A 72,089-nucleotide genomic window follows, 5' to 3' on the forward strand; every position below is an offset into this window, starting at 1 on the left:
GATGGTCTCTAAGATTTTATCTGTATTGGAAGTTAAATGTGACACTCCTCCAGAATCAAGAGGTCCAAGTCTGAATTTTATGCTGAAAACTTTGGTGAATGTCCGTTGGGACAGTATTTCTTGGAGAGTATGTTGCATTTAATTAAATATCATTGACATGAACTACATAGTATTCTAAAATCTTTCCAGTTGCAAAGTAAAGCAGAATTATCATGTGAAAATTGAGCATATAAAGAAAATTTATTTTATGGCAGTGGTTCTATAATGTAAGATTCTAAGGGAAATAAACAATGTTAAGCACTCACAAGCACTGCATACCATGTAAGATTTTGGGCCTGAGGCATGTATTTACTTAAAACAGAAGTGTGGATTTTCTAAAATAAAATTTTATAGCATTATTACTAAAAGGTAACTGTAATAATATTAAAAGACCATGTATTTGAAATGGTAATAAATTCCTGGTTAGATAATTTTTTCTGCAATAGACCCATTGATTTGTAAAGTTATTTATGTAAAATAAGGCCTTGTTACCCTATTCTCAGCCTCACTAAAGAGAAGTCAGTGAGAAAAATGATGATCAAGAATAAAAAGTTGGGGCTGGGGATATAGTTCAGTTGGTAGAGTGTTTGCTTCACAAGCACAAGGCCCTGTGTTCAATCCCCAGCACCACAAAAATAAGTAAGTAAGTAAATAAATATATATAAATAAATAAATAAAATGTAATGATCAAGTAATGCAACAATTTTCTCCATTCACTCATCCAATACATTTGAGTAGATCCCACAGTAATCCCAGGAACACATAGTAAAATACCAAAGTTACATTCATTTTTGAACTTGTAGTTCACAGATAATGGTAGCATGAGACCTATATGCACTAATAATGGCATAAGCCTGTTCTTCTTTTTCTGTAAGATAAACTGTTTAGTGATAAATTTTTCAAAGAATAAACATTTTTTTACCAGGGAATTTGGTACCAGGGAATGAACCCAGGGGGGCATAAACACTGAGTCACATCCCCAATCCTTTGTGTTTATTATTTTCAGACTTGGTCTTCCTAAATTGCTAGGGCCTCACAATTTGCTGACACTGGTTTCAAACTTGCCCAACCCTCCTGAGTTTCTGAGTCAAACGATGAATTTAAATAGATGCATATTATCATTGAATACCATTTAAACTAGTTGTAGAGCTATCCTTGCTAATGTGATTACTGTGAAATGCAATTTTGTGTTAATTTAGTTTAAATCATTTTGAAAACATGAAGCATCATCAATTTCTATTGTGTGCATGTACAAATATTAAACAACAAATGTCATGACTATGAAGAATTATAATGAATCCATAAAAATTAAAATGACAAATCATTTAATAAAGCCAAAAGGCAGTGAACAAATAAATAAGAATATAAATGTGAGCTGTAGAAATATGTAGTACTTCAGAGTTCTTCAAGAAGTACATTTAATAACCTGTAAATCAGGACACTCAATGGAATCAGTTGCAGTGTTACTTAGAAACTGCCGTCCTGTCAACCTAAAAATTTTAGAACAGTCAGGAATGTACAGATGCCATGGATTTGCAGAAATATTCAGGAAATCATAGCTCCAGTGGAGCCTTCAAAATCACTGGAAAGTATTTTTTTTTCCTGGAGGTGAAATTCCACCATAGCAATAGGAAAAATGAACCTCCTGTCTTGAGTGCAGATCAAGGAAATTGGCATGATTTCACACCATCATTAGCACCAACCTTTCTTCAACAAGGACAGGCAGGCTGGAGCAGAGTACGCATTTCCCTAGCTAACATGCTGATTTCTGAATCACACCCAGTGGTATCAACTAGATGGACTTGTCAAACATGTGACTTGAATTAACCTCAGTATTATGCAAAAACTATTTAATGAAATATATATGTAGCTACTTGGGGGCTAATTAATATTTTAGAGAAATATGCTGTGATGAATATGCTCCCTTTATAATAACAGGAACGTCTCTAGAATGTCCACTTTTACATCGTCTCACTAGGCTCTCACCTGCTATCCTCAGACTCTAAAGGATACCCTCCACAAATCCAGTTAGGAGTGCATGTGCTCAGATGGTATTTGAACAGCCTATTTGTACAATGCAAAATACAGATTTCACACACAGAATATGAAACAGGCAGTCTCCAGAGCGATTTGGCATTGGGTATGTAAGGTCTTCAATTAGAGGAAAAACAATAATGTTCTCAAATAGGTCAGATTGGGAAGGGGAAGAAAAAAAAAGAAAGATTAAGTGGGAAGATCAGGAAGAGCAAACACACATGGATTGGAGAATGTCAAAGAAAAATCTGAGGTTGCACTTGTGTTGATAGGGAAGCTGGGATGCCCTCAGTAGAAGGAAAACCCAACTAAGATTCCTTTCTCATATGCTTCGGGGTCTAATCAGATCAGACAGTGTGTCATTCTGCAGGTTCCAAATTTCTGAACAATCCTGGGAAACGTGACATCATCATGTCACCACACCCAACAGATTTTTTTATGTTAACTTTAATAGACGTGTTTGGACTTAGACTGGAAGTAAAGCATTATAAATCAACACATCTTTATATTCTATCTTTACAATAGAGGTAATAACATTTTCCTTTCTTCACATTCAGAATTCCTAAGTGTGACAAGTCTCAAAACTTTTCCCTGTAGTTACTGGTTATATTTTCATATTCCGTGGTGCGGACTCCAGTGACCAGGTTGAGCTACAGAACCCAAGACCTGCTCACCCCAGCCCTGCAGCTGTGTGCAGGTGCCCCCACCCCTCACTCTCCTTTCACTGCCCCTGCCCAGTCTTTGGGTTGCTGCACTTCTATGTGGTCAATGTCTCCAGCTTCCACACATGAGTGAGGACTCGCTGTATGGGATTAAAAGAAAAATTCTACACATCATTAGAAAAAAAGCTCATCTTTTCTCAAATGTGGTGAACAGGCAAAATTATGATTTTATTTATTCACTCATTTATAATATTTGTGTCTGCTCCCAGGACAAACCCAGGAAGGACCCTACAAATACTTTACACAAGCGCACCTCTGCGACATATTTTATGTGTCACACATGATCACAGGCACACAGCCCTGTAATTCTCTGATGTTCTTGGACATAAAGATGACATACGTCTCATCATATAGCTGTTTTATTTCAGGTAATATATATATACTGATGAAGTTTTAAAGAATAAAATTCTGCCTATTTATCTATATCTATCCATATATAATCATTTAATTATAACACTTTAAAATGAAAATTTAAAATGATAGCTGTGAAATTGTGTTCTTTTATGCCAATCCTGGAAAATTAAGACATTGCTTCCATTGTGTTTGATTCATTTTAATTTTGGGCCGTACTAACATGTAGCATTATAAAGCTTATAGGAACATGTTTTAATCACCTTTAAATCAAAGAATTAGACAAAATCATTTTCAGTCGTACTTTAAAATATCCTGTGATGCAAATGTAAGTATATGGAGAAAGCAGAAATGAGAGGAAACCATGAATTTTCAGTAACATTCAGAAATTATCCACTTTTCAGGGAATCAATTCAGTGTTGCTTTAAAATGACCAGAAATCTTTATTTTACTGAAGGTGAAATGGCACAGTAGCAGCAAGAAAAAATGAATATCCATTCTCCAGAGCACAGGAGAGAGAGCAGACACTGCTAACTACATAAACTATGTAGAACAGGAAGAGATCCATGTATTTCTGGAGTTATCCAGCTGTATTCAATTGTTTTTTGGTAGTGGGTTTGTACCCAGGGGGGCTTAATTACTGAGTCGCATCCCCAGTCCCCACCACCTCTTTTGTAATTTAGAGACAAGGTCATGCTACAGTGCTTAGTGGCCTTTAATACATTGCTGAGGCTCTCTGAAATTGTGATGCTCCTGCCTCAGCCACTCATGCTTCTGGGGTTATAAGCATGGACCCCTGTGCCCAGTGTCTCTCCAAATTTTAGGTCACATACTAATGTATCAATAAATCATATACATCAAATACATGTAACTTATTCACTTCAATATTGTAAAATATATATGTATTTTAAAGAGCAGTGAATCGCTCTGTTTGTGTTAATATCACCTTTATAGTAGATAACATTTTGGTGAATAGGAGCCCTTCATGAAGCCAGCTGAAAGAAATTCTCTGGCATGTCCCCTCACAGCCATGACTCCTGTCACTCACACCTGTCTTGTGCAGAAGAATCTAGAGGCTCAGGGACAAGATGAAAACTGCCTGCCCTTCCTATAGGTGATCAAGGTGTCTCCTCCACTATGGCTCTTAGTGCTGTGAGGGTATTGGACAGCATACTGTTCCCAGCAAACCAATCATGTGTTATAAACTAGAGAAACCAAACTCCTCAGAAATACTGGACCTTCCACGGAGAGGGACATCAACCACAGGGACATTAATGTGGGCCAGACATTGTGGGGCTCATCTATATTCCAGCAGTTTGGGAGGCTGAGTTGAAGAATTGCATTTTTGAGACCAGCATCTACAACTTAGCAAGGCCCTAAGTATCTTACCAAACCTGTGTCTGAACAAAATATTAAAAGGGCTAGGGATGTGGTTCAGTTTTTGAGCACCTCTGGGTTCAATCCTTGAGAGCATATTAATAATAATGATGATAATAATAACAATAAAACATCATAAAAACAGCAGCAGCAGAAGCAGAAAAGAAATGTACTCTGTTTTGTGATTGACATGTATTTAAATACCACCAATGTTCCTATTGCCTTCTGTATGCTGAAGTAAAGCTGGACTAGTAAGTTCTGGGTGGTCGGACTGGTTCTGCTTCTTGTGGGTTTGACTGAGGGGAAATCAGGCAGGAAGCTCTACTCTGCAGCACAGTTCAGCTGGGAAACTGCGAACAGCACTAGGGAGAAACAGCTTGCATACCAGGGAGGGCACAACCACTACCAAACAGGTGCCAGGCTGTGTGCACAGCCACTGTGAAGTAAACAAGCTACAGGAATATGGAGGAGAAAACACTGTAGGATATTTGGGTAAATAAATGCCACTTATTCCTAGAATATCTGTCTGATAATAACCCATTGTTTCTGTAAATTGGAAAGGTTTAGGTAAAGTTCAGGGATCACACTTGCAACTAGACAATAGCAATATTTTAAAATCTGTCTTAAGATTCAGTAGAACAAACATTGCTTTTTTAAAAAACAGCAAGAAACTCCAAAGGAGCTTCTTCCCAGACACTAAACTATCATTGCTGGGAAACCCAAACATACCTCCAGGATAAACTCTTTCCCTGATGAACTCAATAAAGACATGATTCAAGTCCAGTTTGCTTAAAGAAGAAGAAAAAATATAGGTTTATCTCTTTTTTCTGTAAATTCATTTGCATGGAAATTTGTACTTAAAAAATAATCATGAGCATAGAGAAGAGCATGAGGTTTATCTTCTCTGAATATTCTTACAAACAAAATGGCTTTCAAACACATCCATTATAAGGGACATGGGAAGGAGAATTTTTAAATGCATAATAAAATAGACCAGATTAATTGACACATATATTCTTCCTATGCAGTTATTAAAATTGTATTTCTGTTTCTTTTTATGAGGGAAAGGGAAACCACCATCAGGTTCACTTGTCCGTTCATGTGAAGGTGACACAAGACCATTGCTCTCTCAAAAAATTTGCTGCTGGACCCAGTGCACACTATGGATGGCTCCATTCATTTTTATTTTGTGAGATTAAATATAGGACAAGAAAGATTTCATGAGAAATTACAATAGATGCTTGCGGTAATGTGAGGTTACCCTCATGACATTCTGTATTATGTAAAATTACTTTTAAATTCCTCAGTGTTTAGAAGTCACACATTAATAATAGTTCCATTTGTTCAAGAAGATGAGATAAGTAAAGCTGAGTATATTTAATAAAAACCAGACAGGCAAACTTCTTCCCTGATTTTTTGTACAGGAATAAATATATGAAACATGAGAGAGCACAGGTAGCATATGCAACATGAATAGTGCTATAGCTTTCAGATGATAATTAAATAGCAACCTAAAATAGTAGACATTTCCAAAGGAAAAAACCTGAGTTAAGTGTCTATGTCTCAAAATTAAAAGATGACATTCTAGCAAGATTTCTTTCAATGCATTTTACAGAATACAGTTGTCTGGTTGAATACCCTGGTTAAAGCTGGATGTCTGTTCTAAAGCTACCAAAAACCTCACTTAGACACCCAATGTGCCCCCTTCTACCCTCATCCTAGAAGCTCCAGGTACTGTCTCTCTATATCTGTGGAACAGAGAAGCAGTTACCTGGATGGATGAGGGGACCCTGGTGCACCAGAAAATAAGCTGCAAAGTTTTAAGGAAAGAGTGTTGTGAGCTCATCTCTCTACAACTTGTAATTTTAGTGTCTCTAGAAAGCTGACAAGATCCCTCTGGGGTGCCCAGATCTATGGAATCCCCAATGGTACATTTCACTTGCCCCTTGATTTGATTCTGTTCCGGGTAATAGCCATCTGGGGAGAATGGTGCTCAAAATTTTCAATGAGTTCCCTTGACAAAAATAAAAGTGTCCCAATTACATTAACAACCCCGACTTCTCTCACTTTGATTCAAATTTCAAATTAGTTCATACCCATTCCTCATCTTATGATTCCTGGATTCTAGGATGATTGATTCCTAGTGTCCCTGTGGCTCTGAAGATGTTCTCCCTACAATGTCTGACTGTCACCCTCTGCCCTCCTCCATTCTCATGTGAATCACCTGGTTTCCTGTTGCTACTGCTCATGTGCACATGATTTCCATACTGAAGATTCAGGGATTCACACTCTACAGCTCCTGAAAGTCCAGGTGATAGAAAATAGAGAAACAAAGACAGAGTTGGAGGCTGTGGGTTAAGGTAATAGCAGGCAGATGGAAAATACTTGAAGGTGAAGACAGTCTGCTTTAGACTCCACTCTGTAAGGAATGTGAATGAACACCCTCATCCTCATGAACGGAGATAGAAAAAGGTTCACACTTCCTCTGAAAGGAGCATGATAAATCCTTACTTGTTTCCTAGGTCATTTATACACAATTTTATAAAGATTCGTGAGACCTGGGACAAAATAGAAAACTTTTGACCTACAAGTCTAAAGTTGACATGATCATTTTAAATAGATCCAGTGGTGTTCCATTTATTGGAATTTGAAGGTAATAACCTAAACTGACTGTAACCAATATATTAATACTGATATAGTAGAGGAAAAGATTAGTTTCTCCCTGAGAGATAATTAAATTCAAATGAAAAAAATCAAGAACTAATATATAATATCACCAATGTAAAAATTCACAAAGATGGGGCTGGGTAGAATTAAAAACAGCAGAAGTGAGCTTCAGGGAACTTCAAAACAGGTTTATATCCATCCAAAGTCATGGAGAGATGGCCAAAATAAAGATTAAGGAACAGTAATGTAACCTGGTGGTAAAGCCCGTGTTTAGCATGATGAGAACCTGGGTTAAATCCCCAGCACAAAAAAAATATGTAAAAGTCATCAGCAAATGATGTGATCTGAGGTATGTGAGCAAACATTCTAACTCATGTATAATTAGAACCCAGGAAAGGAAAAATAGGGAAGATATTCAGTGAAAATTATTGTCTAAGTTTTTTGAAACCAAATGAGACATCAAATGAAAACTTCAATGAACCCTAAGAGAAAACACAAACAAATGACAGCTAGTCACCTTATTGCAAAAGTGCTGTTGCAGTTTAAATATGAGACGCCAAAGCCCAATTGTGAGAAAATACAAGGAGGATTAGAGGTGAAAAAACTGGATAAAGAGAACCTTCCTTCACCCAATCAGCAAATTAATTCATTGATAGGGGTTAACTGGGTGGTATCTGTGTGGGTAGGGTGTGGCTGGAGAAGGTGGCTCACTAAGGACTGGCCTTTGGAGACTTTATTTGTCACGGTTCTCTCATTTGGAGCTTTCTCTCTCATGCTTCACTGTGGGCCTGTGTTGAGCCTCTTCCCTCCTCCACACTCTACCTCCATGACGTCCTACCTCTTTCAGGCATTTCTGCTCTACAGCTCTTTACATAGTCCCACACGTGAGCATAAACCACAATACTATTTAAATTCTGGAATTTGTCTTTTCTGTGTGTTTCTAGTTCTCAGAGAATGCCATTAGTGTTTTGATGGAGATTGCATTAAATGCGTATATTGCTTTTTGACTGTATTTATTTTGATTAGCCAAGAACATGGGGGGTCTTCCATTTTCTGAAAGTCTCTTCAATTGTTTTCTTCAGTATTGTATAGTTTTCAGAGTAGACACCTGTGTGGCTGCAACACACAAGCCTGCTCTCCTGCCTAGTGTCCCCTAGCAAAGAGGTCCTTTGATTCCATTCTCACCACACATGCGCATGGGGACAGTGCTCTGCTCAGTGGCTGTGGGCACGAATCTCACTGTTTCTTAAGAGAACTTTCAAACCACCCACTTCCTCTCGTCTGGCCTCCCTTCACCTGCCTGTTCCTTTCACCCTAACGAGGTGCATGACGTCCGCCATTTTGGAGCCTTTGATTGCTTTGATAAAAAGTCACATTTGTTTCTTGAATTTTCTTACCCTTGTCTAGAAAAATATTGAATATGCTGGATTACTTACTTTTCATCTATTTACTTTTCTTTTCAAAATTGCCCTGCTCTTGGTCCCCCCTCCTATCCTGAACAAAATTAAATGACACCTAAGAAAATGGGAGACAACCTATTTGTGGATTAGAAGCTGAGGAAGGTGGCACTCCCCAAATTGTCGTACAGATTCAGTGCCGTCCCTGTGCGCCACTCACAAGTCGGGCCTTGCCCAGTCTGGTGATCCAGGGCTCCCCTGGGGAAGGCGTGTCAGGGTGGGAAGGGCTGGAACATGTGCATCAAGCCTGGGAAGGAAGCCGCTCACTCATCCCACTGCTAGAGTCCCATGGAGTCCTCTGACGCATGAGCAACCCTGTGTGTGAATTTGGGGAGACAAGTGGGAAGCAAGAAAGTTTGGGGATACAGTCCATCACAGATGTGCAACAGAATCCCAAGACAGGTCCAGGAGGCTCCTAAGACACATGGGAATTCAAGGGAGAGGCAGATGTGAAATACTGCCAAGGGTACAGCAGCAAAAGACTCAGCCTCTTGCTGTGTGATCTTAGTAAACTGATGAGGTACCTGAGCCTTGGTTTTCTCATCTGTGTGCTGATGGCCATAAAGTGTCCCCCTGGTCTCCAGACAGTCATATAGGAAAAGCATTTAGTAGTCAGCGTATGTCAGGCACTCCAGCCCAGGGTAGCTACTGGCTTTGATGATCATGATGTGTTTTGGAATTCAGACCTGGAGGGTCAGAAGGAATCTTAAAGATCAACCAGGCCAGTGTGTCTCAAACTTCCGTGTGCACAAGTGACCTGCGCACAGATACGGATGCCAGATCCCTCTTCAGGGCTCTAAGAGGGGGCTTCCTGCAGAAGCCGCCCACGTGCCATCCAAGATAGGCTTAACGGGCTTCATAGGACTTAGGGCTCCAGCAGGGTCCCAGTCTTCCCCCAGTGCCCAGAGCTACTCCACGCCATGCCCACAGAGCAGTGGCCAACAGTGCCCATACCTCTCAGGGAGAGCTGCCCCTTCTTCCCAGAGGAGCCCCTTGCATGCGGAGATGACCGTGGCTGGAACACAGTTCTCCATAGCAATGGAGAATTGGTAGTTTGAGCCCAGAGCGGGCAGAGAGGGGAAAGGCAGGTCCTCACTCTTCTCTTGGCCTTGATTTCTTTAGCTCAGAAATGGGGACAGGTGTGCCAGCACTGAGCCTTTGTCTTGAGAAAAGTGCTCTGCAGGCCCTTAGAATTCCAGAAAGATACACTAGAAGCTTGACGAATGAGCATTTAAAACTGGTTTTCAGCTTAATATGAATCCAACATTTTAAAAGAAAGCATTTAACCAGGGACCTGTTGAATTTAGAAGAGAGTAAGAGAATACAGGCAGTTTTAAGATAGCATATATTTAAGCAATGGTATCATGGAAGGTATTTAAAGCACCACTGTGTGCTAGGGAAGAAGCCACAAGCCATTTTCCTCTTCAAGGAGTCTCCCTGACCCCCAGAGTAGAGAACCAAATCCCTGTTGATTTTGCAGGATCTGGTGTCCTCTTTTCTGAGCCTATGAATGGACCTTCAGATGAAGAGGATTTTCCAGAGAACCTGAGGTTGAGGCCATTATATGACCATTTTATGATAAATACCTACTGTATGTGTGTGTGTGTGTGTGTGTGTGTGTGTGTGTGTGTGTGTGTGTGTGTATGTGTATGTGTACATGCTTATTTTGCAGTTTGCTGGCATCTGAATCCCCAGGAGATGGTCATGTTAACATCCACAGGGCTCCCCACTCCCCCAGTTCTGGTGGGGCCCATCTGGGGTGTTACCCGAGCATGTGTATTTCCAAGTGTCCAAGATAATGGCCTTCCTTAGAGAATCGATGGGAGGCAGTAGTGAGATCAAGTGGGTCACTGGTCAACTTGCTCTGCAATCCCAGGTAAGCACTTTGCTCTATCTATCTTCCATACTCCCAACTGGTAGGATGAGAAGTTTGGACACCTCTAATGCCTCATCCCAGAGCAAGGATCATACCTCAGTCCCCTTTGCCACAAAAAGTCTAGACCCTGGTGCTTCCTTGTGAAACCTCAAGTGCACCCTGGAAGCACCCCAGGGGACCACAGCGTTAGGCTTCACTCCCTGCTTTGGGGATGCAAACTGGCAGCAGAAGAAAGGCAGACTCCCAATTTCATCTCCCATCTCTGTTGGGTGACCCTGGGTGCCTCCTTTCCCAGTCCATTCTGATGTGGGAGGGTCACTGACAAGTCAGTGAAAATCATTGTTGTCTGCCTGTCAGGCATAGCAAGTGGAGTTGGGTGGAGCCAAAGTGATGGGCGGAAGTGAATGGGGCAGGGCCTCGGGGAGCAAGTGGAGGCCAAAGGATGGGCGGAGCTGATGGGCGGAGCCAAACTCCAGACTGAGTGGAGCCCAACCCTTAGGAGTAGCAGGTGGGGCGGGGCCTAGGGAAGCAAGTAGGACCCGTCTAATGGGCGGAGCTTCAGGGGCGGAGCCAAACTCCAGACTGAGTGGAGCCCAACCCCTAGGTGGAGCGGGTGGGGCGGGGCCTAGGGAAGCAAGTAGGACCCGTCTAATGGGCGGAGCTTCAGGGGCGGAGCCAAACTCCAGACTGAGTGGAGCCCAACCCTTAGGAGTAGCAGGTGGGGCGGGGCCTAGGGAAGCAAGTAGGACCCGTCTAATGGGCGGAGCTGCAGGGGCGGAGCCAAACTCCAGACTGAGTGGAGCCCAACCCCTAGGAGGAGCGGATGGGGCGGGGCCTAGGGAAGCAAGTTGGAGGCGAGTCTCAACCGGGCTCCCAGTTGAGCTCAGCGAGCGAATGAGCTGGCTGGCGAGCTGCCGCCATGGCGGGTATGTCCTCAGCAGGGGAAGGGAGCCACAAGAAGTGCATATGTCTGGCAATCCTATCAGAAGTCGCTGTGGACCCAGCGGGGAGCAGTGCCCTTGGGCTCTCGGGGCAGAAAAGTGACCTCCGAGTCTGCTCCGTTGGGGCCTCAGTTTCCCACCTCCACAAAAAGAGGCCATGGAGGGAGGCTGAGGACGCTGCAGGCAGCCTTCCTGAGTCCTTTCCTGTGGACTTTCCGTGTGTTCAGGTGGGTTGGAGTCCGTGGGCTCTGTGGGAGGAGTCCTGGGGAATGTCACCTTAGAGACACTGGTTTTTGGGAGCGACCATTGTCCCCACGTGTTCACAGAGGCTTTTCCTGGTGCCTGCTGTGTAGACGGTGAGACCTGGAGGTCCAAGAGGGTAAGCTTGGGGTGCGACTGTCCCTTGCTGGACTCTGGTCTGGATCCCACAGTCCACCACACTCATCTATGTGCTCCTGGCACCTGGGAAGTGAGAAAATCATAGGTGGGGAGATGGCCTTGACCCTGCAGAGGACGTCACACTTCATAGGTGAATTTTCTAGAATACAACCTATAAGGGTGGGGAAGATATTGGAATAATTAAAGTCATGTTTTGTTAAGTCACTATTTTTTGGTGGTTGTTTTCTTATTCAGTAATGTTTTCATATTTTTTTGGTGGTTGTTTTCATATACCCAGGAGTGCTTAACCACAGAGCAACATCCCCAGCCCTTTTTTTATATTTTATTTTGAGATAGGACTCCCCAAGTTGCTGAAGCTGGGTTTGAACTCTTCATCCTCCTGTGTCATCTTCCTGAACTGCTGGAATTACAGGCATGTGCCACTGTCCCTGGCTTACCTGAGCTTTTAAAATTTAAATTTGTGGCCCTCTGATGTACTGTATCCAATCACTGTTTAATATTAGGCCTCTGTTTTTCCAGATAAATTTAAGATTGTCATTGGGCAAAAGAATATGAGTCTTGTTGGCTTTCTCCAGAAACCCAGGCCCAAAAGAAGTCTGGGAGCTAAGATTTACTTTTAGGCGTGTCTCCTGCAGATTTTGGTTTTATCCATGTCTCAGTCCCACATTCTCCATTTGTAAAATGGTGCTCCTGATCCCTACTTGCTGGTGTTGTGAGAATTCAGAGGTTGTATAAACAGGCTTTGAAAGCCGTGCTAATGGGGACAGGAGAGCAGGGCTCTTGTTAGACCACATAGCATAATGGGGTGCTCTGGAACAGGTCCTCATTTCTCCCCAGGAACCCAAAACTGCACTTGAGTTCATGACTTGTGATTTGTGCTTGATCATGTTGCAGCCCGTCTTGCGTTTTTCTGCAGACATCTTAGAGCATGTGACAGCTGGGCTGTGTCAGCTGTGTGGGTCACGGTCAAACCCACAGAGGAGCCTGTGCACCTATCCACACACAGCTTGCATTTCTACTAATCCAAAGGCATCAGCACCTTGAGTGCAAGAGATCATTTTAGCCTTTCCCCTTCCACGTTGCAGACCTCTGGTTTACTTATGCCTTCCCTTGCTCTGGGTGTTCTTGGTGACCTCCTGCTCTGCTCTTCATACCCACTCTGAGCAAGTCTCCTCATCTTGAGCTCTTTCCATTTGTGGCCCACCTCCTTTCTCAGCTAAGCCACTTTTCTCTTTGACCCATGATGTCATGACCTGTTGTGCTCTGTCTCTTCTGCTAGGTCTGAACACACACAGAGGAAGGAGACCCAGAATGTGGACCACCTGGTACCCTGGATGAGCACATCTACAGCAGGTGAGCTTGCAAGTGTAGCACAGGTCCTTATAGGAAGTGGTCACTCTGTGGAGTAATGGCCATACCGTGGAACTGCTGAAGGCCCGAGAACACAAGTCGTCCACCTGGTTCCTGCTGTGTGTGACTGATGGGTTCAGGTAAGTGTTTGATGACTGATGTATGGGTGTCCTTCAGCAAGAAGTGGAGGAAAATGCAGGGATAGTCTTTTAATTTCATTGCCTGTGCATGAAACACATATTTCTTTTTTTTATTTTTTATTTTTATTTAGCTTTTAATTTTTTACAGACTGCATTTTGATTCATTGTACACAAATGGAGTACATAATTTTGTTCTATGGTTGTGCACAACGCAGATTCATACCATTCGTGTAATCATACATGTTCATAGGGCAATGATATCTGTCTCATGCTACCATTTTTCATACCCCCTCCCTCTCATTTTCTTCTACACATTCTAAAGTTCCCCCATTTTTCCCTCATTCCCCACCCCCACCCCCATTATGTATCATCTTCCACTTATCAGGGAAAACATTCGGCCTTTGGATTTTGGGCTTGGCTTATTTCACTTAGCATGATATTCTCCAATTCCATCCATTTATTTGCAAATGCCATCATATTATTCTTCTTTATGGCTAAATAGTATTCCATTGTGTATTTATACCACAGTTTCTTTATCTATTCATCTGTCGAAGGGCACCTAGGTTGGTTCCACGGTCTACCTATTGTGAACTGAGCTGCTATAAACATTGATGTGGCTGTGTTACTGTGATTTGCTGATTTTAGGTCCTTTGGGTATAAACCGAGGAGTGGGATAACTGGGTAAAAAGGTGGATCCATTCCAAGTTTTCTTAGAAATCTCCACACTGTTTTCCAGAGTGGCTGCACCAATTTGCAACTCCATGAGCAATGTACAAGTGTGCCTTTTTCCCTACATCCATGCCAACATCTATCATTGTTTGTGTTCTTGATAAAAGCCATTCTAATTAGAGTAAGATGAAATCTTGAGTTGTTTTAATTTGCATTTCTCTAATTGCTAGAGATGTTGAACACTCTTTCATATATTTAATTGCCTGTGTGTCTTCTTCTGTAAAGTGTCCGTCCAGATCCTTGGCCCATTTATTGATTGGTTTCTTTGTATTTTTGTTGTAAAGTTTTATAAGTTCTTTATAAATTTTGGAGATAAGTGCTCTATCTGAAGTGTGTGTGGAAAAGATTTTCTCCCACTCTGTAGGCTCTCTCTTCACATTCTTGATTGTATCCTTTGCTGGAAACAGATATTTCTTAACTTCTTGTTCAAAAAAAAGAAATCACTGTTGAAGCTCACTTTGAAAGACCCAGCCAGTCCAAGGACCTTCACAGATAGTTCTGATCTTTTCATTGTATCAGTCTCTGCATGTGATCTGTAGTGGTTTACTACTAGAACGCATGCTAGTTGCAGGGAAGAAAAGTTTCTACATATCTCTTGCTTAACATAAAAACGTTTATCTTTCATGATCTGTGCCGTCTGATGTGATCTGCAGGGGAATCTGCACAGCTGCCCTAGAAGGTGTCTAACTTCCAAACACAAAGAACATGTGCTGTCAAATCCTCATCAACTGCCTGGATCATGGGGCAGTAAAACTGAGTGAAACATTTATATGAAGAATGTCATTGGCATTTTAATTTTAATAGGAATTGCATTGAATCTGTGTAGCACTTTTGGTAGTATGGCCATTTTGACAATATTAAATCTGCCTATCCAAGAACATGGGAGGTCTTTCCCTCTGAATAAGGTCTTTTTCAATTTTTTCCTTTAGTGTTTAGTACCTTTCATTGAAGAGAACTTTTACCCCTTTTGTTAGATTGATTCCCAATTATTTTGTTTTTATGACATTTGATAGTAAATGGATGAATCTGGAGACTACCGTGCTCAGTGAAATAATGGTTGATTGTTTTCTGTGGTATGTTGATACTAACACAAATAACTTTCCTCTCTGCATATATGAATGCATCACAGTAAAACTCCACATCATGTGCAGACACAAGACTGGGATTCTAATTAACATAAGTCATTTATGTTTGTATAAATAGGTCAAAATAGACTCTACCATCATGGATAACTAAAAAGAATAAATGAAATAAGTATAAAGTATGAATAAGCTATAAACATTCAAACATTTGCATACTTACAGATCCAAAATTAAAGGAAAAAAGGGAGGAAGATTTAGAAAAAATAATGGACTAAGTATTTTTCAAGCCTAATGAAAGTATGTTAACCAAAACCTGGAATGAATCCTACATCAAAACATTGTCATAATACACAGAAATATAAGTGGTACTTTGTGTTTGAACTTCCAGAAAGAAGAAGGAGGTCTTAAAAGTGGTGCATGCCCTCCAAAACAAACAGCAAGCAGGGATATAAGATAACTTCTTTGGTAAGGGAGACCCTGGAACCCAGAAGACAGCATGTAGTAGGGTTCTCTAGAGGAACAAAATCAACAGGAAGTATGATTATAGAAAGGAGATTTATTAGATTGGCTTACACAATCCAAAGCTGGATAGTCCACAATGGCTGTCTGCAGCTGGAGAGCTGGAAAAACCAGCAGCTGTGCAGTTCAAGAGGCAGAAGCCCCACAACAAGAAGGATCAACAGTGCTACCATAGTCTGAGATCAAGGGTTCTGGAAGCTACCTGGAGAATCACTGGCAGAGTCTGCTTTGGGAAGAGTGAAGAAGCAAAAGTCTGATATCCTCAGATGATCAAAGCAGTGATCAACAACCCATTCAAGCAGAGCTGAACTTGCGTCTGCATCTGCTTCCTTGTACTTCCAACTTTTATTTCATTCAAGCCACCGTCCTGCTGGGCAGTTCTGCCAGTACTTAGGGAGAGTCTCCAGTTCACTGTTCAACATTCTAATCATTCCTAGGCCCGCCCTCATGGACACACCCAGAAAGGTCTTAATCATCTGCATCTCTCAATCCAATCAAGTTGACAATTCAAATTAACCTTTACACAGCAAGACCTTATCTTAAAAGTGTAGACAAAAACAAACTTTTATTCCCTCTAAATTTATATATGCAGACCAAATAATTTCTTAAAATAGAGTTAAAAATGACTTTTTTCAAGTCTGACACCTGAAAGCATTAATCCATAGTGCATATGCAAATAGAATATGCACAACAGAAGTTGTCCAGGATTCAGGTAAATGAGAAGTGGTAGGAACATGGACCCATGGATAGAAATGAAGAGACAAAAGAGTGATAAATATCTAGAAGAATTCCAGACATTATGTTGAAGTGGGTGGCAAAGAATGGCAGCAGAATATGTCCATGCATCCCTTCTGCTCATGATCCCGTTTCTTATTGGACTTCACTTTGAAAACACATGTACAGTGATAAAATGAGGAAGAATTTCACCCTGGCAATGACAGGCATCAAAGGAAGCACAGGGCTGTTCTGAGCATGGATCCATGTATGAGTGTAAAGTTTGCAAACCAGGAAGCTAGTCTTCATTTGTTTGTCCTCTCTTCCTTCCTTCCCTCCTTGAAGGAACCATGTACACTACTATATTATAAAATGTTTCAGTGCACAGTAGAGTACTGTTAAGAATAAACACAATATTACACAGCAAATCTCAGGGAAAACTGAAACTTGCCCATTTAAGAGCAATGATCTCTTTCTACTAAACCGAAACCCTGGCAACAAATATGTCACTCTTTCCATGAATTTGACTGTTTAGAACCATGAGCATCTGTCTTTTCGTGATTGGCTAACTTCACTTTTCATAATGTTCTCCAGATAAATTCATGTTATTGCAAATGGCAGGATTTCCTCTTTTAAAGGCTCAGTAAGCTGCCACAGTTTCTCTTACCACCCATATTTCAGTTGCACCAAGTAATTTTACATCTTGGCTGCTGTGGGTAAGGCTGGCACGAACATGGGGGCACCAAAATCTAGTGATACTGACTTCCACTCACTTGCATAGGTTCTCACAGAGCATGGCTGGAACTCATGGTAGATCTACCTCTGGTTCTTTGGAAGATCCCCATACTCATTTAGGTACTGTGGAAAATGATCCATTTTACACTCCCAACAGCACATGTCTTCAACAGTAATGGTTACATTTCTTTTCATATCATAGCCATCCTGACTGCTGTGACAGAATATCTCATGGTGGTTTTGACTTGTATTTTCTTGAAAATTAATTGATGTTGAACGTGTTTTCATTGCTTGTTTACCTTATATGTGTTTTTCCTGGGATGGGATATCTCTTCAAGTCTTATGATATTTTTAATGACACGGTTTTTCTTTTACTAAATTCTAAGAGGTTTTAACAAATGTTGCAAATTAACTTCTTTCTGGACATGTGATTTGAAAATGTGTTCTCCATCGTGTAGGTTGTATGTTAAAAGTTGATGTTTTACCTTTATGTATAGAATCTTTTTAGTTTCATGTCATCCCATGTGTATAACTGACTTGGTTGCCTGCCCTTTTGGGTATTACCCAAGAAATCATTTTCTATTCCAATGTCATGAAAGTTTCCAACTGTCTTCTATAGCAGGTTTACAGATTCAGGTCTCACATGTAAATCTGCAATCCACCTTTATTTTATATTTGTGTGTGGATGTAGGATAAGGGTCCAGTTTCATTCTTTTGCATGTGAATATTTGTTAATGAACTACATTGCCTGTATTTGGCAGTGATTGTAAAGATGTCTTAATGATATTGAATTTGAACTTTTTTCTGGGCACCCTGTTCTTTTCCACTGGTTTAGACTTTACTATTCTGCCAGTGCCATAATTGTGTGTGTGTGTGTGTGAATTTTTGAAGTATTGGTGATGTAACCCAGGGCTCGTGCATGCTGGGTATGGGCTACATCCCTATGATGTATCCCCACTCCCACCTCAGTGTTTATGTTACTATAAACTTGTAATATATTTTAAAATAAGCGTGTGTTTTCATTAGGTTTGTTTTTTGTCAAGATTGCTTTAGCTGTTCAGGGTCTTTTATGATTGCATGTGGCTTTAACTTTCTTATTTCCTATTTCTGAAAAATAAGTTACTGGGATTTAGATAGGGATTGCATCTGATTTGTACATAATTTTTTTCTCAGGAAAGTGTTTTCCATTTTGCCAAGTGCTTCCTTTGTATCCCTGGGAATGTTGTGTGTCCTGTATCCCAGAGATAAATCCCAGACCTTAATGATCTATGATGCTTTCAGAATCTTGAATGCAATATGTTCTCATTCTTCCCAAGCATTTTTTATCTGTGTTCATCAAGTGGATTTTAGTAATTTTTTTTTTTTTTTTTTTGCTTGTAGTATGTTTCCTGGTGTTGGTATACGAGAATGTCAACTTAATAACATGAGTTTGGAATTGTTTCTTTTGCCATTTTTGGAGGAGATAAAGATGGTTTGGTATTAATTGTTTAGTAATTTTGTAGCCTTCAATCATGAAGTGATGTGGTTCCTGGGCCCCTGTTTTGGAGGCTGGGAATGTTTTGTGTTACTGGTTCAATCTTCTCAATCCTTATTGTTCTGTTCAAGTTTTTATTTTGTCATTTCTCAGTGTTCTGAGGTTGTATGTGACCATGGATTTCTCTGTTTCTCTCTGATTATGGTTTGGTTGGTGTGTTGACAGCAATCTTCAATGATTCCTATTATCCCCATGGTATCAGTTGTAATGTTTCCTCATTGATTTCTCATATTCTTTTCTTCCCTATTGTTTGTTCACTTAGCCATTCTGCAGGGAAGATTGTCAACTCTGTTGGCCTCATGAAAAATCAATATTTTGGTTTGGTTGACTCTTACCCATGATCAAAATGCCCTTCATTTATTTCTACTGTGACCTAAATTATTGCCCTTGTTCTGATGATTTGTGGTTTGATTTGATGTTCTTTCTCTAGTTTGTTAAAGGGTCAAGTTAGGTAGCTTACTTGCAGGTGATTTCTACTATGTTTTGTGATATGAGAATGTATTATTCTACAACTCATCACACTCCTCTTGATGTGTCCCCAAATCTAGTATGTTGTAATCTGATTCTTGTTTTTCTCAAGAAATTTTCCGATTTCACTTCTGAATTCTTCTTTGCATGATTGGTTAGAAGGTGTTTAATTTCACATATTTATGATTTACAATTTCCCATCTTTTAATTTTATTTTCATTCCATTTTGCTTGTAAATATACTTGATTTGAAAAAGTGTTGTAAAGATTGAGGAGCCTTAGTTGTGACCTCTTCTCACTGAGTACTGCCCTAAACAATCACAATAGTATATTCTGCTATTGGCTGGGTGTTTGTTGCTAAATATTGCAAAATATGAAGTCAGGTGGCTTAAATTTAATGATATGATCTTTCATGTAATTCAAGTGCAACCTTGAGAGACCCATGAACCTGATATCTAGGCTCAGTTTTTCCATAAAGTGAAGACAGTCTCATGATGGTAGCCTTTGATTGACATAGATTTGGACTGATACTTGGAGTAAAATATTGTAAATCAATACATGCTTACATTGTTTGATGATTACAATAGGGGAGTCACTTTTTCATTTCCTCAAATTTCATCATTTTAAAGTGGTAGGTATCTCAAATCGCTTCCTCTACTTATGTGGTTGTATGTCCTTATTTAGTGTCGATCCTCGTGACCATATTGACCTATAGAGCATGAGAACTGCTAACCGCAGCCCTGCAGCTGTGCACAGGTGCCCCTCACCCCGCCCTTCCCTGCTCCTTCCACTGCCCCTCCCAGCCTCTGCTAAGGTGCACTTCTATGTGGTCAGTGATTTTAACTTCTATTCATGAGTGAGAACAAGCGGTATTTGTGTAAAAAGACAATTCTAAACATCATTACACAAAAGTTCATGTTTTCCCACATGTGATGACCATGCCAAATGACAGATCCATCCTTTCACTCACTCACAATATTTGGGTTGGCTCCCATGACAAGCCCAGGAAAGGCACCTGAAAGATTTTATATGAAGCACCTTTGTTTCATACTTTATGCTTCAGTCACGATCACGGGCACACAGCCCAGTTATTCCCTGGCGTCTCTGTACATAAATATGACATGCATCTGTTGTCATGCACCTGCTTCTTTGGAGGAAAATATATGTTATGGAGTGCAACTGAAGAACAGGCCAATCGCCACTGAGAAGTCCAAATCTGAGAGTCTTTCTTAAGCTGACCAGCTGACTATCTCACACAAGGCCCCAAAATGACTATTGGGAGAACAGCCCTGACCACAGGGCTGCAGGGGTTTTTCTACCATAGATCAGTACATCAGTCATAAGTGTCTGTTGCTGTGATTCAAAATTACAAGCTAACATCATGGGATCTGAAATCATTAGCAGAGGGGGAAGTGGGTCAAAACGACCTTACTTAGGTGCAAACTAAAGAACGGTTACTAACATCTAAACAATCACTGTTGACATCACCGTTAACATGGAACATTGCTTAAGAAGCTAGGAATCAAAATGAGAAGAATTTTCCATGATACAAGAATTCCCATTTCGTGGTTTTGTATTGCCCAACGAGTCATGCTAAGCAACTGTTGAAGGGTACAGAGGAGGGGTGTTCCCATGGGAGAAGCATTCCCTGCATAACGTGGGGTCTCAAGGTAAAATGGAGTCTGTTTAGTCATTGCCCAAATAGCCTGGCCTACAACAGTTCCGTGGAGCGAGATCTGTCAGCCCATCACATATATACTGATGAAGCTTTAAAATAAGTTTATATATATATATACATGTATATTATCTTTTTTATTTATTTTTATTGTAAACAAATGGTATACATCTTGTTTCTCTTTACTTGAAGTAGAGGGATACCACTTGTGTAATCATTGTATCATCTTTTATATATAACATTATAAAATGAAATTAAAAGGATACTTCTAAAATTCTGTTTTCCTATGTGATTTTTTGTGACATGGAGACTTTGCTTTACTTGTGCTTGTTTTCAAACTTGAACTATTCCAGCATTGTAAAACAGCATTGTAAAACTTTCAGTAACATATTATAATCATCTATAAGTCAAAGCACTAGATGAAATTCAGTGTTACTTCAAAGAATGCAGTCATGCAAACCCAAATGTTTTGTAAAACTAGGAATGAGAAGAGGTCACAAATTTGCAACAATATGTAGAAATTAAGACATCTGTTTATTGTTGCTTTAAAATGACTGGAAAGAATAACTTTTCTAAAGGTGAAATTCCACATGAGTAGCATGAAAGATGAATCTCCTTTCTCCAGAATGTAGAGGAGATTGAGTAAATACCAACTACAAAAAATAACTGTCAAACTAGGAAAGATTTCATGTTTCTGGAGTTTTCCAGGTGTGTTCAATTCTTTTCTTTTTCTTTTTTTTAGTACCAGGGATTGGACCCAGAGCACAGGTTCTTTCTGTGTTGTATAGGGCCTTCCTCATTTAATGAGGCTGACTTTGAACTCACAGTCCTCCTGCCTCAGCCTCCTGTGCCCCTGGGATTACATTCCCGTGCCACTACACTTTGACCTCTGTTCAAATCTTAGATCACATACTAATGTGTAAGTAAAACACACATCAAATATATGCCTTATTCACTTAGATATTGTGTAATATGTAAATATTGTAAAGAAGAGTATGTAGCCATGTCTGTGTTAGTATCTCATTTATATTAGAAAGCATTCTGGTGAATAGAATCCCTTCCTAAAAACAAGTTAAAAGAAATTATCTAACATACCCACTCCCAGCCTTGACTCCTCCCAGTCACATCTGCCTAGCACCGAAGAGTCCTAGAGGCTCAGGGACAAGATAAGAACTCCCTGCGCTCAGCAGGCTGATCAAGGGACCTCCTCAACTACGGCTATTGTGCTGCAAGAGTATCTGGATAATACAGTATTCCAAGAAAAACAATCATGTTTTATAAACTACAGACAGAAAACTACCCTCAAAAACACTTCCATAGAGACCTTCCATAGAGAGGAACATAAATCTCTCTACATGGGCTTTACATTGTGGTGCATGCCTGTAACTTTAGCAGCGTGTGAGGCTGAGGCCGTATTCATGGCCAGACTTAGCAACCTAGTGAGTCCCTAAGCAAATTAGTGAGACCTTATCTCTAAATAAAATACAAAGAGGACTAGGGATGTAGCTCAGTGGTTAAACACCCCTGGGTTCAATCTCTGATATAATAACAATAAAAATAATAATAGGAGAACATCATGGTTTGGCTTGTCTTTTCCATATAGTTCAACTGACCACTGCTCCTGTCTCCTTCTGCATGCTAAGGTATGATGGACAAATGTGATCTGTGTTGTGGGACTGGTTCTGTTTCATGTGGATTTGGGACTCAGAGAAAATTGGGCAGCAAGCTCTGCTTTGCAGCACAGTTATAGTTGGAAAACTATGAAGAGCACTAAGGAGAAACAGCTTGCACATCAGGGACTGTTTGCAGAGCCCATGTGAAAGATGTGAGCTACGGGAATACAGAGGAAAAAACCTGGAGACTATCTGGCCAAATGAATGGCAGCTATTCCCGGAAAATAAGGCTGACAATAATACTTTGTTTCTGTAAATTGGAAGAATTGAAGAACAGCTCAGCATTCACAATTGCAGCTAGACACTAACAACCTTTTAAAGTTTGTCTTCAGAAATATTAGAAGAAAAATTATTCTTCTAACAATGCAGTATCAGAAGCCTCCAAAGGAGCTTCATCATGGACACTAAGCTGTCATTACTGGGAAACCCAAACATACCTACAGGAGAATATGTTCCCCTGATGAGTTCAATAATGACAAGTGAAGTTCAGTTCACTTTGGGAAGAAGAACAGGAAATAAGTTTACATTTCTTTTGTAAATGCATGTTCATGAATAGATGTACTGATAAAATGAGCTCTGAGCATACAGACCAGGACAGGATGAAGTTCAACCTCTCCTAATATTCTTCCTACCAAAATGTCTTTCATACACACTCATTATTAGAAAGGAGAATTTTAATAAAAAGTTGATGAGGAAATTTATTACTTCCCTCACTGTTTTTATGGAAGTAAATCACATATAAAGCAGGAGATAGCACATAAGGCATATCTATTGTAAGTTGTGTTATAATTTCTGATTAAAAGTAAATAGAAACCTGAGATAATTGACATTTTATGGAAAACAGTTACTAATATTTTATGCCTCAAAATTAAAGGATGACATATCCTAGGAAGATTTCCTTCATTGTACTTTGCGGAGCAGAGTTGCCTGGTGTAGTATAGTGGTTAGAGATGAATTTCTCTTCTAAAGCTACAAAAAAAAAAAAAAACCCTCATTAAAAGATTCAATTTGCATTTCAAAGTCCTCCTACATGCCCCGTGTCCTCACTCACTGCATCTGGGACAGAGATTCACTGGTCTGGATGGATGAGGGGTACTTGGTGCATCTGAGAATAACCTGCTTAGTTTTAAGGAAAGAGTGCTGTGAGCTCATCTCTCTACAGTCTGTAATTTTAGTGTCTCTAGTAAGGTGACGAGATCCCAGTGGGGAGCACAGAACTATGGAGTCCCCAGTGGAACATTTCACTTGCCCCTTGATTGGATTCTGTCCTTGATAATAGTCATGTGGGGAGAGTGGTGGTCAAAGTTTCCTATGATTTCCCTTGACAAAAATTGTGTCCCAATCATGTAGACAACCCAACTTCTCACTTTGTTTCAAAGTTTAAATTAACCCATACCCATTCCACATATTGTGATGCCTGGGTTCTGGAGTGAGAGATTCCCAGTGTCTCCTGTGGCTCCGAAGTTACTCTCTCTATAATGTCTGAAGGGTGCCTTCTTCCCTACTCCATTCTCAGAGTGATCACCTGGATTCCTGGCACACCTTGATTTCCAGACTGAAGATTTTCGAATTCAAGCTGTGAGTCACATTAAAGTGCACTTGAAACCAAATAGAAAAACTGGCAGAGCTGGAGGCTGTGGTTGAGGTGATGGAGGCAGAGGGAACACACTTGAAGCTGAGGCAGAGTCTGAGCTGGGCTCCACTCTGCTGGGACCCTGAGAAGTCATTCCTCATCCTCATGAGTGGAGATTAAAACAGGATCCTGTGTCCTTTGATAGGAGCCATAGGAATATTTATTTGTACCCTAAGTAATTATACACAAAGTTTTATAAACATTAATAAGACCTGGGACAAAAATGAAATCCCATGACCTACAAGCCTAAAATAAACATGATTATTTTAAGTAGGCCCAGTGATGGTTCACTATTAGAATGTAATACTCTAAAACAACTGTAATCAATATAGTAATAGTTAATAGTGATATAATAGAAGAAAAGATTAGCTATTTCTGAGAGAAATGGATAATTAAAATCAAATGAATACTCAAGAACAATAAATATAGTATTCAGAATGTAAAATTTCCCATGAATGGGTGTGGGAAATATTGGAAATTGCAGAAGTGAGCATCACGAAACTGAAAAACTGGATAATAATCATCCATAGTTATTGAGAGAGAGCTAAAATAAAGATTTACGGCTGGGGATGTAGCTTAGTGGAAAAGGGCATGCTTAACATGGTGAGGACCTAGGTTCAATCCCCAGCATGTAAAATGTGTATAAATTTATTTAGAACAAGAGGTTATCTATCTCAAGTATGTGAGTATACATTCTAACTTTATGTATAATTAGAACTTGGAGAGGAAAAGGGAATAAAGGTAAACATTAAGAAAAAATTATTGCCTAACTTTTTTGAAATGTAATGAGACACATCAAATAAAAATCTCAATGAATCCTAAGAGAAAACACAAGCACATGACAGCTAGACACACTGCGGGAAAGTGCTGATATAGTTTAGACAGGAGGTGTTCCCCAAAAGCCCCTGTGTGAGACAGTACAAGAAGGATGAGAGATGAAATAATTGGGTTATAAGATGTCGAGGGCCATCTGGGACAAGATGGCGCCTGGCAGTGAGCCAAAGGGCGCTGGCTGCAAAAATGAGGAAGTACCTAAAAAGGCTGCTTGCTTTTACTAGTTCCTTGGAGACTTATGACATGTTAACGCCAGGCTCATGGATTGGCTATCTAGAATCATGCCTCTCATGGACAGCTCGTGATTTATGTAGTGTCATGCTGGTATTCCCATGCATGCTCTCCTGTGTGAGAAAAAACTTTGCTATAATTGGCTGATAAGGTAGGATCAGGGGAGAGGAGAGGAGAGGAGGGAGAGAGAAGGAGAGAGAAAGAAGAAGAAGAAGGCAGGAGACACAGAAACAGGGAGGACGCAATAAATCTCGTCAAAATAAGATTAGTGGTGTCTCCTTTCTCTGCACCAGTTCCACTGTACAGAACAATAAGAGCCTTAACTCAGTTAGGGAATTAATTCACTCATAGGGATTAACTGGGTAGTAACTGTGGGTAGGTAGGGTGAAGCTGAAAGAGGTGGATCACTAAGGGCCTGCCTTTAGAAATTTTTTTTGTCATGTTGAGGAGTTCCAGTCTACTTCATGGTGGGCATGTGCTGAGCCAGTTTCCTCCGCACACGCTTCTGCCATGATGTCCTGCCTCACCCACGGCATCTCTACTCCACAGCAATTTGCATTGTCTTGTACATGAGTGTAAGCTCTAACAGTAGTTAAATTCCTTCATTACATTTTTCTGTTTTTGTTAGTTCTATGGAGAATGTCACAAGTATTTTGACAGAGGTTGCATTGAATTTGCCTGTGGCTTTTTGACTGTATGAAATCTGCTTATTCAAGAACATGGGAGGTCTTTCCATATTATAAGGTTCTTTTTATTTATTTTTTCTTCAGTAGCCTATAGTTTTCATGTAGAGATCTTTCATCTCCTTTGTTGGATAAATACCAGCTATATTTTCAGGGTATGGAGAAGTGGGTCGTTTTTCGGATTTCTTTCTCAGTTGAATCACTGCTGTAGAATAGAAAAGTTATTGATTTGTGAGTATTAATCTTGTATCCTGCCACTTTGCTAAATCATTAATCAGCTGCAGAAGTCTTTTGGTGGAGGTTTTGGGAGGCTTCTGGATAAAGAATCATGTCATCAGTGAACACTGACTGGCTTCTCTTCCAACTGGTATCCCCCTAATTTCCTTCTTATGCCTGATTGCCCTGGCTAGAGTATCGAGAACTATATTGAATAGAAGTGATGAGAGGGGAGATCCTTGTCTTGTTCTTGATTTCAGGTGAAATGCTTTCTGTTTTGCTTCATTCAGTATGATGTTGGCTATGGGTTTGCCATATAAATCTTTTACAATGTTTAGTTCCTTCTATCCCTAGATTCCCTTATGTTTTACCATAATTTTTTTGCTGTATTTTATCAAAGACCTTCTCAGTATCTACTAAGGTGATAATTCCTGTTCTTAATTCTATTTAAGTGGTGATTTACATTTATTGATTTGTGTATGTTGAACTAGACTTGTGTCCCTGGGATCAAGCCTATTTGATCATGATGTATTCTCTTCTTAAGTAGTTTTTGAATGAGTTTTTATAATATTTTATTAAGAATTTTTACATCTGTGTTTATCAGGGATGTTGATTTGTAGTTTTTCTGCCTAGTGGGTTCTTTGTCTGATTTTCGTATCAGGGTTATACTGGATTTATAGAAAGTGTTTGGGAGCCTTACTTCCTTTCGAATTGATGGAATAATTTGGGGAAGACTGGTGTTATTTCTTCTTTAGAGGTCTGGTAGAACTTGGTATGCTTTTAAGTGCAGCTTCATTTAACTACTTGATATTGATCTGTTTAGACTTTCTATATTTTCCTGGGTCAATTTGGGTAATTTGTACTTATCTAGAAATCAGTGAACATCCTCTAGATTTTGCAGTTTATTTGAGTATGAATTTTCTAAATATTTTCTGATGACTCTCATGATATCAGCAAACTGTGTGGTAATACCTTGTTTTTCATCTCTGATTTTGCTCATTTGGGCCTTCATTCTCTTTATTTTGGTCACCTTAGCTACAAGTTTATCAATTCTATTTTTTAATCCTTTTTTGGTCGACATGACAGACCAGTCTATTTTCGTATAGTGTACATATCTGTAGTATAATGTATTGTAATTAGGATTCCATTTTTGTGGTTGAACATGATGTGGAGTTTCACTGGTCATGTATTCATATATGAACATAGGAAAGTTTTCTCTAATTCATTCTACTGCCTTTCCCATCCCTATTCCCTCTCCCTTGAGTTCATTTCCCTTTGTGTAATGCAATGACTTCTATTCTTCTCTTCCCCACCTAATGTGTGTGCTAGCATCCATATACCAGAGAGAATATTCAGCCTTTCATTTGGGGGATTGGCTTATTTACTTAGTGTGACAGTCTCCAGTTTCATCCATTGACCAGCAAACGCCATGATTTCATTCTTCATTAATATTCCCTTGTGTAGACACACCACATTTTTTTCAATTCATTCAGCCGTTTCAGGACACCTAGCTATTGTGAATTAAACTGATATAATCATTGATGTGGCTGCATTGCTGCAACAAGCTCATTTTAAGTCCTTTGGGTAGCTACTGAGGAGTGGAATACCTGATTCCAATGGTGGTTCCATTGTAAGCTTATTGAGGAAACTCTATGCTGTTTTCCAAAGTGGTTGCACAACCTACAGTCCCACTAGCCATGTATGAGTGAAACTCTCCCCCATCCTTGCCAATATTTATTGTTACCTGTATTCTTTTTTAAATTTTGATTCATTGTACACAAATGGAATACAACTATCATTTCTCTGGTTGTACCCAAAGTAGTAATACCATTTGCATAATCATACATGTATATAGGGTAATAATGTTTGTCTCATTCTATTATCTTTCCTTCTTCCACCTGTCCCCACCCCTCATTTCCCTCTACACAATCCATCCTTCTTCCATTCTTCCCTTACCCTCTCCCCACCCTCATTATGTATCATCATCCACTTATTAGAGAAATCATTTGCCCTTTGGTTTTTTGGGATTGGCTTATTTCACTTAGCATTGGTTCTTTTGGATTGGCTCATTTTGCTTAGCATGATATTTTCCAGCTCCATCTATTTACCTGCAAATATCACAATTTTATTCTTATTTAATATTCCATTATGTATATATACTACAATTTCTTTACCCATTCATCTATTAAAGGGCACCTAGGTTGGTTCCACACTCTAGGTATTGTGAATTGAGCTGCTATGAACATTGATGTGGCTGTGTCTCTGTAGTATTCTGATTTTAAGTCCTTTGTGCATAAACCAAGGAGTGGGATAGCTGGGTCAAATGGTGGGTCCATTCCAAGTTTTTTAATCTCCTTACTGCTATCCAGAGTGGATGCGTGAATTTGCAACCCCACCAGCAATGTGTGAGTGTGCCTTTTCCCCCACATCCTCGCCAACACCTATTGTTGCTTGTATTCTTGATAATCGCCATTCTAATTGGGGTGAGATGGAATCTTAGGAAAGTTTTGATTTGAATTTCTCTTATAACCAGACATGGTCAAAATTTTTTCATATATCTGTTGATTTCTGTAGATCTTCTGTAAAGTGTCTGCTCATTTCCTTAGCCCATTGGTTGATTGGATTATTTGTATTCTTGGTGCAAAGTTTTTTGAGTTCTTTAAAAATTCTGGAGATAAGTGCTGTATCGGAAGTGTGTGTGTGGCAAAGATTTTCTCCGACTCTGTAGGCTCTCTCTTCACATTATTGATTATTTTCTTCGCCAAGAAAAAAACCTTTCTAGTTTGAATTGGTCCCATTTATTGACTCCTTCCTTTATTTCTTGTGCTTTGGGAGTCATGTTAAGGAAGTCTGGTCCTAAACCAACATGGTAACGATTTGGACCTACTTTTTCTTCTATTAGGTGCACAGTCTCTGGGACAATTCCTAGGTCCTTGATCCACTTTGATTTGAGTTTTGTACAGGGTGAGAGATAGGGGTTTACTTTCATTTTGCTGCATATGGATCTCCAGTTTTCCCAGCACCATTTGTTGAAGAGGCTATCTTTTCTCCATTGTATGTTGTTGGCACCTTTGTCTAGTATGAGATGATTGTATTTATGTGAGTTTTTCTCTGTGTCCTCTATTTTGTACCATTGGTCTAACTGTCTATTTTGGTGCCAATACCATGCCATTTTTGTTACTATTGCTCTGTAGTATAGTTGAAAGTCTGGTATTGTGATAACACCAGCTTCACTCTTTCTCCTAAGGATTGCTTTAGCTATTCTGGGTCTTTTATTCTTCCAAATGTATTTCATGATTGCTTGCTCTTTTTCTATGAGGTATGTCATTGGGATTTTTATTTGAATTGCATTGAATCTGAATATTGCTTTCAGTAGTGTGGCCATTTTGACAACATTAACTCTGCTTATCCAAGAACATGGGAGACCTCTCCATCTTCTAAGGTTTTCTTTAATTTCTTTCTTTAGTGTTCTGTAGTTCTCATTGTAGGGGTCTTTCACCTCTTTTGTTAGATTGATTTTTTTAGGCTATTGTGAGTGGGGTAGTTTTCCTAATATCTCTTTCAGAGTATTCATCAATTATGAACAAAAATGCATTTTATTTTATATCATGCTACTTTGCTAAATTCATTTATGAGTCCTAGAAGTTTTCTGGTGCAATTTTTCAGCTCCTCTAAATATAGTGTTATGTCATTAGCAAATAGTGATATTTTAAGTTTTTCTTTTCCTATTCATATTCCTTTAATTCCTTTGATATGTCTAATTGCTCTGGCTAGAGTTTCAAGGACAAAATTGAATAGAAGGGGTGAAAGAGGGCATCCCTGCCTCGTTCTAGTTTTTAGAGGGAATTCTTTCAGTTTTTTCTCCATTTAGAACATTGGTGGCCACGGACTTACCACAGATAACCTTTATATTGTTGAGGTATGTAACTACTACTGCTGTTTTTTCTAGTGTTTTTACCATGAAAGGGTGCTGTAGTTTATCAAATGTTTTTTCTGTATCTATTGAAATAATCATCTGATCCTTAACTTTAACTCTGTTGGTGTGGTGAATCACGTTTATTGATTTCTGAATGTTGAACCAACCTTGCATCCCAGGGATGAAACCCGTTTGATCATGCTGCACTATCAATTTAATATGTTTTTATGGAATGTGCTAAAATTCTCTTAAGGGAATCTATGTTCATTAGGGTTACTGGTGTAAAGTTTTTTTTTTTTTTTTTTCCCCTCCGTGTGTGTTTGGTTTTGGTATTTAGGTGATAATAGCTTCATAGAATGAGTTTGGAAGGGTTCCCTCCTCTTCTACTTCATGGAATACTTTGAGGAGTATTGGAATCAGTTCTTCTTTGAAGGTCTTGTGAAACTCGGCTAAGAAATCATCTGCTTCTGGACTTTTCTTTGTTGGTAGGTTTTTGATGACTTCTTCTATTCCGTTGCTTGAAATTGATCGATTTAAATTGTTTATGTCCTCCTGATTCAGGTTGGGTGGGTCATATGTCTCTAGAAACCTGTCAATGTCTTCGATATTTTCTAATTTTTTTTTGGAGTATAAATTTTCAAAATACCTTGCAATTATGTTTTGTATTTCAATAGTGTCTGTCATGATATTTCCTTTTTCATCACAAATTTTAGTAATTTGAATTTTCTCACTCCTTCTCTTCATTAGTGTGGCTAAGGGTTTATCAATTTTGTTTACTTCTTCAAAGAACCAGTTTTTGTTTTGTTTATTTTTGAATTGTTTCTTTTTCTCAATTTCATTGATTTCATCTCTGATTTTAATTATTTCCTATCTTCTACTACTTTTGGTGTTCATCTGTTCCTTTTCTACTAGGGCTTTGAGCTGTAATGTTAGGTCATTTATTCGCTGACCTTTTCTTCTTTTATTGAATGACCTCCATGCAGTGAACTTTCCTTAGTACTGCTTTCATAGCATTCCAGAGATTTTGATATGTTGTATCTTTGTTCTTGTTTACCTCTTAGCATTGTTTTATCTCTCTCCTGATTTTTTCTGTTATCCGTGCATAATTCAATAGTTTATTATTTTGTCTCTAGGTGTTGGAGTAGTTTCTGTTTTTATTTTTTCATTGATTTCTAATTTCATTCCATTATTATCTGATAGAATGCAAGGTGGTATCTCTCTTTTTTTTATTTTCTAAGAGTAGCTTTGTGACATAACATATTTAAGAAGGATCCAGGTGGTGCTAAGAAGAAAGTGTATTCACTCATTGATGGATGGAATATTCTATATATATCTGTTAAGTCTAAATTATTGATTGTGTTTTTGAGTTCTATGGTTTCATTCTTTAATTTTTGTTTGGAAGATCTGCTCAATGGTGAGAGAGGTGAATTAAAGTCACCTAGTATTACTGTGTTGTTGTCTATTTCCTGGAATTGAGAAGGGTTTGTTTAACATACATGGATGTGCTATTTTGGGGGGCATAAATATTTATGATTGTTATGTCTTGCTGATTTCTGCTTCCCTTGAGCAGTGTGAAATGTCCTTCTTTATCCCTTCTGACTAACTTTGGCTTGAAGTTCATTTTATCTGAGAGGAGAAAGGAAATCCCTGCTTTTTTTTTTTTTTTTTTTTTTTTTTACTGAATCTGTGCATGGTATGTTTTCCCCCATCCTTTCACCTTCCGTCTGTGGGTATCTTCTTCTATGTGATGAGTGTCTTGAAGTATCTTTCATGTGAATTTTTTTGGTCTTTGAAATATAGAATGATGTCATTGGAAAATATGAATTGTTCTTCTTTTTCTGTTCATATCACTTTAATTTCTTTCTTTTGTCTAATTCCTCTGGCTAGCATTTCTAGAACTATGTTGAATAAAAGTGGTGAAAGAGTGCAGGCCTGTATTATTCCAGTTTTTACAGGAAATACTTTCAATTTTTCTGAATTTAGAATGATGTTGGCCTTGGGTTTAGCATACATAGTTTTTACAGTCTTGAGGTATGTCCCTAGATTTTCTAGTGCTTTTAAGCACAAATGGATGCTGTATTTTGTCAAATGCTTTTACTGAATCTATTGAGATAACCATGTGATTCTTTTAGGTCTGTTGATGTGATGAATTACTTTTCATGATTTCCATATTTGCATCCCTGGGATTAACCCCACTCGATCTTGGTGCAATATATTTTTAATATATTTCATATGTGATTTGTCAGTATTTTATAAAGAAACTTTGCATCCATATTCATCCAGGATATTTGTCTGAGGTTTTCTTTCCTTTATGCAAACTCATATCATAGAATGAGTTTGGAAGGGTTTCCTCCTTTTTTATGTCATGGGATAAAATGAGGAGCATTGGTTGCTGCGTCTATTTCCTGCCACTCTGACACTTGACACAGTCTGTTGAAATGGAGGACTCAACACTTGATACGGTTCTCTTGATCGTCCTCCCTCTTGGGGGCCATAAGCGTGGCATGTCTCCATGTGTAGTTGCTCTTTAATATTAATAATCAATATATCATTAGATACTTATTGGAAAAACATAGGGAAGGTTTTACTGTATTGGGACACAAAATAGTGCACAATAAAAATTTGGCAGTAGTACATAGATAAATATATAAAATTAAACAATTATAGCTGTGTTCAAGTTAAGAGGAGCCTGTGATTGCTTTAGTATAATAATAGATGGATAAAGAGATATTCCTCTGAGCTTGGATGCAGTGTTTAGCCTTTGTTGCTTTCCTAGTTTGAATAGTTGATTCTAGAGATACTTTACATAATAAAAACATTTAGGCTAGTCATAAATATAATTTGTGCTTTTCCTATGTTTAGTCTAAGTCTTTGAGAATCAGAAAAAGATTGTAATCTGCCATTATATGAAATTAGAATATACTAAATATTAACTATAATTCATTTCTTTGCCCTTTAATAATAGTGAAAATTTTTCACTGTTAAACACTGGAGTTCATGGTGGGAGTGGTTTCTCAGAAAATCTAGTGATGTGCTTGTTCTGAAGGTTGAAGGCTGGCAGATCATGGTGCCCTCAGTTTAGCTGGGAGACAAGATTGTTTTAATCTAGCTGGGAAATGAGATTGTTTTGGTCTGGACTGTCATACAGACAGAATGTGCACTTTGAGAAGAAGCATAGCTTGTACTTTTGAAGGTTTTTCTTGTTTTAAACTAACCAAAAATGATATAATCATTACTAAAGAAAAATAGCTATAAAAAGACAGGCAGAAAAATAAAGACAGATTCAGGCTCAGAGCACTTGGTGTCTCTGTGTGCTGTTTCTCCACCACGCCGACGCCTCCCATCCACCGAGGACCCCCAACCCCTGCTGGGGCTGGACCCCGGCAATTGGTGTAACTCTTCTTTGAAGGCTATTAGATCATGGCTGAGAATCCTTCTTGTACTGGGCATTATTTTTCTGTTATGCTTTGAATGGCATCTTCGATTGAATTGCTTGACATTAATCTGTTTAAATTTTCAATATCCTTGTGATTCAATTTAGGTAGATTATACATCTCAAGGAATTTTTTCAGTGTCTTTATTATTTTCTATTATACCAGAATACAGATTTTCACAATAGTTTCTGATTATCATCTGTAGATCAGTAGTGTTGATGTTGATTCTTCCTTTCTTATCACAAATTTTAGTAATTTGAGTTTTTTGTTTGTTTTTCATTAGTTTGACAAGGGTTTACCAATTTACTTATTTGAAGCACAAAGGTTTTGTTTCATTTTTTTAATCATTTTTTGTTGTTTCAATTTTATTTTATTTTTTGGTGCTGATTTTAATTATTTCCTGCCTTCTCTTGCTTTTGATTTAAAAAAAAAAATTTTAGGACTTTGTGGTATAATGCTAGGTTATTTATTTAGTACATTCTATTTTTTAATGAATAAGCTTAATGAATTGAATATTCCTCAGAACTGTCTTCATAAAGTCACAGATTTTGATAGGTTGTGTCATTATTTACATTCACCTCTAGTATTTTTTTATTTCATCCTTTATTTCTTTATAATAGTATATAATATAGACTTCAGGGGTTAGAATAGCTTCTAGTTTTTATTTTATCATTAATTTCTAATTTAATTTCATTACCATCTGATAGAATTCATGGTATATTCTCTATTTTGTTGTATTTTCTAAGAGTTGGGTTTTGTTCCAAATATAGTCAGTTTCAGAGAGGTGTGGTGCTGAGAAGAAAGTGTATTCAGACTTTGATGGATAAAATATCTTCTGTCTGTTAAGTGCAAACTATTAGTTGTATTTTTTAGGTATATAACTTCTTTATTTAGTTTTTGCCTGCTGTTCTATTCAGTAATGACAGAGCTATGTTAGAGTCACCTGGTATTATTCTGTTGTGGTATATTTGATTCTTGAATTTGAGAAGTGTTTCTTTGATGTACATAGATGCTCCATTGTTTGGGGTATAAATATTTACAATTGTTATGTCTTATTGGTGTGTAATTCCCTTAAGCAGTGTGAAATGTTCTTCTTTGTCTCATTTGATTAACTTTTCTTGAAGTTTTCTATATCAAAAATGAGGACGGGAGAGGATTCAAGATGGCGGACTAGAGGGTGGCTGCGTTTCGTGTTGCTCCAGGACTCAGGACTCAAGAAGAGGAGATATAGAGAGACTTGGGACCAACTCAAAGCAGCCAGGTGAGTGTCTCCCATTGGGAAGGCGTCCCGGACGGGGCGGTAGCCCCGAACGCAGGGAACTTTGTGAAGTAGAGCTGCCTGCGAGACGCCCCTCCCCCCGCTGGAGCAGTGAACGCGGACAACTGGGAGCACCGTAAAGGAGGCTGCTTGGCACAGCGCTGGGACTCGGCGCAACCCACCCAGGCTCTGGGAGGCTGCCCAAAGGAGAAGGTGCTTGGTGAGCTGTTTGGACTGAAAGCAACCACCCCTGAACACAGGGGGCTGCCCAGAGGAGAAGGAGAAATACGGGCTCGGCACGTCGCTTGGAATTGGAGCAGCTGCGCCAGGGCTCCGGGCGGCTATCCGGAGGAGCAGCGTGGTGAGTGGTTTGGTCCCAGAGCATCCACTCCTGAACACGGGGAGTTGTCTGGAGAAGGAGGAGGAGCGCGGCGGGGTGCTTGGGCTCGAAGTGACTGCACCAGGGCTACGGGTGGCAGTCGGGACGGGGAGGTGCACAGTGAGTTCCTGGGACTTGTGACGCACCAGATCTCTGGGTGACTGCCTGGTGGAGAAAGTGGTGCGTGGTGGGTCACTTGGTCTTAGAGCGACTGCACGGAACACCAGGTGGCTGCCGGAGGAAAAGGCGTGTGGCGGGTCACTGGGACTCGGAGCCACTGTAAGGGGCTCCAGGTGGCTGCTCAGAGGAGGGGCCGCATAGCCAGGCGAAAAGTACAGAGCAGGGTCCCAGCACCTAGGCTGCTTCTTGGTGGAAGAGCCACACAGACAAACTGAGGGGCAGAGCGAAGGCTCCAGGACTGCAGGCAGCTTCTCTGAGGAGAGGCAGCCTAAGGAGATTCGTCTGCGAAGGGCGAGGCTTCCAGGCCCAGGAGGTAGGTCCGGGTCCCTGGGAACATTGCAGAAGAAGGCTGCCCAGCCCAGGTGGTAGTTGTGAATTGAACGGAACCTCTGGGAGGGAAACCGACCAGCGAGACCTCCCCACTGGGTGAGTCCTCCCTGTCGGGTGAGGTTCTCCCAAAAGGACCGTAAAATCAGAGACACAGGCCCAAACTGGTCTTGCATCAGCCCACATCCTACTTCCCTTCTGGATGACCATTCATCAGCAAGTGAAGGTACCTCTGCCCACTAGCAGGGAATATACCCCACCGGAAGGCCACCACCCCTACGGAGTCAGCTTCCTTGTGGAGCACTGCATTATCAACTTCCTCCAAGACTTCAGGCTACTGAAGACTAAGAGGGGATATAATAGAAATCTTCAGGGATATTATAAGACAATAGAGGAAATCTGCAATATCTCAGCGGTCCACTGATACCTGAACAATATGAGAAAACAAGGAAAGAAAATGCTGCAAACAAATATAGATGTTACATCAATGAAACCCAACGACAGCATGGCAGAAGAAATGACAGAAAAGGAGTTCAGAATGTACATAATTAAAATGATCAGGGAAGCAAATGACGAGATGCAAGAGCAAATGCAGGCACTGAATGATCGCACCAATCGACAGTTAAAAGAGCAAATACAGGAAGCAAAAGATCATTTCAATAAAGAGTTAGAGATATTGAAAAAAAAACAAACAGAAGTCCTTGAAATGAAGGAAACAATAAACCAAATTAAGAACTCCATAGAAACCTTATCCAGTAGGATAGAACACCTGGAAGACAGAACCTCAGACATTGAAGATAAAATATTTAGCCTTGAAAACAAAGTTGAACAAACAGAGAAGATGGTAAGAAATCATGAACAGAATCTCCAAGAACTATGGGATATCATGAAAAGGCCAAATTTAAGAATTATTGGGATTGAGGAAGGCTTAGAGAAACAAACCAAAGGAATGAACAATCTATTCAATGAAATATTATCAGAAAATTTCCCAAATCTGAAGAATGAAATGGAAGATCAAGTACAAGAGGCTTATAGGACTCCAAATATACAAAATTACAACAGACCCAAACCAAGGCACATTATAATGAAAATACCTAACATACAAAATAAAGACAGAATTTTAAAGGCCGCAAGAGAGAGGAATCAAATTACATTCAGGGGGAAACCAATACAGATATGAGCAGATTTTTCAATCCAGACCCTAAAAGCTAGAAGGGCCTGGAACAACATTTTTCAAGCCCTGAAAGAAAATGGATGCCAACCAAGAATCTTATACCCAGCAAAACTTACCTTCAAATTTGATGATGAAATAAAATCCTTCCATGATAAACAAAAGCTAAAAGAATTTACAAAAAGAAAGCCAGCATTACAGAACATTCTCAGCAAAATATTCCACGAGGAAGAGATGAAAAACAAAGAAGCAAATCAGCAAAGGGAGGAATTATCCTAAAGGAATTGTCAAATAAAGGAGGAAACAAGTCATCTCAAAATAAATAAATAAATAAATAAAATGAACCAAATGACCGGGAATACTAATCATATCTCAATAATAACCCTGAATATTAATGGCCTGAACTCATCAATCAAAAGACATAGACTGGCAGATTGGATCAAAAAGAAAGATCCAACAATATGTTGCCTGCAAGAGACTCATCTCATAGAAAGAGATACCCATAGACTAAAGGTGAAAGGATGGGATAAAAACATACCATGCACATGGACTCAGCAAAAAAGCTGGGGTATCCATCCTCATTTCAGATAATGTGAACTTCAAGTCAAAACTAGTCAGAAGGGATAAGGAAGGACATTTCATACTGCTTAAGAGAAGCATAAATCAGCAAGTTATAACAATCATAAACATCTATGCCCCAAAAGTGGCTCATCCATGTATGTCAAACAAATCCTTCTCAATTTCAGAAACCAAATAGACCATAACACAGTAATACTAGGTGATTTTAACACGCCTCTCTCACCACTGGACAGATCTTCCAAACAAAAATTGAACAAAGAAACCATAGATCTCAATAACACAATCAATAATTTAGACTTAAGGGAATATTATAGAATATACCATCCAACCAAGAGTGAATACACTTTCTTCTCAGCAGCACATGGATCCTTCTCTAAAATAGACCATATATTATGCCACAAAGCTAATGTTAGCAAATACAAGAAGATAGAGACACTACCATTGTATTCTATCAGGTCATAATGGATTGAAGTTAGAAATAAATGAAAGAGTAAAACACAGAAGCTACTTCCAACACCTGGAGATTAAACAATATGCTATTACATGATGAATGGATAACAGAAGATATTAGGAAGGAAATTAAAAAATTCTTAGAGGTAAATGAGAACAAAGAAACATCATATCAAAATCTCTGGGACACTATGAAAGCAGTACTTAGAGGAAAATTTCTTTCATGGAGTGCATTTAATAAAAGAAGTAAAACTCAACAAATAAACGACCTAATACTACAGCTCAAAGCCCTAGAAAAAGAAGAACAGAACAGCACCAAAAGTAGTAGAAGACAGGAAATAGTTAAACTCAGAGCTGAAATCAATGAAATTGAAACAAAAGAAACAATACAAAAAATTGACAAAATAAAGAGTTGGTTCTTCGAAAAAAGAAACAAAATTGATAAACCCTTAGCCACACTAACAAAGAGAAGACGAGAGAAAACCCAAATCATTAAAATTCAGAATGAACAAGGAAATATCACAACAGACACGATTGAAATACAAAACATAATTAGAAGCTATTTTGAAACTCTATATTCCAAAACATAGAAAATTTCGAAGACATCAACAGGTTTCTAGAGACATATGAATTGCCTAAATTGAATGAGGAGGACATACACAATTTAAATAGAACAATTTCAAGTAATGAAGTAGAAGAGGTCATCAAAAGCCTACCAACAAAGAAAAGCCCAGGACCAGATGGGTTCTCAGCCGAGTTCTACAAAATCTTTAAAGAAGAGCTCATTCCAATACTTCTCAAAGTATTCCATGAAATAGAAGAGGAGGGTACCCTCCCAAACTCATTCTATGAAACCAATATTACCCTGATACCCAAGCCAGACAGAGACAAATCGAGGAAAGAAAATTTCAGACCGATATCATTAATGAACATTGATGCAAAAATTCTCAATAAAATTTTAGCAAATCGCATACAAAAACATATTAAAAAGATAGTGCACCATGACCAAGTGGGTTTCATCCCAGGGATGCAAGGTTGGTTCAACAACAGGAAATCAATAAACGTAATTCACCATATTAATAGACTTAAAGTCAAGAATCACATGATTATTTCAATAGATGCAGAAAAAGCATTTGATAAAATACAGCACCCCTTCATGCTCAAAACACTAGAAAAAATAGGGATAGTGGGAACATTCCTTAACATTGTAAAGGCCCATGGCTAATATCATTCTAAACGGTGAAATACTGAAAGCATTCCCCCTAAAAACTGGAACAAGACAGGGATGCCCTCTTTCACCACTTCTATTCAATATCGTTCTTGTGACTCTAGCCAGAGCAATTAGACAAACCAAAGAAATTAAAGGGATACGAATTGGAAAAGAGGAACTCAAACTATCCCTGTTCGCTGATGACATGATTATATATTTAGAGGAACCTGGAAATTCCACCAGAAAACTCTTAGAACTCATAAGTGAATTCAGTAAAGTAGCAGGTTACAAGATCAATGCTCATAAGTCCAATGCATTTTTATACATAAGTGATGAATCCTCAGAAAGAGAAATTATGAAATCTACCCCATTCACGATAGCATCGAAAAAAATAAAATACTTGGGAATCAATCTCACAAAAGAGGTGAAAGACCTCTACAATGAGAACTACAGAACACTAAAGAAAGATATTAAAGAAAACCTTAGAAGATGGAAAGATCTCCCGTGTTCTTGGATAGGCCGAATTAATATTGTCAAAATGGCCATACTACCTAAAGTGCTATACAGATTCAATGCAATTCCAATTAAAATCCCAATGACGTACCTTACAGAAATAGAGCTAGCAATTATGAAATTCATCTGGAAGAATAAGAAACCCAGAATAGCTAAAGCAATCCTTCGCAGGAAAAAATGAAGCAGGAGGTATCGCAATACCCGAACTTCAACTTTATTACAAAGCAATAGTAACAGACGGCATGGTACTGGTACCAAAATAGACAGGTAGATCAATGGTACAGAATAGAGGACACGGACACAAACCCAAATAAATACAATTTTCTCATACTAGACAAAGGCGCCAAAAATATGCAATGGAGAAAAGATAGCCTCTTCAACAAATGGTGCTGGGAGAATTGGAAATCCATATGTAACAGAATGAAACTAAACCCATATCTCTCACCCTGCACAAAACTCAACTCAAAATGGATTAAGGACCTTGGAATCAGACCAGAGACCCTGCATCTTATAGAAGAAAAAGTAGGTCCAGATCTTCAACGTCGGCCTAGGACCAGACTTCCTCAACAGGACTCCCATAGCACGAGAAATAAAAGCAAGAATCAATAACTGGGATAGATTCAAACTAAAAAACTTTCTCTCAGCAAAGGAAACTATCAGTAATGTGAAGAAAGAGCCTACAGAGTGGGAGAATATCTTTGCCAATCATACTTCAGATAGAGTACTAATCTCCAGAATCTATAAAGAACTCAAAAAACTCTACACCAACAATACAAATAATCCAATCGACAAATGGGCTAAGGAAATGAATAGACACTTCACAGAAGAAGATCTACAAGCAATCAACAAACATATGAAAAAATGTTCAACATCTCTAGTAATAAGAGAAATGCAAATCAAAACCACCCTATGATTCCATCTCACCCCAATTAGAATGGCGATTATCAAAAATACAAGCAACAGGTGTTGGCGAGGATGTGGGGAGAAAGGTACACTCATACATTGCTGGTGGGGCTGCAAATTAGTGCAGCCACTCTGGAAAGCAGTGTGGAGATTCCTTAGAAAACTTGGAATGGACCCTCCATTTGACCCAGCTATCCCACTCCTTGGCCTATACCCAAAGGACTTAAAATCAGCATACTACAGAGATACAGCCACATCAATGTTCATAGCTGCTCAATTCACAATAGCCAGATTGTGGAACCAACCTAGATGTCCTTCAGTTGATGAATGGATAAAGAAACTGTGGTATATATATACAATGGAATATTACTCTGCCATAAAGAATGATAAAATTATGGCATTTACAGGCAAATGGATGAAATTGGAGACCATCATTCTAAGTGAGATAAGCCAATCTCAAAAAATTAAAGGTCAAATGATCTCGCTGCTAAGTGGATGATGACACATAAGAGGGAGGGTGGGGGGAGTTAGTGTTAGGGTTAGGGTTAGGGTTAGAGTTAGGGAGGGGGACAAGAATGGAGGAAGAAAGGACTGTTTAGAGGGAAAAGAAGGGTGGGAGGGGGGGAAGGGAAAAAATAATAGAATGAATCAAACAACATTATCATATGTAAATTTATGATTACACAAATGGTATGCCTTTAACCCATGTACAAACAGACAAACAACATGTATCCCATTTGTTTACAATAAATAAAAAAAGAAAAAAAATGAGGACGGACACACGGGATTGTTCACCAGATCCATATGAATGATTTTTTTTGTGCTTATGTTTTTTTTTTAAACTATACATGACAGTATAATGTATTTTGACATATTGTACACATATGGAGTACAACTCCTATTCCTCTGGTTGAGAGAAATAAATTGTTACATATAGGAATTTTTGAATGAATCAGCAAATGTTCATATAATACAAAAATGAAATACAGAAAACCAAAAACCAACCAAAACAATGGAAAAAAGTGAAAATATGTTTTGAAAGTTTAAGAAATTAAGAAGACATTTCCACTATGGTGGACAAAGTAGTCAGTGAGCATTTCTGTTTGCTGTCTGTGCTGAGTGATAACCTTTTCATTTCTTCTTCACATTATGCATTAAGTGTGGGATTATGGATCATTGACTATAGAGCGCTTCCTCTTTATTTCATTGCTCACTGAGTTGAAAGTTGGGGTTTAAGATGTTACAATTTTCCTTTTTGGAAGATTGGTGTGGGAGGTTGTGCTGTGGATGGGGTGGTGAAGACACTGTCTGGGCAGGTTGGCCCAGCAGCAAAGTGGTGTGTGGGGCAAGCTGGGCTGCAACCAGGAGGAGGTGGGCTTGGTCAGCCAGTATAATGGCTTGTGTCCAGGTTTAGCTGTCCTAGTCCAGTGGGCAGGTGGAAAAGCAGTGGCATAGTGGCTGACTGGGTGAGGCAGACCTGGTTGTGAAGTAGGGTTCCAGCCAGGTTTTGCTGTGACTGGGTGGTAAAGTGGCTGTTTATGTTCAGTGGACCTGGCTGACCTGGGCAGGTGGATCAGGGGTGGGTGATGGGCATTGCTGGCCAGTGCCAAATCTGAGGGATGGGCTGGGAATGCCAGGCAGTAAGTGGTGGCTTGGAAGGCTGGGCTAAGAGTCAGCAATAGGGCTGCAGGCCTAGTCAGCAGAGTGTTGTCGGGATGGTAGGACAGTGGTTTAGCATACGGGGGGTTGGGGGGCCAAGGGTCTCCGGGAGTGTGGGACTGTCTTTGGACCTGGCATTCACCATGGACCAAGGGAACTGGTGGGTGATGGACCAGTTGGGTGCCAGAGACAGGTGAGTCCTGGGGACCTGGTTGTTATCAGAAGCTGGACAGATGTCAGATCTTGTGTGCTCCAAGGACCCAGGGAGCTGGGAGGACTCTGGAGATTAGGCATTTCAGGAATCATTGGGGGATGGCCCAAGGTGGACACAGGAACAAAGATGGCACTGGACTGGCAGTCCCAGGGGCCAGTCAGCTGAGCAAGTAGAGAGCAACATGACTTCACATGAATTTTTCAACGTCCTTACCTGCTCTAGCTGGCCTTGTTTACCCCATGCAAACCACAGGACTCACAGGATTGGGGAGAGTTGTGTTCTCTCTAGTTTCTTCAAGTTGTGTTCTCCTGGGAAAAATGCCTCTCAGCTTCTGAGTTTTCGTAGGTTTGTTAGGCTCAGTGAAGTCTTTGCTAGGCTCAGGTGTTTTGTGGACCTTACTCTGAACTCATTTCCATGGGCTCCGCAACCTGTAGTCCCAAGATGGCTCCTGGATCGGCTCGCCACGGATGATTGATAAGCCCAGTGTGACTTCTTTTTACATCTGTCTAGAGAGTCAGTGTCTTTGATTCGGCGAGGGCACTCTGCCCTTCCAGTCTCAGGAGTCTTCGCTCTAAGCCTCACAGAAGCAGTATTACCAGTTCTTGAGCTCTGGGTGGCAGAGCTAGGAGAAACGCTACCTCATTCTAATCTGCAATCTTTCCCCATCAATCTTCTTTACCTTTTCAAATATCCACTTCTTTCTTGTGTTGATTTTTTCTTATTTTGAAGCACTTGGAACACCCCCAGGTCCTCATGCATCCTACTTAAATGCATCCATCCACAGAGCTCCATCCCCAGCACCTTCTGCTTCATAGTTTCAGTGTTTCTTTTGGGAAAAGTACCAGGAAGTTTCAAAAACTTCATTTTGCTCACATGATTTAGGTGACATTTACAAACCTTGGTAGCAGAGAGCTGGTTGAGGGAAAACCAAACTTGGCTAAATTTTCTCATAGGTCTGCCTCTCTGATGCTGGGAAAAGATATACCTTTGCTGGTAATTGTTGGCTACCACCGAGCATATCTTCCTGCTTGATGCTCAATCTGTCTTATTAGCAACTACAAACAAATTATGCTACATTCCTAGTTAAGAAACATGAGGAAAGACCTGGGTGGAAGATCCCCCATGTCAGGGCCTGGTGAGCCAGACACTGTGGATACATGCACTGTGCACGGCATTCTTTATTAGGCCAGTAAACTCATTGTTCTGTGTATAACCTAACTATGTCTTTAAAAATGAATTGCCTGAGTGTGTGACTTGGCTTCTCTACTTCCAGAGAGCCCTCTGGTCACATCACATTAGATTATGAAGATCTCTCTCTCTCTCTCTCTCTCTCTCTCTCTGTCTCCCTCCCTCCCTCCCTCTTTTCTGTTCTGGGGATTCACTCAGAATGTGAATTTTCCTGATTCTTAGGTGAAATGCTGTTCCATCTCAGGAGTCTTTGGTCATCAAATAGGAGGGACTACATTTATGATGCATTTAGTGACACCAGAAATTCCTGTAGTATGAAAATAAGTTGTCCTTCAGTGAGTGTTCTTTGATTCTTTTGCTCATGGCCAGAATGGATATTTTAATATGTTTCTTAACCTGAAACAGAAGTGCATTCATGAAGCTGAGTTTGGAAATCCTAGAAGACAGAATATTCTAAATGATATGTTCAGTGTGAGAGTGGACCAGGGATGATAGTTTCACATTTTAGGGAGAGGACCCTCAGAGTCACTGGGAACCCATGCAAGATGTCAGTAACCACTCATCCCAGAGTAGAAACATTACCATATATTAAATGGTTTTGTACTAATTTGAACATGGGTTTAAAAAATGAGTGTATGGGTGTAGTGTATTTTACTGGGAGCCTTCATCTATCCCTCACACAGATGTGTCCAGGGAATTGAGAGAAAAGTTTTGAGTTCAGTTCTCCCCAGGTTGCTACTATCCAGCAGAGAATAAAGTAAAAGTAAGAGACAGGTGACAGGTTCCACTGGGGAAGCCACTATTCTGTGTCCTCCAGTGGGATCTTGTCACCCTCTTACAGATGTTAAAATTAAAGGCCTACAGAGAGGTGAGTTAAAGACATCCTTTTCTTACAACTGTGCAGGATCAGCTCAGGTCCCCTGATTCCCCCTGCAACCTGCCTAGGTAAGTGGCTTCCTGTTCCTCAGATGCAGCATCAGTGTGTGAGGAGGCTTCTGTGATTTAGATGAATAATCAAAATAGCAAACGTATGTCTTAGGTTTTCAGTAGCCCTATATGACTTATCCAGGTTTATCCCTGCTCAACAGCTCAGAGTATTGTTTACTCTAAAATGCAAAGGGAAATTTTCTTCTTTACTGGATTTAGCCCTTTATTTTGGTGACTCATGAAAAGTAGATTTTTTTTTACATGGAAATATATTTATTGATTTTTGAGATGTAAGCATTCTACAGATATATTATGTGACAATTTGAATTAATATTGCTGAACAGTATGCATGATAGGGTGAAAGAGCAAGTATTGTTTTGTGGTTTTGATCACAATTAAATTTACAACTAACACATAAAAGTAAAAAGAATTGTAAAATGTTTGAAAGGTACCTTTAAAATGCTATGGTATTTACCCTATAAATAAGAAAAAAATTCATGAATATATATACAAAGGGCATGCATATAATCCAGAATTTCTATTGCAATTCTGAGGCAGGGAGATAATAATTTCAATGCCATCCTCAAAATATTTGTGAGAACCTCTCTCTGAATATAAATGGAAAGGGGCTGGGGATGTAGCCCATTATTAGAGTACCCCTGGATTCTATCCCTATTACATTCACATATAAAAAATTACATTACTATGCACATATACAGGGAAAAAAACAATCTGGATAAAATATAAAATTCATTTACAAAGGTATACTATTGATACAAACAAGTAAAAGCATATAAAATTTTATTGTCAATAGAAACAAGAATCATGCGTATCTTAATTTCAACAATGTTCCAATGAAGTAATGGGAATTGTTATATATTCATAAACTATAGACAAAAATAAAGCACTGTTATCTGAAGTAAGGAAACAACTTCTACAACATGAAATGTAGTCTATAAAATGAAAGAATAAAGGAAAGGAAAATTTAACCAACCATAGATATATTATTTACAAATGCTTTCATACAACTACAATTTGCAAATATCACTACATACCACAAAAGAACATTTATTGTGAAGCTTGACTTTCATTTCACAGAAAATCCATAACAAGTATTTATTTCTAAAGAGCACATGTAAATGAATTTAATGGATAAATATATGAATAATATTAAACTGCTTTAAGATATTAATTTATTAAAATGGCTTGACCTTGAATTCTCCAAAAATGCACATTATCACCTGGAGACCCACAAATAACAGAAAATCTTTTAGATCATGATAACATTCAGTAGCAAAGGGGAGTTTGGGTGGAAAATTTAAATGAACTTGGACATCACTGTAGACAAACAGAAGATTTTAAAGAATTTGAAAACATGATAAACATAGGGCAGTACATATTCGATGATAACAGGAGAAATAAATCTAAGCTTCTGAAAAAATCTTTTCTGCTAAGAAACTTCTTCATCAACATTTTGAAGTTTGGTAGATTTTTTTATAAGAAATTATTATTTCAAGTAAACCATTTTGGCTTTCCATCTATTTCTCAGGTTGTAATTAGTTTAATTTGTTGCTATATCAGTTCTCCAAGTGCATAGTATTGTGTTGTCTTGTTATTTTGTAGTTCAGCATTACTAATTCATGTTTATGTTTACCTAGGCCAAGATAAGTTCTAACTCCAGAATTTTATTATGCATTCTTATTTTTCCTTCTCTTGTCTCAATAAGTCAATTTAAAATATTATTTAAGCATTTTGTTCCATGCCTGAGATAATGAGAAACAATCATATATACTGAAATACTTTACAATTTATCAGAAGGAAATGATATAGTGTCTTCCAATCATTTCTTATAAGGAAAGTTTAGCCTCACATTCTAAAAATTATCAACTAGCACTTTCTTATGTAGATGTGTTTGCCTCAGTTTCCATCTCACAAAACTAAGCCAGTGGTGTCAAGTCTTGAACAAGTGCTGTAGGTGCTGGGATCCAAGCTGGAGCAGTGACCAGGGGCTGCATTGCTTACAAGTCACAACCATGTGATGAGAGTCGCTCCTTCCTGGCTTCCAAAGGACCAGTGGTGTAATCTCTCCAATATGTCAAGGATAAAAATGACATTAGTGGAGAATTGATAGGAATTTTGGGGGGGTAGATAACAACAAACTAAATATGATCTCTCATGTATCTATTGCACATCACTAAATGAGGACCGAAATCACAGTATTTACACCATATGTGTGACAGTGTCCATGTTGCACCTGAGAAAGCAGATCTGTCTTTCTCCCTCCCTCCCTCCAGTGTGTGTCTCTCCAGGACACAGACACAGGCGGTAGAAACCCAAGCTGGTTTTCGGGTCTGCTGAGAGCCGTCCTCCATATCCACTGCCGTCCTTGCCACTGGCTAGGGTGCACTGACTTTGGTCTTGTTCACTAGTGTCTGGCCCAGTGGTTGAGAGCATATATCTCAGGGTTGTCTGTGATTTGAACGATGGCAGAATGCACAATGTTTAAGTGAAGGCTTCCTTGGTCAGGGAAGGAAAGGGAGTCTGCACTGAGTTAGCCTTTTCTTTCTTTCTTTTTTTTTTTTTTTGGGTGCTGGGGATCAAATCCAGGGCCTTGTGCTTACAAGACAACCACTCTACCAGCTGAGCTATCTCCCTAGCCCCACCTTTTCTTGAAGGAATCTCACACTGTCCACTCTAAGGAAGCCTGGTGATGATTTTTTTTAAAGAAACTGACTTCCATTCACACTTTTTTCTCCACTTACGTTTTATCTTCAGACATGCCCACTTAGACTTTCCTTTGCCTCCCCATCGTGACCTTCCTGAGTGTGACCTATTTCTGAACTTCTTTTTCACATCATTATTTTCTTGAGTAATTTGTCATCATATTCAGAGTCTGCAGGCTGAGGACAGCTTGTGTCCCCCAGCATTTCAGTCATGATCTGGGCTTGGCATATTATGGCCCTGGTGCTGCTTCAGCATCCTCTCTCCCAAGAGCTCCATTCCAGAAGGGGGGTCCTGGATCATCCTGATGATGGACAGGCCTTCTCTTCTCCATCTCCTGGACTGAGTAGTGCTTGGCAGGTGTTGGTGGGGTGAGACACAACTGGGAAAGGATGGGCTAAGAGGATTCCTGTTAACTCAAGCTCATGAAATGTTCACATTTTCACGCCGTTTTCTAATAAAACTGATAAATTAGCACAGAAGTAGGTACGTAAATTTATTTATAATACAACTACATGTAAAATGCATGGAAGTGGACTATACGCTTCACTAATACACATCTGTGATCTGCACAGCATTCAGACAGGCAACTCCTCTCTTCCTTACCATCTCCTGGTGCCCCAGGGGGGTTAATGCATGTGGGGGACTCCTGAGAACATCCATTTCTGCCCTTTCATTGATCAGAACTATGGGGAAAGGAGATAAGCTTTTCCAGCTGTAACTAGGACATTTCTCCTATAGAAAAAAATGTAATGCATCGCTCATTTTCATGTTATGCTTGCCTGAGAAAACTCTTCCCTTCCTGCGTTTGCACGTCCATGGCACCTTCCTGCTCCATCCTTGCCTCCCACAATGATGCAGGCAGAATTGCAGTTCCCTCGGCAAAGCTGGAAACCAGGGTCCTGTGGCCTCAGACAGTGGATAAGTCAGACTGTTCCTCTGGGTTTTAGGTCCTCTGTGTTTTATTTTCTTAAACTGAATTAAAGTGAATTCACGAAAAACCCATATTTCATAGAAGTAACACTATGGCTGGGAATCATAATTATTTCATTTTGTATAATTTTATAGGGCAAGTTCAAATATTATATATCCAGTTTATGTTCTTTTAAGGCAATTTCAATATCAAAACATCAGTGTATATCTCAGAACTTATTTGAAATCAGCATAGAAATATGCCTGTTCTGTTTATAGACACTGAGAAGACAGAGAAACCGTGTAGTACTGTGCCTGCTAATAACAATCTGATTCTTAAAATATGGAGGCTACTAGACCATTATATTAACATTTTTTTTCTATTTCTCAGGCACACCAAGGGAGCAAATCTCTTTTTGTTGGCAGTGTGAGTACAGAAATTTCTTTACTAAAATTAATTTTTTCTAATATGACTATGTGATTTCCACTTCAGATCATGGCAGTTACCAAAGATTTCAATGCAATTATTGTACTAGGCTTGAGATACTTCACTCTTTGTCATTCGCGTCCACCGTTTGTAACTGGTGTCATAAAACTATGATTTTCTTGGTTTCTGTGAAAATGATTTCTAGCCTCATCGACTTATTTTTCAGATGGTAAAATTGTGGGAAAATGTGACTTGCCTCATTTCTAATGTTTCCTACTTCATAGCTGTGCAGCCCAAATTAAAACAGAATAAACAGCTTCATTCTGCAGGGAGAGATTCCATGAGGTCGTCACCATCAGGTTGTCCAGTATGAATCATCCTCTCTGACTTTTGGAGAAGCATCATTCCTTACTAAAAGAAAATAGGAAAGGTGACTCTCTTATGGAAACATCTCTCAGAGCGATGGTTGACTCTTGCCTCCTATTTAAAAAACTAAAAACTATGATCCCCAAAGTACTTGAATTGTGTGGAATATAGTGGCTCATGGCAATAATACCAGTGACTTGGGAGGCTGATGAAGGGGGATCACGTGTTCAAAGGCAGCCTCAGCAAATCAGCAAGGACCTAAGCAACTCAGTGAGACCCTGTCTCTAAATAAAATGCCAAAAAAGTGTCCTGGGGACATGCTGAGTGGTTACGTGCTCCTGGGTTCAATTCCTGGAACAAAAAATATTGTGATTACTTTCTGCCCTTTTTCTGTATACCTAATAATGGACATAAAATGTATTTTGAAATATAATTCTGGTAATAATTGAGGGTTTCTCTCACTTCCAAGTTTTTCTGGCATAATCATATATATAGATATATAGATATCTTATATATCACATATATATATGATGATCATATTTATATATATCAATCTGGAGATAAGTAGAGAAAAACCTAAATTCCATCATATATATATCATTTATATATATAAATATACCTTTATGTATATCATATATATAGTATAGCCAGATTTATTTATATATATATAAATATATATAAATCTGGAGATGATTAGAGAAAAACCCAAAATTCCATCAAAGGTTTAAGGATCCTGTTAGTTGGGTAGTCATTTCATCTCCTGCATCTAGGCAGGAGCACCCAGGTGACCTTTCAAAGTCCTGTACTTCTGCTCCTACACCGTGCTTAGGAGGAACCATGTGGTTAGCATAATAGTCAACATTTCTATGGAGATCATTATGTGCCAGCAATGCTTGTGTGTTTATAATATTTACTTAAATATTCTGCATTCATCATATCTCTAGGATGTAGAAAACATGACTCTATTTAAAGCTGCAACACAGAGGCAACACAGGTATGATTGTTAGTGGTCTCACTTACATGAAGGGCAGGCCATGAATTTAAACTCAAGCAGTCTAGCTGGACATGCTGAAACTTGTAATTCCAGCTGCTCCAGAGGCTGAGGAAGGATGATCATCAGTTTACAGCCAGGTCCAGCAACTTAGCAAAGCCCTAAGCAACTCAGTAAGATCCTGTCCTGAAATCAGATAAGGACTGCGATGTGGCTCCGTTGCTGACCAACCATGGGTTCAATTCTCACTGCCGAAATAAATACATAAATGGATAAATCCAAGCATCTGACTTCAGAACCCACATTTATCAATATTTTGCCTGCAATCTTGTGATGAACAATCAAGAATAGAGAACAGTGAAAGTCTAGAACTGCACATGGCCAAACTGTGGACACTCTTTCCTTAAGAGTTCTATTTGGATATTCATTCAATCTGCCTCATTTGACTTTACATAACATGCTACATACTCAGGTGTTTATCAGGTTACCACACACACAAATACAAATTCATAGTTGTCCTATCCATGAAAAATAATAAAGAGTTAAAAAGAAGATGTTGTATTGAATATTGAAAGAGATTGAAAAGGATTCATTAAGAGGTATCCACATGTATTGATTTAGGCATTCTTGGTGGGAGGGAATGTTGAATCTGGTGATAATTGTGATGAAGAGAGTTTATCTTCCTTTTCTCCTCAGACAAAGAATATGTACTACCTTTCACCAGAAAAAGATGAACAAGAGCAAAATACTTTACATTTTTATTGCTGTGAAAAAATGTCTTTTCCTCCCAAATTGTCATTGGGATCACAGCCAAAGTCTTCCTGCTTCTCTTCCACATCCTAACATACCTTCCCCAGCACAGGTCCAAGCCCACTGATCTGACCATCGCTCACCTGGCCCTCATTCATCTGCTGATGCTGATAACCAGGGCATTCCTGGATATGGACATTTTGGAGGTTCAGGATTTTGGAATGACATCACATGTAAAGCAGTTGTCTACTTGTACAGGTTGATGAGGAACCTGTCTGTTAGCACCACCTGCCTGCTGAGTGTCCTTCAGGCCATCACCCTCAGCCCCAGAAGCTCCTTTCCGGCAAAGTTCAAGCTGACATCTCCACAGCAGAGTCTGTGTTGCTTCCTCATTCTCTGGGTGTTCAACGTGTTCATTAATGTTTGTATTTTAGTCTCCATGAAAGGCCCCACCAATGCGACATCAGGTTTTGCCTTTGCCTCTGAATCCTGCTCTATTTCCCCCACAGGTCACTACTTCAAGACCTTCTTTTCCCTGATAGGAATCCTCCCGGATGTTTTCTTTATAGGGCTCATGGCCCTCTTCAGTGTGTACATGGTGACCCTCTTGTGCAGGCATAAGAGCAGTGCCAGCATCTTCACAGCACCAGCCTGTCTCCAAGGGCATCCCCAGAGCTGAGGGCCACCAGGTCCATCCTGCTGCTCATGGGCTTCTTCGTGGTCATGTACTTTGTGGACTGCATTTTCTCAGCCTCCTCTGGAATGATTCAGAAGAATGATCCAGCTCGTGTTGGGGTCCAGATGCTGGTGGGCAATGGCTATGCCACCGTCAGTGCTTTGATGCTAATCAGCACTGAAAAGCAGATATGCAGTGCTGTATAATTCATTTTGTCATCACACACTATTTATTTGTGAATTTCCAAAGTTTTTTATGTTGAGGAAAAACATGTCAGGATGTTTTTCTTTGTGAAGATGCTCACACTTGGTCTTTGTTCAAGTGTGAACAAGATGCTAAATCAAGCCAAGTGCAGTGGCACAAACCTGTCGTTCTGTTACCTCTGGAGGCTGAGGTGGGAGGATCGCAAGTTCAGTGCCAGCCTCAGCAACTAAATGAGGCCCTAAGCAACTTAATGAGACCCTTTCTCACAATAAATAATAAATAATAAAAAGTGCTGGGGATGTGTCTCGGGGCTTAGGTGCCCCAGGGTTCAATTCCTAGTCCCAACCCCCCAGAAAAAAGATGCTGAATCACAGATGGCCTGTTTTGTTACTGTGTATGTCTAAAGCAGATATCTTTCACTGTCCATAAGTGTACAAATTGTGTTCACCCTTGGCTAAAAAAATGCATTTTGGAAGAACTCTTCTGTTAAGAGGAAAATCTAACATAAGTACAACTTCATTTATGTGCCTGATATAATTATTGTTATGATTCATTTCTTTTATTAGAGCAACAAATGTCAATAAGGATAATGAAATTCTCTCAATGTTAACACCAGGAGACATTCTAATCATAATTGTACCTTTATTTCTCTATGTATTTCTTTTCAATTGCATTTTCATATGTGATTTTTTGAAAAGAGTTATATTTTTCCGCATGATATACCCATAGTGAAAGGTGGCAGTAGCTAATTAGAAGTCAGAGTACAGGAGAGAGTTCAGATGTCTCAAAAACACACAGATGTAGATCACATCCAGGTTTTTCTTCTGTTGGCCTTGTGGCCTCCAAATGGTAGTCGGATTCTTCCAGCTTCAGTTAGAGACACCCTCTGTTTCAGGGTTGATGTGGTGAGACTGATAACAGTGTTCAATTTGGCAGCAGGTATCCTGCTATTGGAAGGGTGCAGAGGAGATTAGCATGGCCCCTGCACATGGATGACATGCAAATTTATAAAGCACACCACAATGAGAAAATAAGAGTAACAGCTAGCCTCTGTGAGCATGCACATTATATGTATATATTTACTCTTAATTACCATAGTAATGCTCTGAAGATTTTAGTATTACTCTACTCTCAGTACAGAAAACTAAGACCGAGATAAATTAAGTCTGTAAGTTGTAGAGAAAATCTGTGAGGAAAGTCAGGATTTGAACCCTGACGCCAGGCCAGAGGTCCTGGGCTTGCAGCACTTAGCCAACTCTCAGCATTGCTGCTCCCACAGGACCTTGATTCCAAAGTGGCACACAGACATCAGCAATGGTGCCGATAACCACGGACTGAAATGCCAGCCCCAGTCCTGCATCCTTCCAGCTCAGAAGTGCAGCTGGATGGCAGGTGGCCATGTTTTGACCTGCTGTGTTGTGGCCTGAAGAAGGCAGGCTGGTGGATGGAACTCTACAAGTCAATGTGAAAGCTGGTCAGTGGCAGAACTGGCCAACCCCGGCAGACAGCCTGAGCCATTACCTTCCTTCCGGAGTAGCATGTGGAGAATACAGCTGCATTCCTGAGGATGATGTGGGGAACTCCCAAGGGCACCGTCAAAAGAGGCTCCTATCTCTCCTGACTCCTAAAATGTCTATTCTAACCATAGGAAGAATGTTAGGCATTGGATATGTTTTTGCCTCCCTCAATATCAGTTATAAACACTGTGCACTGGAAGATGTTCAAATATTGTTTTGTTTTTGTTTGTTTGTTTGTTTTGGAGATGGAATCTCGCTCATTTTCAGAGGTTAGTCTTGAACTTCTGAACTCAAGTGATCTTCCTGTCTCAGTCTCCTGAGTAGCTGGAATCAGTTGCACAATGCTGTGCCCAGTTCAAATATCATAAAAGATTCAAATTAGTGCAGAGCTAACACATGGCCTGCCCCTCAGGAAGTTTCTTCTAACCTCACTTCAACGGTCTGTGACATCACCAGAATGTGTGAGAAACTCTCACTGTCTATGAGGAAGAAGAATGTCAGTGTCTGCATATGGACCCTGTGTGACCTCGACAGCCTTTTAACAAAGAGACAAGTTAAGATCGTTAAAGAAATACACAACTGTCTTCCAGATGGTGTTAGAAATAATGTGGTGCCACAGGAATCAAACACATGCCAAAAAGTAGCAAGGCATACTCGACTTCTTTAGGAGGGTGTGCTAATGAGAAAGCTGACAAAGAAATTTTCCTGTCATTCTGTGTGATATGGGGCAGACAGTCCACCTAGTTTTATCCCAACACAGTACTTCCCTTGCTCTGATAGGATAAGGGCACGCTAACAATCTATAATTGGCTAATTTTGAAATTGGTGAAGACAAAGGCTAAACTATCATTAAAATGTCCATGATTGGATGTATGTTGGAAAACTCAAAATGCCCACAATTGCCTCTTACATGCTAATTAAGCCTAAATACTGCATTCTGAAAATGGACTACCAGATTTTGTATTTTACCTAAGTCCTCCCTTTGTCTTTCTTAACTTTTGGTCTTATTTTCTTTTTTGTTCTTGTGCCCTTTGGAATTGCCATACATCAAAGATATTCTAATATTTTGAATTGGAAATTACCCATGGTAATGAGTTCTCCCTTTTCAGCAGTTTGGGTAGCTATTCTAGGGAGTAGAAGACATCGTATGGTCTTTTTTAGCTCATTTGAAATTTGTCTTCTTCACAGGTCCTGATTAAATCCAAGTAGCCAGGTTGGAAGTGATGAATTATAAACTTCAGAGACAGATTCTGAGTGACAACTAATTATAATAATACCAGAACCACAGAAAGAAAAAAAACAGACAGATTATATAGGTCTCTGCGTGAAATTAGGAAAAATTTTTTGGTCTTAAATTGACACAGAAGAGACTTGTGACTCAGACAGTGCTTTTGATATTTATCAGGCACTCTGGTATAAAATCCCTTCCTTTATACCCTCTCTGTTTCACTTACTTTCAGAAGGAGTGACACAAATGTACATTTCAAGTAACAATAAAAGTCTTATCTTTTAAATGTCCATGTATGGCTGTGTTTTGGTTACATCCTTCTGTTGGTTGTCTAAGACCACGTTGCTCACAACCGAACCCTTTCTTCTCTACTGTTAGCATCAGCTGAGATTTGTCAGGGAACAATCTTGGAAAATGTGGGAGGCCCTTGACTTCTTTAGCTATTTCTCTACCAGTTGTGCCACCTGACCGGAAGGGTTAGGGTTTTACTGACCACATGTGACTTCCCAGGGAAGCATGAGAGACATTCCCCTTCCAATGGCTCTCCTCTTTGCAGAATGTGCACTCTTTGTTTTCCTGATTCCTAGGGTCCTTTCAATCCCTCTGATCAGGAAGTGAGGTAACCTACTGGAGTTGCAGGGATTATTCCCATTCTTTCCTGGATCCTGTCTGACCTTGGAAGGGCCAAACTGTTGACTGCTTATTCCTTCACCCTTTTACTTCCTCACTGTGGTCTCCAGGTTTTGGTTTTAAACATCCAGCAGGTCAGTTTCAACAGTGATGAAGTACAGTACTGATTTTGACTTTAAGTTCTATAGTTTTAGATTGACCCCTTCCATTTAATTGGGATCACTGTTAGTATGGAAAGGCAGTTTTATATTCCATCTGATGCATTATTGTCTCAAATTAACTCAGATTTCTCTATTAGAAGCAGGGCTTCTGCAGAACACTAACACGTAACAATTACAAAGTTTATAAACAACATACAAAATGAAACAAGCAAAACCACATTTACTTTGTCTAACAGTTATGAATGAAAAAATACATTTCATCCTGATCCTTTACTTAGTTGGGTATTATACCTCTGTTTACTTTGAGATCACAGTAAATTTTAGAACAAAAATCTATCTTTTGAACATAAATTTAAGTGCTTAATTCTGTCCTACTTTGGAACCATCCTAACATGGAATAGGGTGAGAGGAAGAGCCTTATCCCAGGTGGGATTCCTGAAAAATTTGGCAAAGCGCTTTATTTCCGAAGCTGATCTTGCACATGAAACTGCACTTGAAACCAAACAGAAAAACAGAGACAGGACTGGAGGCTGTGGTTGAGGTGATGGAGGCAGAGGGAACACACTTGAGGCAGAGTCTGAGCTGGCCTCCACTCTGCTGGGAACCTCAGTGGTCTTCCCTCATCATGAAAGGAGATAAGAAAGGGTTCATACTTCCTCTGAATTAAACAGTAATAAATGTTTGTTTCCTACGTAATGTATATGAAATTTTATCAACATTCATAAGACCTGTAACAAAATGAAATGCCATGTCCTACAAGCCTAAAATAAACATGATTATTTTAAGTGGATGCAGTTATGGCCCAGTATTAGAATAGAACACTCTAAAACAACTGCAATCAATATACTAATAGTTAATACTGAAATAATAGAAGAAAAGGTTAGTTATTTCTGAGAGAAATGGATAATTAAAATCAAATGAAAACTCAAGCACTTTAAATATAGTATTTACAATAAATAATTTCACATGGATGGGGCTGGGCAGGATTGGAAACTGCAGAGGTGAGCTTCACAGGACTGAAAAACTGGTTAATAATGATCCAATGTTATTAAGAGATATCTAGAATAAAGGATTCATGTTACCACTGAGTAGTGACCAGCACTACCCAAACTTCTCAGAAAGAGCAGTCCTTCTTCCCAGGGGACTGACTGCCTTGCATGTGGGAATGACCCTGGCTCCAACATAGTTCTGCATACCAATGGAGGACTGGCAGGTGGAGGACAGAGGGAACAGAGAAGGGAAGGAGAGGAAAGGAAGGTGCTCACTCTCCTCTGGGCCTAGATTTCTTCAGCTCAGAAATGGGGCCACGTGTGCCAGCGTGAGTCTGTGTCTTGCTAGATGGGGTCTGCAGGTCTATAGGGTTCCAGAAAGAGACACTCAAAGCACAAGAATGGGACTTTAAAAATTGTTTTCAGCTTAACATAAATGCAACTTTATTTTTTTAATTTTTACTTTTTTATTTTTTACAGACTGTATTTTGATTCATTGTACACAAATGCGGTACATCATTTCTTTTCTCTGTGCACAATATAGAGTCATACCATTCATGTAATCATACATGTACATAGGTAATGATGTCTGTCTCATTACATGATTTTTCATAGCCCCCTCCTTCTCATTTCCTTCTACATAATCTAATGTTCCTCCATTCTTCTCTCATTCCCCACCTCCACCTCCATTATATATCAACATCCACTTATCTGCAAATGCCATAATATTATTCTTCTTTATGGCGGAATAATATTCCATTGTGTATATATACCACAGATACTTTTTTTTAGCTATTTCTTTTTTATTATTATTATTTAAACAAATGGGATACAAGTTGTTTCTCTATTTGTACATAGAGTCAAATGTACAAAATTGTGTAATCAATTTGTGTAATCATAAATTTACATAGGGCGATGTTGTTTGATTAATTCTGTTATTTTTTCCGTTCCCCCCATCCCTCCCACCCCTCTTTTCCCTCTACACAGTCCTTCCTTCATCCATTCTTACAAGCCTCCTTATCCCTAACCCTAACCCTAATGCTAAACCCTCCTACCCCCCATTATATGTCCTCATCTGCTTATCAGTGAGATCATTTGAGATTGGCTTATCTCACTTAGCATGATATTCTCCTATTTCATCCATTTGCCTGCAAATGCCATAATTTTATCATTCTTTATAGCTGAGTAATATTCCATTGTATATATATGCCACAGTTTCTTTATCCATTCATCAACTGAAGGTCCTCTAGGTTGGTTCCACCATCTGGCTATGGTGAATTGAGCAGCTATGAACATTGATGTGGCTGTATCGCTGTAGGATGCTGATTTAAAGTCCTTTGGGTATAGGCCAAGGAGTGGGATAGGTGGGTCAAATGGTGGTTCCATTCCAAGCTTTCTGAGGAATCTCCATACTGCTTTCCAGAGTGGCTGCACTAATTTGCATCCCCACCAGCAATGTATGAGTGTACCTTTCTCCCCACATCCTCTCCAACACCTATTGTTGCTTGTATTCTTGATAATCAACATTCTAATTGGGATGAGATGGAATCTTAGGGTGGTTTTGATTTGCATTTCTCTTATTACTAGAGATGTTGAACATTTTTTCATATATCTGTTGATTGCTTGTATATCTTCTTCTGTGACGTGTCTGTTCATTTCCTTAGCCCATTTGTTGATTGGATTATTTGTATTCTTAGTGTAGAGTTTCTTGAATTCTTTATAGATTCTGGAAATTAGCTCTATCTGAAGTATGAGTGGCAAAGATATTCTCCCACTTTGTAGGCTATCTTCACATTACTGAGTTACTTTTGCTGAGAGAAAACTTTTTAGTTTGGATCAATCCCAGTTGTTGATTCTAGCTTTTATTTCTTGTGCTATGGGAGTGCTGTTAAGGAAGTCTGATCCTAAGCCAACAAGTTGAAGGTTTGGACCTACTTTTTCTTCTTTAAGATGCAGGGTCTCTGGTCTGATTCCAAGGTTCTTGATCCATTTTGAGTTGAGTTTTGTGCAGGGTGAGAGCTAGGGGTTTAATTTCATTCTGTTGCATATGGTTTTCCAGATTTCCCAGCACCATTTGTTGAAGAGGCTATCTTTTCTCCATTGCATATTTTTGGAACCTTTGTCTAGTATGAGAAAATTGTATTTATTTGGGTTTCTGTCCATGTCCTCTATTCTGTACCATTGATCTACCTGTCTATTTAGGTACCAATACCATGCCGTTTTTGTTACAAATGCTTTGTAATAGAGTTGGAGATCTGGTATTGCTATAGCCCCTGCTTTGCTCTTTCTACTGAGGATTGCTTTAGCTATTCTGGGTTTTTTAATCGTCCAGATGAATTTCATAATTGCTTGCCCTATTTCTGTAAGGTGCATCATTGGGAGTTTAATTGGAATTGCATTGAATCTCTATAGTACTTTTGGTAGTTTGGCAATTTTGACAATATTAATTCTTCCTATCCAAGAACATGGGAGATCTTTCCATCATCTAAGGTTTTCTTTAATTTCTTTCTTTAATGTTCTGTAGTTCTCATTGTAGAGGTCTTTCACCTCTTTTGTGAGGTTGATTCCCAAGTGTTTTATTTTTTTCAATGCTATTGTGAATGGGGTAGGTTTCCTAATTTCTCTTTCTGAAGATTCATCACTTATGTATAAAAATGCATTGGATTTATGAGCATTGATCTTGTAACCTGCTACTTTACTGAATTCACTTATGAGTTCTAAGAGTTTTCTGGTGGAATTTCCAGGTTCCTCTAAATATATAATCATGTCATCAGCGAACAGGGATAGTTTGAGTTCTTCTTTTCCAATTCTTATCCCTTTAATTTCTTTGGTTTGTCTAATTGTTCTGGCTAGAGTCTCAAGGACAATGTTGAATAGAAGTGGTGAAAGAGGGCATCCCTGCCTTGTTCCAGTTTTTAGGGGGAATGCTTTCAGTTTTTCACCATTTAGAATGATATTGGCCATGGGCTTAGCATAAATGGCCTTTACAATGTTAAGGAATGTTCCCACTACCCCAATTTTTTCTAGTGTTTTGAGCATGAAGGGGTGCTGTATTTTATCAAATTGTTTTTCTGCATCTATTGAAATAATCATGTGATTCTTAACTTTTAGTCTGTTGATATGGTGAATTACATTTATTGATTTCCGGATGTTGAACCAACCTTGCATTCCTGGGATAAAATCCACTTGATCGTGGTGCACTATCTTTTTATATGTTATTGTATGCAATTTACTAAAATTTTGTTGAGAATTTTTGTGTCGATGTTCATTAAGGATATTGGTCTGAAATTTTCTTTCCTCGATGTGTCTCTGTCTGGTTTAGGTATCAGGGTGATATTGGCTTCATAGAATGAGTTTGGGAGGGTTCACTCCTCTTCTATTTTATGGAATACTTTGAGAAATATTGGAATGGGCTCTTCTTTAAAGGTTTTGTAGAATTCGGCTGAGAACCCATCTGGTCCCGGACTTTTCTTTGTTGGTAGGCTTTTGACGACCTGTTCTATTTCATTGCTTGAAATTGATTTATTTAAGTTGTGTATGTCCTCCTGTTTCAGTTTTGGTAATTCATATGTCTCTAGAAACTTGTTGATGTCTTTGAGGTTTTCTGTTTTGTTGGAGTATAGATTTTCAAAATAGCTACTAATTATGTTTTGTATTTCACTTGTGTCTGTTGTGATATTTCCTTGTTCATTTCGAATTTTAGTAATTAGAGTTTTCTCCCTCTTTCTCTTTGTTAGTGTGGCTAAGGGTTTATCAATTTTGTTTATTTTTTCAAAGAACCAACTATTTGTTTTGTTAATTTTTCCAATTGTTTCTTTTGTTTCAATTTCATTGATTTTGGCTCTGATTTTAACTATTTCCTGTCTTCAACTACTTTTGGGGTTGGTCTACTCTTCTTTTTGTAGTTCTTTGAGCTGTAGTCTTAAGTCGTTTATTTGTTGATTTCTACTACTTTTGTTGAATGAGCCCGTATGAAATAAATCTTCCCCTAAGTACTGCTTTCATAGTGTCCCAGAGATTTTGATATGATGTGTCTTTGTTCTCATTTACTTCTAAGAATTTTTTTATTTCCCTCCTGATGTCTTCTGTTATCCATTCCCCATATAATAGTGTATAATTTAATCTCCAGGTATTGGAGACGTTTCTGTTTTTTATTCTGTCATTTATTTCTAATTTCAATCCATTTTGATCTGATAGAGTACAAGGTAGTATCTCTATCTTCTTGTATTTGCTAACAGTAGCTTTGTGGCATAAAACATGGTCTATTTTAGAGAAGGATCCATGTCTGCTGAGAAGAAAGTATATTCGTTCTTTGTTGGATGGTATATTCTATAAATGTCGGTTAAGTGTAAATTGTTGATTGTGTTATTGAGATCTATGGTTTCTTTATTCAATTTTTGTTTGGATGATCTATCCAGTGGTGAGAGAGGTGTGTTAAAATCACCTAGTATTATTGTGTTGTGGTCTATTTGATTTCTGGAATTGAGAAGGATTTGACGTACATGGATGAGCCAATGTTCGGGGCATAGATATTTATGATTGTTAGCCTTGCTGATTTATGCTTCCCTTAAGCAGTATGTAATGTCCTTCTTTATCCCTTCTGACTTGTTTTGGCGTGAAGTCCACATTATCTGAAATGAGGATGGATACTCCAGCTTTTTTCCTGAGTCCGTGTGCATGGTATGTTTTTTCCCGTCCTTTCACCTTTAGTCTATGGGTATCTCTTTCTATGAGATGAGTCTCTTGCAGGCAGCATATTGTTGGATATTTCTTTTTAATCCAATCTGCCAGTGTTTGTCTTTTGTTTGATGAGTTCAGGCCATTAACATTCAGGGTTATTATTGTGATATGATTTGTATTCCCAGTCATTTGACTCATTTTTGTTTTTTGACATGATTTGGTTTCTCCTTTATTTGGCTATTCCTTTAGGCTAGTTCCTCCCATTGCTGATTTGTATCGTTGTTTTTCATCTCTTCCGCATGGATTGTTTTGCTGAGAATGTTCTGTAATGCCGCCTTTCTTTTTGTAAATTCCTTTAGCTTTTGTTTATCATGGAAGGATCTTATTTCATCGTCAAATCTGAAAGTAAGTTTTGCTGGGTATAAGATTCTTGGTTGGCATCCATTTTCTTTCAGGGCTTGGTGAATGTTGTTCCAGGCCCTTCTAGCTTTTAGGGACTGAATTGAAAAATCTGCTGATATTCTTATTGGTTTCCCCCTGAATGTAATTTGATTCTTTTCTCTCACGGCCTTTAAAATTCTGTCTTTATTTGTATATTATGTATTTTCATAATAATGTGCCTTGGTGTGGGTCTGTTGGAATTTTGTATATCTGGAGTCCTATAAGCCTCTTGTACTTGGTTTTCCATTTCATTCTTCAGATTTGGGAAATTTTCTGATATTATTTCATTGAATAGATTGTTCATTCCTTTGGTTTGTTTCTCTAAGCCTTCCTCAATCCCAATAATTCTTAAATTTGGCCTTTTCATGATATCCCATAGTTCTTGTAGATTGTGTTCATGATTTCTTACCATCTTTTCTGTTTGGTCAACTTTGTTTTCAAGATGAAATATTTTGACTTCAATGTCTGAGGTTCTGTCTTCCAGGCGTTCTATCCTATTGGTTATGCTTTCTATGGAGTTTTTAACTTGGTTTATTGTTTCCTTCATTTCAAGGATTTCTGTTTGTTTGTGTTTTTTTAGTATCTGTAACTCTTTATTGAAATGATCTTTTGCTTCCCATATTTGCTCTTTTAACTGTTGGTTGGTGCAATAATTTAATGCCTGCATTTGCTCTTTCATCTCCTCATTTGCTTCCCTGATTGTTTTAATTGTGTACATTCTGAACTCCCTTTCTGACATTTCTTCTACTGTGCTGTCATTGGGTTTTATTGATGTAGTATCTAGGTTTGTTTGGGACATTTTCTTCCCTTGTTTCCTCATATTGGTCAGATGTCAGTGGGACTCTGAGATATTGCAGATTTCCTCTATTGGCTTATAGTGTCCCTGTAGATTTCCAGTGTATCACCTCCCAGCCTTCAGTAGCCTGAAGTCTTGGAGGAACTTGATAATGCAGTGCTTCTGACGAAAGCTGACCCTAGCCCGCTACTGGTTCCAGGGCTTGGAGCTGGCTCTGTGTGGAAAGGCTCTCACTGGGGGGCCTGCTCCGAGAAGCTGGCCGTGTGGGAGGAGCCCACCACTGGAGTGCCCAGCGCTGCCTGGGGAAGACTCTAGCTGCCCTGCCCTACTCTGATAAGCCTCCCCTATCCGTGCCTGCCACCCAGGCCGAGCTTCACTGGGTGGGGGAGACTCACCCCGTGGCTCTATTTTAGTCTGAGTCTCTCAATGCCTCCCCTTTTTGAATCCTGGGTTCTGGAGAGACTGGAGATGCAGTCGCCCTCAGTTCGCCATCTTGGATCACCCCATGGAAAGAACCTGTGGCTAGAGGGGGCAGGTCCGCCTGGAGAGGTCTCTGGCTGCCCTGCCCTGGTCCCAGAGGCTGCTTGCAGGTCGGAGGTCTCCTCTGGCTCCAGGACTTGGGCTGGCTCTGTGTAGAAAGGCTCTCACTGGGCGGTCTGCTCCGAGAAGCGAGCCTTGAAAGGTGCTTCCCACCGAGGGAGCTGGGCTGCTTGGGGAAGTCCCTGGCTGCCCTGTCCTGGTCCCTGAAGCTACCTGTGGGCCGGAGCTCGCCGTGCTGGCTCAGGGACTTGAAGCTGGTTCTGTGCAGAAAGGCTTTCACTCCACAGTTTCTTTATCCATTCATCTGCTGAAGGGCATCTAGGTTGGTTCCACAATCTGGCTATTGTGAATTGAGCAGCTATGAACATTGATGTGGCTGTATCTCTGTAGTGTGCTGATTTTAAGTCCTTTGGGTATAGGCCAAGGAGTGGGATAGCTGGGTCAAATGGTGGTTCCATTCCAAGTTTTCTGAGGAATCTCCACACTGCTTTCCAGAGTGGCTGCACTAATTTGCAGCCCCACCAGCAATGTATGAGTGTACCTTTCTCCCTACATCCTCTCCAAGACCTATTGTTGCTTGTGTTCTTGATAATAACCATTCTAATTGGAGTAAGAAGAAAACTTAGACTTGTTTTAATTTACATATCTCTAATTACTAGAGATGTTGAACACTTTTTCATATATTTATTAATCACCTGTATGTTTTCTGAAAAGTGTCTCTCTGGTTCCTTGTCCCATTTATTGATTGGGTTCTTTATATTTTTGGTGTAAAGTTTTGTAAATTCTTTATAAATTTTGAACATAAGTGCTCTATCTGAAGTGCATGTGGCAAAGATTTTCTCCCATTCTGTAATCTCTCTTTTCACACTTTGAATTGTATCCTTTGCTGAGTAAAACCTGTTTAGTTTGAGTCCATCCCATTTATTGATTCTTGCTTTGATTTCTTGTGCTTTGGGAGTCTTGTTAAGGAAGTCTGATCCTAAACCAACATGATGAAGATTTGGCCCTACTTTGTCTTCTATTTGGTGCAGAGTCTCTGATTTAATTGCTAAGTCCTTGATCCATTTTGAGTTGAGTTTTGTGCAGGGTGAGAGGTAGAGGCTTAATTGCATTTTACTGCATATGGATTTCCAGTTTTGCCAGCACCATTTGTTGAACAGGCTATCTTTTCTCCATTGCATGTTTTTGGCACCTTTGTCAAGTATGAGGTGAGTGTGGGTTTGTCTCTGTGTCTTCTATTCTGTACCATTGGTCTACTTGTCTATTTTAGTGCCAATACCATGCAATTTTTGTTGCTACTGCTCTGCAGTATAGTTTAAGTTCTGGTATTTTGATACCCCCTGCTTCACTTTTCCTGCTCAGGATTGCTTTAGCTATTCGAGGTCTCTTATTCTTTCAGATGAAGTTTATGATTGCTTTCTCTGTTTCTATGGGGAATGTCATTGGGATTTTAATTGGAACTGCATTAAATCTGTATAGCTCCTCTGTAAGAATGACCATTTTGATAATATTAATTCTGCCTATCCAAGAACATGGGAGATCTTTCCATCTTCTAAGGTTTTCTTTAATTTCTTTCTTTAGTGTTCTGTAATTCTCATTGTAGAGGTCTTTCACCTCTTTTGTGAGATTAATTCCCAAGTATTTTTTTTTTGATGCTATTGTGAATGGGGTAGTTTTCCTAATTTCTCTTTCTGAAGATTCATCACTTATGTATAAAATGCATTGGATTTATGAGCATACATCTTGTAACCTGCTACTTTACTGAATTCACTTATGGGTTTTAAGAGTTATCTGGTGGAATTTTGTTAGATTAATTCCGAAGTATTTTTTTTTTAGGCTATTGTGAATGGAGTGGTTTTCCTAATTTCTCTTTCAAAGGATTCATCACTTATGAATAGAAATGCATTCAATTTATGTGTGTTGATTTTATATCCTGCTACTTTTCTGAATTTGTTTATTAGTTCTAGAAGTTTTCTACTAAATACAGAATCATGTCATCAGCAAATAGTGACAGCTTGAATTCTTCTTTTCTTTTTGTATCCCTTTAATTTCTTTAGTCTGTCTAGTTGCCCTGGCTAGTGTTTCAAGGATGATGTTGAATAGAAGTGGTGAAAGAGGACATCCCTGTCTTATTACAGTTTTTATGGGGATTGCTTTCAGTTTTTCTCCATTAATAATGATATACAATGGGGGTGGGGAGTGAGAGAAGAATGGAGGAACTTTAGATTATGTAGCAGGAAATGAGAAAAAGTGAGGTATGTAAAATCATGGAATGAGACAGACATCATTGCCCTATGTACATGTATGATTACACGAATGGTATGAATCTGCATTGTGTACAACCATAGAAACGAAATGATGTACCCCATTTGTGTACAATGAATCAAATGCAGTCTGTAAAAAATTTAAAAATAATTAAAAACAAATAAATTTTAGTTATAAAAATTAATTAATTAAATGTCCATCAACAACTTAAAAAATATGAAAAAAGAACCATTTTACAAAAATAAAAGAATGATGTTGGCTGTAGGCTTAGCATAGATAGGCTTTATAATGTTGAGGTATGTTCCTGCTATCCCTACTTTTTCTAGTGTTTTAAGCATGAAGGGATGCTGTATTTTATCAAATGCTTTCTCAACATCTATTGAAAGAATCATATGATTCTTAACTTTATGTTGATGTGATGAATTACATTTATTGATTTCTGGATGTTGAACCAACCTTGCATGCCTGGGATAAACCCCACTTGATCATGGTGCACTACCTTTTTAAGATGTTTTTCTAATGTGATTTGCCAGTATTTTGTTAATAATTTTTGCATCTATGTTCTTCAGGGATATTGGTCTAAAGTTTTCTTTCCTTGATGAGTCTTCGTCTGGTTTTGGTATCAGAGTGATACTAGCCTCATAGAATGAGTTTGGATGGATTCCCTCCTTTTCTATTTCCTGCAGTACTTTGAGGAGAAATGGCATTAGTTCTTCTTTAAATGTCTTATATAATTCAGCCGAGAATCTGTCTGGTCCTAGGCTTTTCTTGGTTGGTAGGCTTTTGATGGTTTCTTCTATTTCAGTGCTTGAAATTTATCTGTTTAAATTGTGTACATCTTCCTGATTCAGTTTGGGAGGATCGTATTTCTCTAAAAATTTGTCAATGTCTTCAGTATTTTCTAGTTGGTTGGAGATAGATTTTCAAAGTAGTTTCTAATTATGTTATGTATTTCAATGGTTTCTGTTGGGATCTTTCCTTTTCATCATGAAGTCTAGTAATTTGAATTTTCTCTCTCCTTCTCTTCATTAGTGTGGCTAAAGGTTTATCAATTTTGTTTACTTTTTCAAAGAACCAACTTTTTGTTTTGTGAATTTTTTGAATTCTTTCTCTTGTTTCAATTTCATTGATTTCAGATCTGATTTTAATTATTTCCTGTCTTCACTATTTTTTGTGTTGATCTGTTCTTCTTTTTCTAGGGCTTTGAGATGTAATGTTAGGTCATTGAGTTGTTGACTTTTTATTTTTTTAATGTATAAGCTCCATGCAATGAATTTTCCTCTTAGTATTGCTTTCAGAGTGTCCCAAAGATTTTGATATGTTGTGTCGTTGTTCTCATTTACCTCTAAGAATTGTTTTTATTTCTTCACTGATGTCTTCTGTTATCATTGCATTATTCAATAGCATATTATTGAGTCTCCAAGTGTAGTTTTTGTTATTTTATCATTGATTTCTAATTGCATTCCTTTATCGTCTGATAGGATACAAGTAGTATCTCTATTTTTTTGCATATACTAATGGCATTTTTGTCGCATAGCATATGGTTTATTTTAGAGAAGGATCCATGAGCTGCTGAGAAAAAAAGTATATTCACTCAGTGATGGATGAAATTCTCTGTAAATATCCAGTAAGTCTATATCATTGATTGTATGATTTAGTTCTATAGTTTCTTTGTTCAGTTTTTGTTTGGAGGATCTATCCAGTGGTGAGAGTGGTGTGTTAAAGTCCCCAATATTATTGTGTTTTGGTCTATTTGATTCTTAAAATTGAGAAGGGTTTGTTTGATGTACATAGATGCTCCATTGTTTGGGGCATAAATATTTAGAATCATTGTCTTGCTGATTTATGCTTCCCTTGAGCAGTATTAAATGTCCTTCTTTATCTCCTCTGAATAACTTAGGTTTGAAGTCCACTTTATCTGATATAAGGATGGAGACCTCTGCTTTTTTACTGGGTCCATGTGCATGGTATGTTTTTCCCTATCCTTTAACCTTTAGTCTGTGGATGTCTTTTTCTATGAGATGAGTCTCTTGAAGACAGCATATTGTTGGGTCTTTCTTTTTAATCCAATCATCCAGTCTATGTCTATTGATTATTGAGTTTAGGTCATTACTTTCAGGATTATTATTGTGATATGATTTATATTCCTGATCATTTTGGCTTATTTTTGGTTTTTACCTTGATGTGGTTTCTCCTTTGATTGGCTTTTCCTTTAGGATAGTTCCTCCCTTTGCTTGTAATGTTGTTTTTCACTTCCTCCTCATGAAATATTTTGCTGAGAATGTTCTGTAGTGCAGGATTTCTATTTGTAAATTCTTTTAACTTTTATCATGAAAACATTTTCTTTCATCATCAAATATGAAGGTTATTAGTTTTGCTGGGTATAGGAGTCTTGGTTGGCATCCATGTCCTTTCAGAGCTTGAAATCTATTGTTCCAGGCCCTTCTTGCTTTTGGTGTCCGGGCTGAGAAATCTGCTGATGTCTATATTGGTTTCCCCTTATAAGTAATCTGATGCTTTTCTCTTGCAGCCTTTAAAATCCTCTTTATCTTGTATGTGAGGTATTTTCATTATAATGTGACTTGGTGTGGATCTGTTGTAATTTTGTGCACCTGGTGTTCTGTAAGCCTCTTGTATTTGATTTTCCATTTTATTTTTCAGATTTGGGAAGTTTTCTGATATTATTTCAATGAAGAGGATGTTCATGCATTTGGTTTGTATCTCTGCACGTTCCTCAATCCCAATAATTCTAAAATTCGGTCTTTTCATGATATCCCATAATTCTTAGAGGTTCTGTTCATGACTTCTTAACATCTTGTCAGTTTGTTCAACTTTATTTTCAAGATTAAATATTTTGTCTTCAATTGTCTGAGGTTCTGTCTTCCACAGGATCTATTCTGTTGGTGATGCTTTCTATTGAGTTATTGAGTTTTTAATTTGGTTTTTGTTTCTTTCATTTCAAGTATTTCCATTTGTTTGTTTGTTTTTCAGAATCTCTATCTGTTTATTGAAGTCTTCTTTTGCTTCCTGCATTTGCATTTTTAACTGGAATGGTCATGCATTGCCTGCGTTTACTCTCTTATCTCATCTTTTGCTTCATGGATCATTTTAAGTATGCAGATTCTAAACTCTTTTTCTGTCATTTCTACTGCCATGCTGTCATTGGATTCTATCAAAATAGCATCTTGGTTTGTTAGGGACACTTTCTTCCCCTATTTTTTCATATTGTTTCTGTATATTCCCCTCCAGCAGAGAAGATCTGAGGTTGAAGTTTCCCCCTTGCAGGCTTATTGTGACCAGTTTTCCAGTACCTCTCCTTTGAGAGGGAGATCAATATTAGCAGCACCCAATACAAAGAAAATGCAGCCCTGAACCAGAGAGCCCTGTAAAGACTTGAACATTATTGTACTAAACTGGATGAGTTCAATTATTATTTACAGTATTTCTAGTGGTGAATAAAGAGGATGGGGAAGGGTGTAGGATGTGAGTAAATAGAGGTACCTGTCAAAGGACCTCCAGTCTCCAGTAGGTGTCTCAGGAAGGTAGCTGCCCCTCCAATGATGGTGGCCATGTCCTCAGGAATAATTCAAGATGCCTGTACCAGCCTCCAAAGAAGGTGGGGAGCCACAGTGCAGGCACATTGATCAATACAGTGGGGGAGGGCATGTGGGCCTGGTGTCTGGCATCTGTCTGTGGGGGGTGCTATGTCTGGCATCCTCTTTGGGGGACAAGGGGTGGGTGGGCCTCTATATAGCTTTTGAGGTATGAGTATTTTGACAACATTAATTCTGCCTCTCCAAGAACATGGGAGGTCTTTCCCTCTAGGAAGGTCTTCTTCACTTTCTCACTTGATCGTTCTGTAGTTTTCATAGTACAGGATTTCTACTTCTTTTGTTAGATTAATTCTCAATCTTTTGCTTTTATGACATTTGCTGGTAAATTGATGAATCTGGATATTATCATTGTAAGTGAAATAAGCCAATCCCCAAACACCAAAGATCAACTGTTCTCTCTGATATTAATGCTAACACACAACCAGAGGTCAGGGAATAATTGATGTTCAGTGTTTTAGACAAGAGGGCATGAAGGGAAGGGAGAGGGCACAGAAATAGGAAGAAAAATGAAATGTATCTGAAATAACTTCCTTATGAACATATGAGAATACAGCACAATAAATCTCCACATCATCTACAAACATAGGACTGGGATCCTAATTAGAATAAGATATACATCATGTTTGTATAAATATATCAAAATGGATTCTACGGTTGTGTAAAACTAAAAAGAACAAAATAAATATGAAGTGTGCATAAGCCATAAACATTTAAACATTTGCATACTTACAGACCCCAAAATAAAAGAAATAAGGGGAGGAAGACATTGAAGAAATAAGGGACTAAGTTTTTTTCAAGCCCAATGAAAGTATATTAACCAAAACCTGAAATGAATCCTGTATCAAATATTTTCAAAATACACACAGATGACAAAGGTACTTTGCATTCACACTGCCAGAAAGAATGAGGAGGTCTTAAAAGCAGTGCACACCCTCCCGAAGAAACATCCAGCAGGTACACATGAGCAAAATGAGAGCTCTTGGCTGTTGGAGATACTGGAACCCAGAAAACCACGAAATCGTATCTTGAGATGTATACAAAAACAAGTGTGTTTTTCCTCCAAATTTATATAAGTAGACCAAATAATTTTTAAAGAATAAAGTTGAGAATGACATTTTCCAGATCTGAAACCTGGAAGTGTTAGTCAATAGGGCATACACAAATAGAAGGCACACAAGCGAAGTTGTCTAGGATTCAAGTAAATGGGAGGAGATGGGAACATGGACCTTGGATGGAAATAGAGAATCAAAGGAATGATAAATACCCAGAGAACACCCAACACCATTTGAACTTGGTGCAGAGAATGGCAGCAGGTACAAGGCCGTGCATCCCTTCCACTCGTGATCCCGTTTCTTCTTCTTGGACTTTACTTACCACACACCAGTACAATGACACCATGAGGAAGAATTCTACGCTGACAGTGACAGGCACTGAGCCAAGCACAGGGGCGCTCTGAGTGTGGCTCCATGTGTGACGGTGAAGATCGCAGACCACGAAGCTAGTCGTGGGGTGTCCCTCCTCTCTTCCTCTCCTTTTACCTTCCTTCCATGAGATAACCGTGAACTCTACCTCCTTAAAAACACCTTGGTGCTCAGTATGATATTTTTAAGAATGATCACAATGTCACACAGAAAATCTCAGATAAAAGTGAAACTTTATACTTATATTATATTTAAGGGCGATGACCTTTTCCTGCTAACCCTAAGCAATCAACATGTCACTCTGAGTCCATGAATTTGACTATTTAGATGCACTATTTAAATGGAACCTGGAAGCATCTTTCCTTATGTGAGTGGTAACTTCACTTGCCATGATGTCCTCCAGATTCATCCATGTTGGGGCAAGTGGCAGGATTTCATTTTTTTAAAAGACTCAGTAAGAGGCCACAGTTTTTCTAATCATTCATCCATCCATCTGTGTCATCAGGTGCCAGGGTCCAGCTCTAGCAGAGGTTGGGGGTCCTCGGTGGGTGGGAGTCATCGGCATGGTAGAGAAACAGCACAACAGAGACACCAAGTGTTCTGAGGCTGAATCTGAATCTTTATTTTTTCTGCCAGCCTTTTCATAGATATCATTTTTGGTTTGTTTAAAACAAGAAAAACCTTCAAAAGTACAATCTATGCTTCTTCTCAAAATACACATTCTGTCTGTATGACAGTCCAGACCAAGACAATCTTATTTCCCAACTAGATTAAAACAACCCCATCTCCCAGCTAAACTAAAAGAAACTTGCCTCCCAGCTAAACTGAGGGCACCATGCTCTGGTAGCCTTCAACCTTCAGCACAAACACATCACTAGATTTTCTGAGAAACCACTCCCACCATGAACTCCAGTGTTTAACAGTGAAAAGCTTTAACTATTATTAAAGAGCAAAGAAATGAACTTATAGTTAATATTTAGTCTATTCTAATTTCATATAATGGCAGACTACAATCTTTTTCTGATTCTCAAAGAGTTAGACTAAACATAGGAATAGCACAAATTATATTTATGACTAACTTAAATGTTTTTATTATGTAAAGTATCTCTAGAATCAACTATTCAAACTAGGAAAGCAACAAAGGCTAAACACCTCATCCTAGCTCAGAGGAATATCTCTTTATCCATCTATTATTATACTCGAGCAATGACAGGCTCCTTTAAACTCGAGCACAGCTATAATTGTTTATTTTCATATATTTTATCTATGTACTACTGCTAAATTTTTATTATGCGCTATTTTGTATCACAATACAGTAAAACCTTCCCTATGTTTTTCCAATAAGTTTCTAATGATATATTGATTATTAATATTAAAGAGCAATTACACATGGAGACATGCCACGCTTATGGCCCCCAAGAGGGAGGACGATCAACAGAACCATGTCAAGTGTTGAGTCCTCCATTCCAACAGACTGTGTCAAATGTCGGAGTGGCAGGAAGCAGATGTGGCAATCGGGTACCTTCTATCTTGTCTGCTGTGAGTTGGGCTGCCACCAACATAGTAGCATCAACATCTCTGAGTGATGCTGACTTCCACTCACTTGCACTCTTTCCTGAGAGCATGGCTGGAACACATGCTCTAACTCTTGTCCTTAGAGCAACACCCAGGCTGGTTTCAGGACTGTGGAGAGTGACCCATGTTACTCTCCCAACAGTGCATGTCTTCAGCATTAATGGTTATCTTTCTTTCCCCATCACAACCATCCTGACTGCTGTTACAGGATAGCACATCATGGTTTTGACTGGTATTTCCTTGAGTATTAATGGATGATGAGCATCTTTTCATTGCTTGTTGGCCATATATGTGTTTTTCCTTGAATGTGTTATCTTTTCAAGTGTTGTGCTATTTCTAATGAGGTTTCTATTTTTTATTCAATTCTAGGAAGTTTTAATAAATGTTGAAAATTAACTTCTTCCCTGATTTGTGATTTGAAAATGTTTTCTCCATCCTGTATGTTGTCTTTTGATGACTGATTTTTTTCCCCATCTGTACATAAGTGATTAATTTCATATCATCCAATTTGGGTATCACTGATTTGTTGCCTGCCCTTTTGGTACAGTACTCAAGAAATCATTTTCTATTCCAACGTTTTGATGGGTTTCCAATTGTTTCATTTTAGAAGGTTTATGGATTCAGATATCAGATGTAAATCTTCAATTCATCTTGTGTTTGACAGTTATGTATGGCTGTAGGATAAGGGTCCAGTTTCATTCTTCTATATCTGAATATTTGTGGAGAGACTAGCCTTACTCCAGACAATATATTTGCCAGGATTTTTGAGATATCTTCATGACATTGTTTGTGAACATTT

At 38.9% G+C, this 72,089-nt stretch overlaps 1 pseudogene across 1 annotated transcript; it reads left to right on the plus strand.

Annotated features, from left to right (window-relative positions):
- Positions 1–11,442: 11,442 nt before the first annotated feature.
- Positions 11,443–51,435, plus strand: LOC306650424 (vomeronasal type-1 receptor 90-like; annotated as a pseudogene). Its single transcript has 3 exons — positions 11,443–11,449; positions 11,692–11,820; positions 50,614–51,435. The product of its transcript is annotated as a vomeronasal type-1 receptor 90-like (transcript).
- The last annotated feature ends 20,654 nt before the right edge of the window (positions 51,436–72,089 follow it).

The sequence above is a fragment of the Sciurus vulgaris genome (assembly GCF_902686455.1).
Source record: "Sciurus vulgaris genome assembly, chromosome: 19".
NCBI lineage: Eukaryota > Metazoa > Chordata > Mammalia > Rodentia > Sciuridae > Sciurus > Sciurus vulgaris.